At 38.7% G+C, this 70,229-nt stretch overlaps 6 protein-coding genes, 1 long non-coding RNA gene and 1 other non-coding gene across 9 annotated transcripts in view; 4 read left to right on the forward strand and 4 right to left on the reverse strand.

The window, feature by feature from the left end:
• Positions 1-3,182: 3,182 nt before the first annotated feature.
• Positions 3,183-9,107, reverse strand: LOC149097700 (immunoglobulin superfamily DCC subclass member 3-like). Its single transcript, XM_089280548.1, has 7 exons — positions 8,414-9,107; positions 7,367-7,601; positions 6,863-7,132; positions 6,132-6,407; positions 5,538-5,810; positions 4,770-4,940; positions 3,183-3,571 (listed from the first exon to the last, which is right to left on the reverse strand). The coding sequence occupies exons 1-7, from the start codon at positions 8,744-8,746 to the stop codon at positions 3,198-3,200; spliced, it is 1,932 nt and encodes a 643-aa protein (XP_089136674.1). The 5' UTR covers positions 8,747-9,107; the 3' UTR covers positions 3,183-3,197.
• A 2,603-nt stretch (positions 9,108-11,710) lies between these two features.
• Positions 11,711-20,559, reverse strand: LOC110061112 (uncharacterized). Its single transcript, XM_020767946.2, has 8 exons — positions 20,120-20,559; positions 19,818-19,845; positions 19,083-19,331; positions 17,021-17,290; positions 15,183-15,458; positions 14,053-14,325; positions 12,845-13,015; positions 11,711-12,393 (listed from the first exon to the last, which is right to left on the reverse strand). Exons 1-8 carry the CDS (start codon positions 20,390-20,392, stop codon positions 12,020-12,022), a joined length of 1,914 nt encoding a protein of 637 aa, XP_020623605.2. The 5' UTR covers positions 20,393-20,559; the 3' UTR covers positions 11,711-12,019.
• A 104-nt stretch (positions 20,560-20,663) lies between these two features.
• LOC149097701 (uncharacterized) lies at positions 20,664-31,577 on the forward strand. Of its 2 annotated transcripts, XR_016204398.1 has the most exons (3): positions 20,664-22,770; positions 23,165-23,348; positions 29,688-31,577. It is a non-coding gene; the product is annotated as an uncharacterized LOC149097701 (long non-coding RNA). The 2 variants fall into 2 exon arrangements; XR_016204397.1 differs by lacking the exon at positions 29,688-31,577 and having other exon boundaries at positions 23,165-23,376.
• LOC110061043 (uncharacterized) lies at positions 22,808-32,692 on the reverse strand. The gene is made up of 9 exons (XM_020767861.2): positions 32,493-32,692; positions 31,052-31,134; positions 30,066-30,240; positions 29,337-29,438; positions 28,790-28,865; positions 27,668-27,762; positions 26,885-27,047; positions 25,948-26,082; positions 22,808-23,332 (listed from the first exon to the last, which is right to left on the reverse strand). Exons 1-9 carry the CDS (start codon positions 32,511-32,513, stop codon positions 22,980-22,982), a joined length of 1,203 nt encoding a protein of 400 aa, XP_020623520.2. The 5' UTR covers positions 32,514-32,692; the 3' UTR covers positions 22,808-22,979.
• A 94-nt stretch (positions 32,693-32,786) lies between these two features.
• Trnac-gca (transfer RNA cysteine (anticodon GCA)) lies at positions 32,787-32,858 on the forward strand. Its single transcript has one exon. It is a non-coding gene; the product is annotated as a tRNA-Cys (tRNA).
• A 916-nt stretch (positions 32,859-33,774) lies between these two features.
• Positions 33,775-47,092, forward strand: LOC110060946 (acetyl-coenzyme A synthetase, cytoplasmic-like). The gene is made up of 18 exons (XM_020767754.2): positions 33,775-34,145; positions 35,889-35,980; positions 36,699-36,802; positions 37,379-37,451; positions 37,699-37,774; positions 38,462-38,567; positions 39,204-39,319; positions 40,433-40,507; positions 40,757-40,874; positions 41,477-41,610; positions 42,587-42,719; positions 43,037-43,093; positions 43,695-43,775; positions 44,180-44,288; positions 44,745-44,884; positions 45,182-45,241; positions 45,968-46,013; positions 46,352-47,092. Exons 1-18 carry the CDS (start codon positions 33,814-33,816, stop codon positions 46,561-46,563), a joined length of 2,064 nt encoding a protein of 687 aa, XP_020623413.2. The 5' UTR covers positions 33,775-33,813; the 3' UTR covers positions 46,564-47,092.
• LOC110060947 (IQ motif and ankyrin repeat domain-containing protein 1-like) lies at positions 46,799-54,875 on the reverse strand. Its single transcript, XM_020767756.2, has 14 exons — positions 54,516-54,875; positions 53,610-53,756; positions 53,216-53,380; positions 52,595-52,849; positions 51,944-52,006; positions 51,119-51,258; positions 50,898-50,952; positions 50,093-50,188; positions 49,453-49,527; positions 49,087-49,135; positions 48,651-48,744; positions 48,384-48,518; positions 48,053-48,181; positions 46,799-47,767 (listed from the first exon to the last, which is right to left on the reverse strand). Exons 1-14 carry the CDS (start codon positions 54,732-54,734, stop codon positions 47,590-47,592), a joined length of 1,800 nt encoding a protein of 599 aa, XP_020623415.2. The 5' UTR covers positions 54,735-54,875; the 3' UTR covers positions 46,799-47,589.
• An 8,037-nt stretch (positions 54,876-62,912) lies between these two features.
• LOC110061151 (uncharacterized) overlaps positions 62,913-70,229 on the forward strand; it is an 8,940-nt gene continuing 1,623 nt past the window's right edge. Inside the window, exons 1-2 of the mRNA XM_020767991.2 lie at positions 62,913-63,418; positions 66,100-70,229. The exon at positions 66,100-70,229 is cut by the window's right edge and continues 1,623 nt beyond it. Coding sequence (XP_020623650.2) covers positions 63,027-63,418; positions 66,100-69,301 — 3,594 coding nt within the window. The 5' untranslated portion in view covers positions 62,913-63,026 and the 3' untranslated portion in view covers positions 69,302-70,229. The remainder of the gene's footprint in view (positions 63,419-66,099) is intronic.

The following is a 70,229-nucleotide window of genomic DNA, read 5'->3' on the forward strand; positions in this document are numbered from 1 at the left end:
TTGAATGTTGATAATGTTATGTTAATGGTTTGATATAAATATAAGTGTGGCCCGCCTAGATTAACCTAGACTTCCTGCGGGTTCATGCTGTTATAATAAAGTGTGGATGTAAGACACGGAAACAACTCATTAACCTAAAATTCATGGCTATAAATTAATCAAAAAGGAAGAAAGTTTGTTGTTGGTGGTGGTGGTGGTGTTGTGTGTCCTTTTGACACCGACGTGATCAAAATGGCCTTCTGGGGAAAAGGGGGGCATTATCGAGTTCCCGCAAGTTCATCTTTGTGCTAATCTTGGAGGGCTAAGCTTTTTAAAAATACAAGATTAAGGATTCAAATCAATTTGGATATAATTTTGTGTCTTGTCGAGGACTTGCCCGTTCATTAGGCGTTTTCACTGAATTGGCGGAGTACTCATCCGTGAAATTTTTCTGTAAACAAGCGGGCTTAGAGAAAAAAATTGAAAGACAATTTGTCTGTTTTCTTTTTCAAATTTTACATTTGGCTTTCACTCCTTTCATCTACAAAAGTTTGAAATGATTCGATATGATTTTTCAACTGTCGCGTGGAAGAAAATTTATATACTGGTGAACAATCAAGACAATAGAGTATTTCTGTCTTGGAACTATCGGTCTGATAGTTGCCTCTTTGAAATTTGATATTCTCAAAGCTAGCATGTTTGTTATAAGAACATCAAATTTAAATTTCCACGGGGCAATTATCAGCCTTTAATCCCTCGACAGAAACACTCTGTTACTTAGATAAAAATCTCGAGCTCATAATCTAATTGCTAAATAAAATGGTCTTCAATTGAGTGTCGTAAAACCAAATTACCAATTAGACTACTCGAACAATCTCAAACCGTAGTAAAACCAAGCTAAGGTAAGGTAAGGTAAGGTAAATTTATTTTGAGTCGTAAGCGTGGGAAGTGGTTGCCCAATCTGCCGAGCCAGGGGCTCATGACAAAAACGCACGACTATTTACAATAACGTTACTACTTACAATTGCTATATTCGCTAAGATAAATCCAGAATTAAAATATAAAATAATCCTAAGAACACGACTATTTACAATAACACATTACTACTTACAATTACTATATTCACCAAGTTAAAATCAGAATTAAAATATAAAATATTCTTCTGAGAGCAACTAGTCCTAATACAGTGGAACCTCGATTTAACGAACCTCTATTTAACGAAGTCCTCGATATCACGAACGATATTCTATGTCCCGGCCAGAGTTACAGTAAAATGTATGGAATAGAACCTCGATATAACGAGTTCTTCGATATAACGAACATAATCCGGAAACCCAAACGTAAAATCTACCTCGATATAACGAATTACAATGTTTCCTTGTTTACATAGACAATTTTCTGTGTAACCTCTATGTTGCAACATTTTTAAATCGCTACTCTGAAAGTGTCGTTCTTTTGCTGCGCGTCTGCTCAAAAGTGAAAATATAATTGATACTGAAAGCCACCATGCTTAATGAATTGCATCTCAAAACGCGGCACTTCTGGGTCACGAAATTGCATTGAATTGCATGACAGAAGTCACCAGTGTTACAAATCAATCATTAACTATGACCTCGATGTAACGAACATTTTGGTCGTTTCCCCTCAAATTCGTTATATCGAGGTTTTCGATATAACGAACCCTCGATTTAACGAACAAATTTGGCCGGTCCCCAGTGACTTCGTTAAATCGAGGTTCCAGTGTATTAAAAATTTGAGTTAGAAAATGCAGTTTTCAAACCGGCACCCTTTAAACTCCACGCCTTTCAAACGAGAACGAAATTGTGCCGAAGTGGTCGAGGATTTGGTGATAGCTGGTAACTGGTTCCACATGTTTTACGACACTCAACTGAAAACCATTCTATTTAGCAATCAGATTAACCAACTTTAATCATTTTCTCAACAGAAATACATACATATATAGCTGAGGGGGAAAGCCAAAAACAGGAACAAGTTCCCTTACAAATGGCCACCCAAACCACAGAAAAAGAAAAAAAAATTAAATATAAATATAATAGTAATAACAATAAAACCGGTAATAATAATAATAAAAATAATAATAATAATAATAATAATAATAATAATAATAATAGAAGAAAGATTAAGTTAATTTAGCATCTAACTGATAAAAATACGTCTTGCGAAGTCGTTTGAATTCAGAAAGAGACTCAGACTTTCTGACATGCAAAGGTAATAAGTTCCAGGCTTTGACTGTTCTATGGAAATAAGAGTACTTCAGAATGTTTGTTCTTGAATATTGAATTTTAAATGACAGGTCAGCATTTCTCAGATTGCATGCTGCAGCGTCTCTGGAATTAATAAACTTGGATAGGTTAATATTTAAAAGACCATTTAAACACTTGTAAAAAAAGATCAAGTCAAGTAGAGTCCTTCTAGACTTAAGGGTAAGAAGATGGAGAGATTTCAAACGTTCCGGGCAAGATTTTCCTTTGATCATGAGTCGCGTGGCTCGTCTCTGAACCAAAGTAAAAGACCTTTTTCGATTGGGCGGTTTATCGTTCCATTACAGACCACGTGATATCCTCTAGCGAATTGTTCTTTTATCCATCTTAAAATTATTTGTTCATATGCACACAACTATTTGAAAATTCGAAAGGAAGAATTCTCAAGAGTATCATCACATGGTTTAAAATAGGGCGACAAACCGCCCAGTCGAAAAAGGTCTATTGTCTAATTATTTTCGACACTCAATTATTAAACAGCTCTAGATCTCAGTTACAGTGTGTTTAGTTACAGAGGTATACATGTAGTCTGTCAGCTAACGGCAAAAGTCAGCGCGCGACGAGTTCATATATCCAGCTAATACCTAGCCGTCTTGACCGCACAAGCTTGGTCAATAAAGGATTTAGTATATGCTATACAGAAAACATTTTGTTGCGGGACACAGCGGGAGATCCCGACCGGGCCAAATAGCCCAATCTTAACCACTCAGCAGCCAGTCATAGCGCACTGACAAAGTTGCGCTAAAATTGCTTAGCATGCACTGTGAACATTATTAGTTTTCCAATCATGATTTTGCGATTTAAGTATACAGACAGATGTAATCTCTTGCAATGAAGTTTATAGTTGTATTAGTTCCAGGACCTACCCTTCAGTGTCATACAATGTGGACTGACTGATTGTCGTTTTTGAAACTGAAGACTGTTTTATACACCGACTTAGCTAGTACAATAACGAAGTGAACAAGCCGGAGTGGGTTTCAGTTTGTAGACATAGAACGAGCCACAGTTGCGTACCACTATATCTGTTTGATAAACGCAGGAACAAGATGGTGCTGCAGATCTACCGAAACACACTCGCCGACTCACTCTTCCCTCTTCAGCTTGCGGGTGTGCGCCTATTAGCCATCCAGGGTTTTCTGTGTCACAGTAGTGGTACCTAGCACACCTGCTGTTAAATTGTCGCCCATTTGCAAACCTGTACCAGCCCTCAGCTAGATTGTTGTCACATTTGTGCTGATCATCTTCATAGCCCACCTGTCTTGTGTCATCGTCAATAACTACGTGACGAATGCATTCCTGGTAATCGATGCCTTAAAAAAATAGATTTAAGGTTTAGCCAAGACAAGTTATTTAATAATGCACGTCGGTCATATAGTGTACTGTCTTGATGGTGGAGGGGGAGGAACGTGACAAATTTCATCAGATAGGGCAGTTAGTCGCAAATGCATTTATGAGGAACATGGAACTAAGGTTTTTATCAGTGATATGATGCAGTTGTCAGTTCGGACAGTGAGGTAGAGGAACAGTTTGATGCAACATCGTCATTTACAAACTATTTGTCCATTCACTTTGTCACGGCATTTTGTCATGAAGACATTTTGAATCACTTGTCAGATTCCAAATAAATATTATTTTCACCATGCGGTGCGTATATCAAGAGTCAGTCCCATCCGTAGCCTTACAAGTTTTCACTGAATTAATCACAAGTAGTCGATTTGAATTTTGTCTGAGTGAGAATCTCAGCACAACATGCATGTACGGAAAGACTGGGGTAACTTAAATTAAATATAGTTTGAGTACGGAGTGCAACGAATAAAGTAGTTTTCTAATAGTGTAAAACGGCTAAAACTTTAATAGCGAGGGAAGTATGTTGAAACGTTTCGTATAAAAGTTCAATTTTTGGTTCAATAGATCTTGGGTGGAGATATTTTTATAATAAGAATTGATGCTACCACTAAACTTTCTGGATGGTGCTTTTCAAGATGGCGGCTCATGATCGAAAAGCACTAGCGAGAAGACTTTGGTGACAAGGTTGTTCTTTGGTAAAGCGGATTTCTTCCTTTAGTTAGTAATTAGAGGAGGTGGATAGCGGTGGATGTTTACCCCACCGTTTCACGGATCGGTAAATATCCACCACTTTCCCGCATCTTTTTCGCCCTCGTTCTCCTTTCGTTCGTCTGGACCTGGAATCGAGTGTCTGAAACAGGCTATAGCGAATCAGGAAGCAACTTTGTGTCTCTTCGGCTACTTGGAGATGAATAGTACTCGCTAATCACCTCCGACTTGACCAATCAGAACCCGTGAAAAGCACCATTTACTTGTACGGCTAATTCTAATAGCCTTTAGTAAGAATACGTATAACGCAGATACTATTTATAATTGAGATGTCTGTTGATCACAGAAAGACAAGCAGTACCTGTTTGCAGTATAGACATATTGACTAATATTGAACACCCTACATTGATCAGAATTGGTGCATTGTATCACGTGCACATGTATGAGTCTTACACTGTACTGCATTTCCGCTCCATTTACCGCTGGGCAAGCATCTTCTGACTGCGGGACCAAACATAGCATACCCCGGATTACAGAGGTATCTGACGTACTCTCCTGCCCAGTAGCTGCTGTGGACAAGCACCGCGTTCACTGGGCTACCTGGATGGCCACAGTTAGGAAGAACTAAAGAATTAAGACAGAACGGAATGAATTTTGTAGTGCACTGTAATCACCTTTGAGTACCACCAAAACTTGGGGAATAGTTCGACTCGAAAAAATAGCCCACGAAGACAAGCCTTTCCGAACAAACATAACGGCTCAAAATTACTGGTCAGGGCAATTGAAATTTTACAATATTTCATTAGACATTGATTACATAGAGAATAATACCTAGACGAGCGTAGATATAGCTACTGATATGTGATTTCTCTTGAGTGTTCAACTCGACATCTCATTCGTATAACATTGAACTTGAGAAGAGAAATTCCAGCGACCATGTACTATTTTGTTTGTAATATAAACATACTAATAACGACATTTTGTCGATTTTTTGAAGATTTCCGAAAATTCTATAAAAGTTGTCCGAAGGTCACACGAACGTTTCTGAATATTTTGGAAAAATTTCCGAAGATTGCCGAAGACTTTTGAGAAAGATCCGAAGATGTTTAGATCATGCACCAACAAATTTAAGTTCTCGTTCTCTAATTGGCTGGTTCGCTACTCACTATCTATTGCTGTTGACCAGGGTGATGAAATTTTCATCAACACCGTTTGACTTACATATTCTTGTACTTGCCTCCACTGTGTTGTTGTAAACGTTACGAGCAACACATTTATAAGTGGCGTGATCCGCGGGTTGAAATTCACCAATCACGAGCACGCTGGTAAATTCGTCATCGGTGACGTTGTTAATGACGGGCACGCTAGTGTCATTCTTGTACCACGTGACTCTGGGTAGAGGCGATCCTTTGGCGGAACAGCTGACCCGGAGCACTTCTCGAATACTCGGCACAGAGACAGACGACGGTGGTGTTAAGGAGAAGACGGGAAGTACTGAGAAAGTAACATAATTGTCCATTTTAATTCTCTGTATCAAAACAGGCGTTGAGATAACTCTAACAAAATAAGCGACAAACGAAAAATGAAAAAAGTTATTAATTGGTCATCGGATGGTAATGCTACTCAAGAGCTTTCATTGGCTTAGCAATCATTGTATAAAGAGCGATTATCCGAGCATAATATGAGACAAACTAAGATAATTTTCAAACATAGGAGGGGATTAGACTTCTGAAAGGTATGAGTTTAACCAGAGACAGTGTTTTCATGCTTGTAAAATGTTATTTAATTCACCGCTAACAATATAATACAGCTTACCAATAGATTCTACCTTCAGAAAAGTTCCATGAATGATCATTCCATGTTTGTTCGTCGCAGTACAGATGTAAACTCCTCCATCGCCGTCTTCAGTGTTATTAATATAAAGACTGCCTTTTATCACTGCACTGCGTCCCTGGGGGAATGGTGAGGGTGGAGACCTGCTCCATTTGACCTCGGGGGTAGGGTAACCAACCACGCCACACTGCAACATTGTGGCTTTTGTCGAAAAACCAATAACCTGTCCTGGTGGTGTGATGGGGAATCTTGGTGGTCCTAAAGCCACAACAAGAATGATTGCCATTATTATTATTAAATCATCTGCCCAACGAGAAAAATTACGGGCTAAAAATGTTGACCCGATGGTCTATCCCTGACCGATCATGATACTTAAGGAAAACTGGTATAATGAGGGACATGTTAATCAATCATTATCAGTCAATCAACCCATCCATCCATCCATCTTTCCTTCCGTCAGTTAGTCAGTCAGTCAATCAGTGAGGTTGCCTGGTTGATACTTCCATTATTGTGACCAGTGACACTACAAAGATTTGCGTCCTTTAAATAGTTTGAAATTATTTCCATTTTTATGGTATTTCTCATCTTACAGAACATCCTTTGCACCCATTCCTCTCTGAAAAACAATATAACACAATAGCTTTATTGATTTAAGGACTCCGAAAGGTTATTTCATCAAAGTAACTGAAAGTTAAAAAAAAAAAAACACTCACCAAAGACAATAAGTTTCACTTGAGCCACTCGAGTACCAAACACGTTTTCCGCCTGACACGTGATCATACCCTGATCCTCAAAGCGGACTTCCGTTATCTCAAACGTTTTATCTGTAAGCTTAAATCGGCTTTGGTTGCCATGGTTTTCACCTTGCAAAGACCACGTGATTTTCGGAGCTGGATTTCCGGCTGCAGAGATATTGAGTGACAGCTTGGCGCCCTCTTTGATAGTGATGGATGGAGGAATCTTGGAGGTCAAACGAGGAGGAGCTGTTGAAAGGTGATGATGTTAAGCAGTCAAACCGTAGTTATATCGGCCCTTTATTTACCAGCGATTAACAGGAATAAGTTGATCATGAACGGCCACAATAATTGTAAGGATGATCATTCTCACTCTAATTTTCAATAATATTATTTTTCAACGTCTCATAAAGCAAAAACGGTGTAATATTCAATTCCCTTTGTAGAGTACTAGCGAAGTTCTCAGTTAAGACTGGTACTCACCAAATTTCGTCATTTCTTTCTGAGTGTAGGCCTCTAGTCGTTTGGCGAGCTTCTCGATGGCTGTTATGTTGACACTGGTGCTCTTTCCTGGAGTTCCTCGAGGACCCCTTCTCCCAGGTGGCCCAGTTTCGCCAGAGGGGCCTGGACGACCACGACGCCCGCGGGGCCCTTGTTCACCGGGTGGGCCCGGCGGACCTAAAATAACCGTGTTAGGATTTTGAAACAATGTGACTTGCTGGTACATCAGAGTGATTTTCCATTGAGTGTCGAAAGTCAGTAATTGGTCTTCCACCGCTATGCTAAACGATTGGCTTAAAATCTTGCGCCACTTTTTCATCCAATCAGAAGTAAACCCATAACGCATGTTTTCCCGCGCTTTGCGTCTGCTACATGTATTTGCTTCGAGTTTTGATTGGTTGTCGGATTGTCTGTGTCCGTTGTGATTGGTCAGAGGATTAATTTGGATTTGGTTTACGACACTCAAATGGAAACATCTCCATAAAAAATAACAATAATATTAAAAATAAACAACCAAGAAACCTTTTGCAAAACGGGGGTTTCGGAAGGCGAAAGGATCAAAATTTTATCTGTCACATGATCCTACAAGTCCAGCATCCCTACAGCTCCCCCCTCCCCTCATTTAATATGCACCTCTAGTTGAAAAGAGGCATTGCGTGGGTGATTTGTCTCCTCCGAGAATACAACCGCGGTGAAAAGAGGTCTATTTACGGGTCAGGAACGAATCTTGGCCAAATCCTCGAAACTGCGAGAGAACTCAGTATTTGGCTTTATTTCAATGATTTTCAACATTGTTGAGACAGAACCAGATAAATGTGCATAGTGACAGCCATTTGACCTTGTCACGTCAGGGATGAAATAGATCTGTACTCACCTCTCATGCAGCCTTCAGCAACAAAGAAGAACGTGAGTCATCTGAGAATATTTTAATCGTGCTAAATTAACAAATAAATAAGTGCCATATTTGCATGTCAGATAAAATATACATTAGCTTTGCACTGTGAACAGCCGAGAATGACTTGTACATACCTGAAAATCTTTTAGCGCCCTCTGAAAACAATCCGCGTTTATATTTTGTTTTCTTGAAGTTGTTTCAGGGGTCTTCTGACTAAGTCGACGGTTTCGATCACTCCTCTTATCACCAGAATGTTCGCCGCTGATATCCGCAGCTGTAGAACGCGTGAGCGTCTTGGCCAAGCCATTGCTTCTGTCGTGAGTAGATAATTCGTCTCGAATAAACGACAATTCAATCTGAACGTGATAAACTTTGTAAGAGAGAACCGCAATCGAGACGATTGTGAAAACAAGATGCAGAATTGGCACGATAGTGGATGATTTTGTGGTAGCCTGACTCGCCGCCATATTTCTTCCAGTACTGGAGAAGAACTGATTGAAGCCTGAGAGCAAAGTTGTCCATATAGAGCCCTGGAGATGTAACACTAGACCCAGCACTTCCTCATAATATGCATGCCTGAGATCTGTTCCTTCAGCAGTGGAAAGCAACGAAGGAAGTGATCAAAATTACCATTCTGTTCGGCAGGGGTCAGTACAACTGAGATGAATTAGGAACAAAAAGACGTGATTTTAGACTTTTTCTCATACCCTTCAAACCATGCGTTCCTTCCGCGAGATAAAAATTGCTCTTTGAGAGAAAAATGGGCATTAAAGTTAGCTATATCTAGTCATCTGTCATTATTCTAGCGAATCATTTTCCCCTATTTTCCCCTACTTCCTGCTATTTGCGACTAAGCAATAGACCACTATTTCTATTCTCTTTCTATGGGTTTACCGGCGCAATAACCACGCGGGATGTTGGGAGAACACCAGAAAAACTTGTAAATCACAAGCTGTTAGACCGAGAGGTATACAAGCTTTTCGACTCTAACACCACTAGCGGGTTTATTGCGCCGGTAAACCCATAGAAAGAGTTGTCCATTGCTTTTATCAAATAACTGTGGACAACGTTTTTCAAACAGAGGAAAATTGATTTTAATTTCGTGATCAAGTTGCTGATTCTCGTCAAATTCATGAGATGACGCGGCAAACCAATCACAGCTACTGAAAGAATGACACAGAAAATCCGCAGAGCAGAGCGACGAAAACATTTTGTGCTATAAAAGTTTTAAGAAAGGAAAGTGAAAGGTTAAAAGTAGAAATTGCATGATCTTTAATTCAAAATTACTCTGAAGGGAAAATGCAGGGATTCGTGGTCGGAATTAGTCATCGCGAAAGTAAAAGGTTGTAGGAAAAGTTTGCAAGTAGTTCAAAGTGATAACTTTCCAAAGTTTTGCAAATGGAATAAAGGTTAGTTCCAAAACGCAACTTCTTAAACGTTTTCAGAATTTATCTATCTATATTTTTGAAGGCTATGAAGTCCGTGTTTCTCTGATTTTGCTATAAATGAAAACTATTGCTTGAAACAGAAAGGTTAATGGCAACCAAATTCATTTAAGCTTTAGCTTATCGTGTTATGTCTGGACTGACCTTAATCTGTTAATTATGTGATAACAGGTTTTTGGGCCGCTTAAGTTGTTATCCTTGTTACAACAATCCAGAGGGAAACATGCTTGCAGCGACGGAGTTTGTCAGACTCCTAGAGGACTCGGGATCTGTTACAGCAAAACAATCCAGCGGGAAGACAGAGAATACACAGTTCTTAGGTCCAACAGTAGAGTTTAATCCACTAACGTACTCGGAATGTAACCCGAATATAACCAATACGGGATAGTGGTATCCGGCGTCTCACCACCGGAGGCGTAACCGAAGAACAATTTACAAAACACCTGTATTTATGCTAGACTCTAAACAAATGATCTAATATTTCGTTTAGTAATCCTAAACCCCTATTGGCTGCCAATGAGCTCATTGTTGTTCTAGGCTATTCCATCATACGCAGTCAGTTATTCTGCTCGTAAATATTAACTACTTACAACTTCAGGTAGTTCTCACTACAAGGTGTTGCACGATAATACAGATAGACAGGTGGTTACCATGGTTATTGGACTGCTAACTGTTGGCTTTTTTATTGGTTACGAATATCGGCAAATTCTCCCCTCACAATTAAACTTAAAACTGCCCATAAGCTTCTTGTTAACTCGAAAGAAACCTTTTCTCTGCTTTTTAACTACTTAAATTGATCTTTTTAGCCTAGCTAAACGTAGAAAGCACTTTAGGCGCTTAAAACCTCTTTCTTAACTCAACTGTGAACGGAATCGGTGTTGTGAAATGAAAAAAGAGGGAAAAATAGAAAATGTCATGCATATTTAATTCACGACCAACTTCTGGTCCTGTTTTTCCTTGCAAATGTCAATGTGTATGTTAAATAAAAAGATTCGTGTTATTTCTTTTGTTTTATGAATGGAACTGATGTTGAAGATTGCCCCCGCGTTAGTTGAAAATTTCGATTGATCGTAACAGAATAAGGGCTAGGTACACTGTGCAAGTAACTGGCTCAGTGTGGTTTTCTCCGTAGAGTAACAACAAGACACGAAGAAATGAAGATCTGTGCTCATGTGAAGGAAAGAAAACAGCTCTCAGCTTTGCCGGTCAGCCAGTGGTGTCCTTGAAGGGAAAAACGAGCACCAGTGTTTTGGAGAGGAAAAAGAGTTAGATGACAGAGGATGAACCTCCGGAAATATAGTCATTGTTGAAGACGGGTGATTTATATACATAAGAGCAGACAAATAATCAGACTTTTGAGTGTTGATGCTCGTGGGAGGTGGAATGGGAAGGGCAGCCCCTATAATGGCCTATGCACGGAGAGGCTCCGCCGGAAAGATGTACCATTTTTGGGCTTCAGGTATATAAAAGGGTAGGGGTTTCTCAAGTTGAAGTTATGAAAGGGTGGGTAAATCTGACATTTAGTTATTTTAAAGGGCATTTAATTAATACATTTCGTACAGACGCACCTTATGGCTGTACTATTTCATTTTTAGGCAGTACATGAAAATGACAAGAATACTTCCTTTATTCGCGGTTTATTCATAATACGACCGGTTATGAAAGCAAAAGGACACCTTTTCTGTCAAAATAGTATACGAAAGGGTAGGGGGCTGCACCATGGGGCGGAGCCTCCACATATAGAACTTTGTGAAGTTCCCACCTACCGCCGCCCGGGTGTCGATGCGGCAATGGAACACGTAAAGTGCGGGATTACGGCATTTCGGACTGAAGCGTATTTAAGAGCTAAAAATGTTCAAACACCTCAAAGAAGAAGAAGGGCAAAACTGCTCCCCGTCACTGACTTTGTTAACTACACGACTTGATGTCTTTGTCGCTCGATGAGAGAGCAGTTGTACCCGATATCACAAAGAACAAATATTGGAATCCCGTTGAAGGATCAGTATTTTATTTCTTATTTCATCGTCCTTTGCAACTGCGCTAGCTGTTCCACAATTGCAAACACCATTTTATTTTATCTCGCACTACGCTACAGAATCATTCTTTTCTCAATTTGGCCATTTAATTAGCGTTGTAACAGTCGCTGCACACATCGTGTAAACGTTTATTTGTTCGTCAGATATAACTTGTGTTCAATAGTCCATAAAGTTATCACTTGCTTTATGACCTACATCAACATCAGCTTCACTACAGTCTGAGGATCAAGTGAAGCTAAAGGCTACATTATACACTGACTTAGTTGGTACAATAACGAAGAGAACAACCCGGAGTCGGTTTCAGTTTGTAGACATAGAACGAGCCACAGTTGCGTACCGTTATATAGGTATGATAAGGGCAAGGACACGAGGATGATGATTTCCTGCCGAAGCACACTTTTCTTGTGACCCTCCCCGCCGAAACTGAAGGATGTCCACCCACTAACCAGCCAGGGTTATCTGTGTTGCAGGAGTGGTACTTAGCACACTGGTCGCTCAAGTGTTTTCCCTCTACAAACCTGTACCAACCCTCAGCGAGGCCATAGTCGCATTTGTCGTTATCCCATTTAGAGCCCACTCGTCGTGAATAGTCATCTAACCTCATGTGACGGACGCATTCCGGTTTATCGGTACCTGAAAAAGTCAGTTTAAGATAAGGGGCAATCGGATCAAAGATTCAAACAGGAAAACTGTTTTAAATTCGTTTAAGCATTCCTTTCCGCGAGAGTTGTCGAACCCCCCAGTACACCCCCGCCCCCCCCCCCCCCCAGTACTTGCAGACTACGCTTCTTGCAGTTTTTGCTCTGTTACGTTATAAATATACCTCTAAAAATTTCAGATAACTTGAAGCTTTGGAAGCACTCGTCTACGTCTTGTGCTCCTTTAACATTTGCCGTTTCTCTGGGACTTCCACCTGTGTTTCTATAAATCGACGTCTACTCTACCTGAATTTATTATTACTTTTTTAAAGAGGGGGGTTATCGGGGGTGAAGGGAGAATCATGTCAACTGACTGACGACAAACGTCAACTAACTTGTTTTCACCATCTTGTTCAGAAAAGTTTCGTCTTATATCAAATTCTTACACTGTACTGCATTTCCGCTCCAGTTACCGCTGGGCAAGCATCTTCTGACTGCGGGACCAAACATAGTATACCCCGGATTGCAGAGGTATCTGACGTACTCTCCTGCCCAGTAGGTGCTGTGGACAAGCACCGCGTTCTCTGGGCTACCTGGATGGCCACAGTTAGGCAGAACTAAAGAATTAAGACCGAACGGAATGAGTTAATTGGTCAATCGAATACTGTACCTAAGTACCACCAGCTGTTCAGAATTAGTATAAATCTACTAGCGTTCTATCACGAGTGCCGTTCTCTGATTGGTTATGCTACTCACTATCTATTCTGTTTTAGTATCACCCAACTAGTGGACTAATGCAAATCCTGCATTTTCATTGGCTACGCTACTAGAGGACTATTAGTAATAGTCCTCGAGTAGCGAAATTGGCGCAATCGAGCGTGACGCTTTCTTTCGTTTTATTCCCAAATAAATATTTCTTCAACTTGCATTTGCTAACTTTATTATTGCCTTTTCTGTCCGACTAGTTGGGTGATACTAAAACAATTAGACCCTTCGCCCTCAAGGGTCACGGGTCTATAGCCCATTCGGCTTCGCCTCATGGGCTATTGACCCGTAGCCCGCAAGGGCTACGGGTCTAATTGTTAATTAGTATAAATATACTAGTGTTCTATCACGAATGCCGTTCTCTGATTGGCTACGCTACTCACTATCTATTCTGATGTAGATAGTGAGTAGCGTAACAGCGTGCGCTGGGGGCCCGCTTCTTTGTGATTTCGATGCGGTGTCTTTGAAGAGGATTTAGATTAAATTTTTGAACGACTTCTAAAACAATTAGATTATTCGCTCTCGATTTCTAATGATGCGAGACAGTTGACTCGGGCTGCGCCCTCATCAACTATCACGCGATGGAAATCTCGAGCTCATAATCTAATTGTTAAATAGATAGTGAGTAGCCTAGCAGTGTGGGCCTCTTAACAAACTGACGGCAGCTCCTCTTCGTTTTCGAATTGTCTGTGAAAAGGATTTGAATAAAGTTTTGGACGACTAGTAGAATTTTTTATGCGTAGAAGAGAGAAAAAAACGGAGATAACAGCGCGAGGGCAAACAAGACTGACATTCATCTGAATTTTTACATCGTCTACCGCTAATTGGGCGAGAAAAAAAATGCTTGACCACGGTGACGAAATTTTCATCAACACCGTTCTTGACTTACATATTCTTGTACTTGTCTCCACTGTGTTGTTGTAAACGTTACGAGCAACGCATTTGTAAGTGGCCTGGTCTGCGAGCTGAAATTCACCAATCACAAGCTCGCTGGTAAATTCGTCATCCGTGACGTTGTTAATGACGGGCACGCTAATGTCATTCTTGTACCACGTGACGGTGGGTAGAGGCGATCCTTTGGCAGAACACCTGACTCGTAGAGATTCTCGAATACTTGGCACAGAGACAGAAGACGATGGTGTTGACGAGAAGACGGGAAGTACTGAGAAAGTAACATAATAGACCATTTTACAGTTGTCTACTCGGCGACCTGGTCTTTGACTGGCAGTGAGGCTGGAGGTGACCTTACTTTGCTACAGACCTCGCTGCTTTTGTCACGTAAATGCACCAAGTTAGAATTACTGAACAACTTGATTTCCACAATAAAAGCAGTGAGGTCTGTATCAAAACAAGGTCATCTCCAGCCTCGCTCCCATTTAAAGCCCAGGTCACTGAGCAGACAACTGTAAAATGGTCTATTGCCAATTTTAATTCTTTGCATCAAAACAGTCCTCTGCGTTGACATACATAACTTCTAAAAAACGTGACAAACGAAAAATATAAAAATAATTGTTAACAACTAGATCATTGGATGGTAATGCTATTCAAGAGCAGTTCAATAGGTTACTCCCTCATGGACGAGTCAAGAGTGTACAGAGCAATTATACCCTGCTCTACACTTACGCGTAATTTTTGCGGGCGTTTTTTAAAATTTTTATTTTCATTTTGGGGGCGTTTTTAACAAAACAAAAATTCCACTCGCGCTTGTTTGATATGAGATGATTATAGCCAACTCAGCGCTACGCGCCTCGTTGGCTAATGGCTATCTACCATCTCAATTACGCGCGATGGGATCGGAATAATTCAGTGCCGTTTATCCGAGCTGAGCATAATATGAGCAAAACTAAAATAATTTTAAAAAATAGAGGAGTGGGTACCGGCAAGAGAAAATGATCTGGATCATAATCTCTTGGTACTGGTTAGACTTCTGAAAGGTATGAGTTTAACCCAGAGACGGTGTTTTCATGGTAGTAAAATGTTCCTGTAATTAATTTACCGTCACAATATAATACGGCTTACCAACAGATTCTACTTTCAGAAAAGTTCCATGAATGATCATTCCATGTTTGTTCGTCGCAGTACAGATGTAAACTCCTCCATCGCCGTCCTCAGTGTGGTTAATATAAAGACTGCCATTTATCACTGCACTGCGTCCCTGAGGGAATGGTGACGGGGGAGACCTGCTCCATTTGACGTCAGGGGTAGGGTGACCAACCACGCCACACTGTAATATTGTGGCTTTTTTCAAAAAGCCAGTAACCTGTCCTGGTGGTGTGATGGGGAATCTTGGTGGTCCTAAAGCCACAATAAGAATGATTATCTTTATTGCTAGTCGTAATCAAAGATTAGAGCGGTGCGTTCACGCTCGTACTTTGCTCGTTTGGTTTGGCGCGATAGAAAACTAAGTTTGATCGAATGACGGATAACGATCTGCACGTGACGTTGAAGCCTGCGGTAAAAGTGTTTTTAATTAATTAAGTATTAACTTTTACTGGACAAAATATTTTCTAGGAAAGGCATTTGAACTGTTGGCAACACTAAGAATTCAATTTCAGATCGCCAACACTTGTAATAAATAAGCTTGAGAAAATGAAGTTTTGACCAGCGACCCTGCAAGACAGCGCGTCCCCAAATGTTTTTAAATTTTGTGTTTGTATTTGTTTACATTAATCGAATTTAAATCTTGTTTTCACAAATGAAAAAGGTGAATTAACCATTCTGACCACAAAACACGGTCTTTTGACAAGTTACACAACACGGAAAGTTTGCTTTCTGACAACCAATTATTAGCTTAGCAACCTCCCGCGTGCATCCATAATTAACTCAATAGTGCACGTTATGGCGTTTACCATTTGTTAAATCATCATGGCCATTTGCCGAGCTACACGGAAGATTTGTTTTCTTACCACAACTCATGGCCATTTGCTCTCGCCGCATGGCTGCAAAACATTCTTCCTGATAACGCAGGCTTTAGTTACTTGTTGTCGAAGGCTAGCGGGTCAAAATAAATGCAGCTTTGCAGAGATCATACGCACTTCGAATCTATACAGCGAACATGCGCTTATGATGTAATCTGCCTCTGCTGTGGGGGAGGGGGCGGGGGTGCAAATCTGAGAACGAATCCGTCCGAAAAATTCTGGATACAAACAGGATTAGGATTGCGTTACGCTACGTAAACGCAATAATTATCCCACAGGAGTAAAATTACGGGCTATCGAATTTGACCCGCTGGTCTATCCCTGACTGGTACTTAGTACAAATGTAGTTTGGGTAACTGTTGTAATGAAGAACATGTCAATCAATCATTTTCAATCAAGCAACCATCAATCCATCCATCCTTCCGTCTGTCTGTGAGTCAGTCAATCAATCTTTATTAATCCGTCGGTTCGTCCGTCCGTCCGTCCGTCAATCAATTAGTCAGTCAGTCAGTCAGTCAGTCAGTCAATCAGTCGGTCGCACGGTTAGTCAATCAATAAGTCAGTGAGTTAGTGAATCAATAAGGCAGTCAGTCAATCAGTCGGTCGCTCGGTTGCTCGGTCAGTCAGTCAGTTAGTCACGGCAGTCAGTCGGTCAGTCGGTCGTTTGATCAGTCAGTGAGTTTGTGAATCAATTAGGCAAGTACTTAGTCAGTCAGTCAGTCAGTCATTCAGTCGGTCGCTCGGTCAGTCAGTCAGTGAGTTTGTGAGTCAATTAGGTAGTTAGTCAGTCAGTCGGTCAATCCCTCGGTCGCTCGGTCAGTCAGTCAGTACGTCAGTGAGTTAGTGAGACAATTAGGCACTCAGCCAGTCAATCAGTCGGTCAGTCAGTCAGTCAGTCAGACAGCCTTTTTACTGAAAGTCATATTAAAAGGAACTCACCAAATACAATAAGTTCCACCTGAGCCACTCGAGTACCAAACACGTTTTCCGCCTGACACGTGATCATACCCTGATCCTCAAAGCGGACTTCCATTATCTCAAACGTTTCATCTGTAAGCTTAAATCGGCTTTGGTTGCCATGGTTTCCACCTTGTAAGGACCACGTGATTTTCGGAGCTGGTTTTCCAGTTGCAGAGATACTAAGTGACAGCTTGGCGCCCTCTCTGATGGTGATGGATGGTGGAATCTTGGAAGTGAAACGAGGAGGAGCTGTTGAAACATAATGATATCACGCAGTTAAACTCCATTAACACATAGACTGTAGTCATCATGTATAGGAAATGCCCGTAATATGCGCCACTGTTCGTCATTTCTCTTCAGTTACACAAGAGGAAACATGGCTGCTGCGAAAACATAGTTTTTGCCAAACCTTTTTAAATTTCCCTTCTGCGTGCCAACGTCAGATTTGTTTTCTAATGTACCAAAATTGTCTTCAAATTAAGATGAAACAGAACCTCGAAATATTAATTAACTGTAAAGGAATTTGGAACGCTAGAAATCACACCAACAATCCCAGAGAAAAGACTTGTGACACGAAGCAAGTTCTCCCCTCCCCCCACTTTCAATGTTGATAATCAGGTGATTTTTCCCTTTTTTGTTGGAGAAAACGCGATATTTTCCAACATTGATTAGGGGGGAAGGGGGATACGTGATACAGCTCAAGTGTCCCAACTACTTTTGGCCGGGATTGTCTGAAAGAGATATGCGAGGAATTTTCCAATAAAGGTAACGCCAGCGATCGTCATGGCGTCACGATATTTTAGAATTTGATTTCGGCTTAATGACGTACACTTTGTTTCTGGAAATTGGACAGAACGTTTTTACGTTAATCTAGATTAAGGTTCGGTGCAGATATTCGTGGAATATAACCCGTAACCGCCTGTAGCAAAACGAAATTTGGGACTTGCTTCAAGCAAAATGGCATTTAAGGAAAGGTTAGAGCTCGTGTCTATTACTTAAGACATTTTCCAGGATTATCAATTCGCAAAGTAGCAGATCTTTGTGTTGTTTAACGGAATAGTGTTAAATAAATTGACTTAAACCCAATGAAATGCTTATCGGTGTAGAGTAATCATATATATCACCATTACACGCGACACGACAGCTTCCGCAATCCCAGACAAAAGACTTGGGACACGAAGCAAGTTCTCCCCTCCCCCCACTTTCAATGTTGATAATCAGGTGATTTTTCCCTTTTTTGTTGGAGAAAACGCGATATTTTCCAACATTGATTAGGGGGGAAGGGGGATACGTGATACAGCTCAAGTGTCCCAACTACTTTTGGCCGGGATTGAAGTATTTCCTTCTTATCCGGTATCACCGTTGGTCTACTGTCTACGGAAACGTACCGAATGTGCTACGAAGCCAGACGAGGGCACTGTTCGAGGGTGATTCGTGGCAACGTAGAGATATTAACGTTACAGAGGCAACTGCAATATTGTGCTACGCAGCATTGATATTGTATCCTCAAGGTATTATAGTTTATCAATTGAAGGTACAAAATAAGAAAAAGACACTAAAACCGACATGGATAATAATCGGTGAGGCGGGTTACGAACGAGCAATTTTAAAACTTGTAGTCTTTTTTAAACGAGATGCTCCAACGGGCCTTTCTTTAACAGCGATTAGTAAATCCTATTTTATCTTTAAATTTTTAAAAAACAATATAAGAAGAAAAGTACATATAAGAATGAAGATCCTGGATATTTCAGCCAATAAAAAAAAAAAACAGAAGAAAGGAAAACACACATTCAAAACAATTAATTGTTACCAGAGATTGTTACTGACTTACTCCTTTAGCGTCCTAACAGACCACAGGAACAAAACTACATTTAGGAAATAAACGAGGAATAAATTGATCATGAACAGCCACAATAGCTGTGAAGATGTTTATTCTTATTTTAGTTTTCAGTAGTGATTTTTTTCTCATGCAGCAAAAAACAGCGAAACTTCTAATTCTCTTTGTAGAGTAGTACGGGTCTGAGTTTAGGCGGGTACTCACCAAATTTGGCCATTTCTCTTTGAGTGTGGGTCTCTAACCGATTTGCGATCTTCTCGATAGTTGTCACGTTGACGCTGGCACTCTTTCCTGGAGGCCCTCGAGGACCCATTTTCCCAGGTGGCCCGGGTTCACCACGATTTCCAGGGGGCCCTTGTACACCGGGTGGGCCCGGCAGACCCATTTTTCCAGGTGGCCCGGGTTCACCACGATTTCCAGGGGGCCCTTGTACACCAGGTGGGCCGGGCGGACCTAAAATAACCGAGGTACATAAGAGCAGTTCGAAAGTTATTGGTTTTGCAATTACAACGCTACCCGTTGCTCACGCCATTTTTTCATCCAATCAGAAGTGAAACCAAACCCAATCCTAGCTCGTTCGCACGCGTTTTCCCGCGCTCTGTGTCAGCTACATGTAAGTGAAGACTTATGTCTGTCACATGAATCTGGACGTCCAACACACAGCATCCCCTACACCTCACCCTCCCTCCCCCTCCCCCATTGAATATGCACCTCTTGTTGAAAGAAAGCATTGAGTGTGTGACCGTTATCCCCTCGTGAGATACTGAGCAAAAGGTCTATCTAAGATTCTTGGCTAAATCTTCAAATCTAGGAGAGTCCACTGTGCTCAGCATTTGGCACAATTTCAGTAATTTTCGACATTCTTGAAACAGGACCAGATTCATGTGAAACTATGACAGTCATTTGACCTTGTTAGGGATAAAATAAATCTATACTCACCTCTCATGCCAGTGTCCCTATGCCTATCCTTCAGCAACAAAGAAAGAACATAAGTCAGCTCAAATGATTTAAGCACACAGTAAAGAGGGTTTAAACAAATTTGATAATATAATGACCGCATTTTGATGAGCGGCATTTGCACGACAGACAGAATAGGCATCAGCTTTGCAACGTGAACAGCCGAGAATGATTTGTGTATACTTGCAAATCTTTTAGCGCCTTCGAAAGACAATCCGCTTTTATATTTTGCTTGTTGAAGTTGTTTCAGGCTGCTTCTGGTTAGGAAGAGACGCCGCGCTTACCTCGGAACCGTCTCGGTGGTCACGTCGACGGTTTCGATGACTTCTGCTTTCACTGCGGGAATGCCAGCTAATGGACGCACTTGTAGAAAGTGGAGGCGTTTTAGTCAAGCCATCACTTCTGTCGTGAGTAGATAATTCATTTCGAATATACGACAATTCACTCTCAAGGTGATAAACTTTGTACGAGAGAACCACGATAGACAGGATTGTGAAAACAAGATGCAGAATTGGCACGATAGTGGATGATTTTGGGGTGGCCTGACCCGCCGCCATATTTCTTCCACTACTACTGAGAGAAGATCTGAAGTTATCTCAGTATTTATAGTCCTACAGATGTAACACTACACCCAACGCTTCCTCATAATCTACATGCTCAGATCTGTTCCTTCAGCATGGAAAGCAATCAAGCCAGAGATCAGTGTTTTTATTCCACTGGGTTAAGGGATGCATTACCGACAGAGGCCACTTAAATACAAAAGGACATGTTAGATAAATTAAATTTTCCGACTCAGTATATATTCCTCATAGTAAAGTATCCGTAAAATGTGTTCCTTTGGCATTGACATGATCAAAATTGCCCTTTCAGGGAAAAGGGGGCATTTCATCAGATATCACTTTCAAAGCACTCCCAGAGTTCACGCAAGTTCATATTTGTGCATCGGAACATGCCAATCCTGGAGGGCTAAGCTTGTTAAAATTATAAGATTGAGGTTTCAAATCACTCTGGATATAAACGGACTTGCCCTTTTATTATTTGTACCGATCGAAGCGCGAGATAAACGCGTGGTTATCTATCGTTCCGCGCACTCACGCGCTCTCCGCGAGGCTAACGCTTTGCGCGGCTCAATGGAATTGTGGGAAATACATCCAAGATGGCAGACATAACAGCAGAAAAGATTTATTCAACATTCTTTATTTACTTGACGTGGCGTCTCTCAAATTGGTAAGTATGCAGATACAAAAAAGGCAGTTTAAATAAGATATCTGGAGTTTCAAAATGTGCAGTTGCTAAATGTCTAAGATTTATTGTAGACGCGGATCCAGGATCTTTTTTTCGAGGGGCTGCACCTCTAAAGAATGTCGTAACTGACTGGTGAGGTAAACAAATTTTAAAAGCGAATATGTCATCTCAGGGAGGAGGGGGTGCGCACCCCTGCAGCCTCCCCCTAGTTCCGCCCCTGTATTGTACAATCCTGACAACAGAGCTTTCTGGAATAATTGAATACGATATTTCTGAGTTCCAAGGACTTCAAACTAAATCGCGAAGACCTTGGCCTTAAGTGAAATTGATCGGCTGAAAATAATCACACGCCTGGTTATGAGCATGGTGGCCAAAATATAGACCCTTTGGGACTCGGCACTGGAAAGAAGCAGAGATCGGGCCGCTCACATTTTGACGACTATTTGAGCATTCATGAAAAACAACTGATTGCATGTATGTGAGCCATAAATGAAAACTGAATTATGTTTTGCAGGTCATATAGCTCCTGAGAAGATTGAGATTGTTTTGATTTCGATGACTTTAGCTGGTGTTTGCGATTTCGTCAACCCTCGCATGTCCACGAATGTATTTCACGCGTGGTACACTGCCTCTTTTGAACACTAGTGTACTTCGGCTGTGTCAATTCGCATACAACCCCTTTACTTTTGTCCACGCACGTTTAGCGCTATGACATGCGGTACTTTCTTTCAGGCTCTTTGAGACGTTTACAAGATGAATGGTCCTCTTTAAATGTTCGCATTGCTACACACGTTATACACAGGGTCTCTTCTTCGCTTTTCTTGACGCCTGTTAACCCGGGAGTGGTGAGACTTATTCCCCGACGGCCCCTCGAAGGTCTTTGGAAGCTTTTGGGGTTTTTCGTATTTTCGTCTACCCTCGCCTGTCTACGCATGTGTTTCACGCGCAGTATATATAGCGTTTGAAAGCTTCAAGTGTGTAAATTCTGGCTCTCTTGACGAACTACTTAATATAATCCCTTTAGTTGGTCTAGGCCTGCTGTACGAGGCTGGTTAAGGGGCGCCTGTTCGAAGGGGGCACTTATTTGAGGGGAGGAGCTAATTCGAGGATTTACGGTAACAGCGAACAAAGCAGAAATATCCAAAGCGGGCCTCACTTTGATGAATGCCTGGTATGAAAAAAGGCGGTTTACCACAATACCATGCGAACCTTTTCGCAAGGAAAGCCAAAGGTTTGCAATATTTGTCCCTGTGCTAACGACATAGTGTACGCTAGGTTTGAAGATGTTAGAACGTTCCTGTAAATTTTTATGAACATTGAGAATTATTGGGTAAATGAACCATTCGCCATCATATTTCCTACGGAAGATTTGCGCAGGACCAGAATTCGGACGGGAATGCTTGCTAAAAGTGTTACCTCACTGAATAGTAAACTAATAACTATAGTTTTGACGGTATTTCATAGATATGTTACTGAGTAGTGCACTCTTTGGTTTTGCTGTAGGTTGTTACCTCCAGGAATAGTACAACCATGTATTTTTTATGGTAGATTGTTCTCTCACTGAATGAAGCCACTGGGAAGAAGTTGTAGACAACTGGCCTAAATGGAGAAAGCTCATATGCAGCACACGTGAACGTTTTATTGAAAACCGCCCTGACGAAAAAAAAAAAAAAAGAAGAGAACGAGCAAGGTAAAGAAGAAGTAGACAAAAAAAACTTCAAATGGACTTCATTTTGCCCGTTTCGAGATTGGGAGTATAATTTATTGAATAGTCCACTCGACTTTATTTTTGTTACCTAGCGAGTAGTACACACTTTTATGCTGGATTGGTACCATACACAAGAGTTCATAAAAAATACATGTCTACATAATCTGTCTGATATTAAAACGTGCGTGCAGTTATAGTTTTGCCAAATGCTGGGGTTTACAACAGGCAATCGTGGTCGCAGTATTATCAATGAGATTAACAAGATCTCTTGCTGAGCCCCAGCATAACGTCATTCCCCACCTGTGATGACCATAGTTATGAAAAATACATGGCTCATAAGGGTCTTGTTCTAATCGAAATTTATGTTTCCTTGCAGGGCGAATGCCAACCGTGACCTGAATATCACTGTCTTTTAGTACATTGAGGCGCGGACAGAGTTCCTTACATCGTCTCAGCATAGATTGTACATACGGAGCAGAAATAGATAAATCGTGATCCCATCGGTTTGGCTGATAAAATGAACCAAGCATTAATCTATCTGCACCTGTGGACATGAAACAGTAAGTCAGCAACAAAAAAAAGAAAGAAGTTGCAAACATATTTCTGAACAATGCTGAAATAAAACACTCTGTCACAGGGATGGCGGAGCGTATTTTGAATTCGTGGGGCGGGGGGAGGTTTACAAGCGAGTGCCAGAGGTGCTAACTTGAAGGGGGTCTAGAGGTATTTGTAAAATTATAATTTATGTATTTTTCACTTGAAATTGTGGAACTAAAGCCCCCACCCCCAGTCCCCCTAGGCTCTGCCAGCCCTGCACCATGCAGGGAAGAGACTCATTTTTTTTCTGCCTTAAAATATTCAATCTTCCGACCCTCACCTCCCCTGAGCCTTTCAGCTATCAACATATCTCCTCTTACATTCTGCACCTCACTCTTGTATCCCTTTTCTCCCACCCTCATGGGCAAGAAGCAACCTTTCTACTTTTCTCCTTACAGTGCGACTACTCAAACCAGGCCACTTGGAAAGGAGTTAACCAATCAGAATGTAACTTGAGAACAAAGGATAGCGATCTTTTTCTCAAATAAACCAATGACATTAAAGAATATGAACAATAGATCTTAACAAAATTGAAAACCCAACAAAGTGGGAAGTGTTGCCGACTTTGCCATTTGTTGATTGGTTAGTTTCAAGCCTAAATTTTGTACGCTTTACGACGGTTTCGGTTTAGCCGCCGCAAAATGAGCTTTCAAGCCAAATATTTCGAGCGAAATTTGTAGTTATGATAATTCACTGTCAAGGGCTCAATCTCTACGAGTGTATGTAATGCAGAGGAGATGATAGAGTTTATGTTTTCACGTCAAACAGGCTGTTACTTACTGTCACAAGTTCTAAGCTACCAGTCCATTGTTCTCAGTTTACGTTTTGATTGGCTAGTTTTCTTTTAGGTGGGTCAGTTCAAGTAGTCGCACTGAACTGGATACACCAAGTCAGGAGAACAAAAATGTTTAGGACTCATGGGCAGAAGTTTTCACTCCGACCCTAGACTCTGTTAGTGAATTTACCATACAGTAAACACCCGCGTATAAGAACCTAGAATTTTTGGGTTCAGGCTGAATGGGTTCTTATATTTTGGGGTAGTTTTTCCGAACTCAGGCTGATTAGGTTCTTAGTAGGTTCTTATTTGTAGGAGTTGTCATAGTGATACCATTCAGAGAGCTACTGTAGTACTAGTATGTCATAATGGTTGAACATTTGTATTTTAAACCGCAAAAATGCCAAGCCTTATTTTTTAAACAATAATAAATTCAGTATCATAGGCTACCATATTTACAGTTGTATTTGATAATAATGTAAATTGTTAACAGCAATATAAATATATAAATAAAAACAGCAAAAATAAATAAAAACCCAATTTAGGGAATTAAAATTGAACCAATTTGAAAATAATCAAATACAATGTGAAACAAAATATTAATTTTCTTGCGTATTGAAATAAAGATGCATTGTACTGTACACAGAAAGAACAAACATTTTCTTTGGGTATCACTGTTACAGTTGGAATGAAAAAGACAAGCAGTAATGTGTATTTCACATGAGCAAAAGTCAGGGCACTCTACAGATTCAAGTCCCAAGGCTACACCAGTATAATTTTATACAGTATTCTATACTCTGTATTTAAAAGATTTTCAATTAAACAAATAATTTTCATGGTGTTTCTCAGAAATTTCACAATTTCTATCAATTAAAATCCAGTATTTTGGCTACAAAATAAGAGTGTTTTTTTGTATAAGAACCTATTGTTCTTTGCCAGCCTAAATAGGTTCTTATATATTTGGGTATTAAAATGCCCAATTTCAGCCTGTAGGTTCTTAAATCACTAGGTTCTTATATGCGGGTGTTTACTGTAATGATTCAGTTTAGTGCTCTCCTTCCAATAAGCGTCACCTTTGTAATATTCACTCCCCCATAATTACCATGTGGATGCACAGTGGCCTCGTGGTTAGTGCACTCGTCAGTCCGGGTTTGAGCCCTGGTGGGGACATTGTGTTGTGTTCTTGGCCAAGACACTTTACTCTCTCAGTGCCTGTATCCATCCAGGTATAAAACTGGGTCCCAGTGAATTTAATGCTGGGGGGTAACCCTGCAATGGCCTAGCATCCCATCTGGGGGGGGGGGGGGTAGGAATATTTCTAGTCACTTCATGTTACCAAACTGGGATAAGCTTCGGCCTGATGGGCCACTTGGCTTATATGCAGACTTTTACCATACCCTTAATTCCCATTAGTGCTCCCCAAAGGGAAAGTGACATTCGAGACATTGTCATAAAAAGACTGATTATGCAAATGAATTATGATCTCTACATTCTCATGTGAACGTACATGTAATGTTGAACATCATAACTATCAGAGGCCCCATTGTTACAGTCATTGAGACAATAATTCTCAGTAAAGTATTGCATAGCATTCAGATTATATGTTGAAAACAAAATATGCACCCCATCCCTAATAAGCAACTCTTCTCCAGTAAGCACCCTCCCTTGAGCTGCTAAAAGTAAATTCTTGCCTCGTACACTGAATCAAATCATTACAGTAGTTATAATAAAAAGAGACTTCATAAATGAGCATTCATGTTTGTAAAAAAGCAGAATCTTAAGTATACCTCTTGGTAAAATATATGCTACGCCATGAATCTCCTGCCCTGCCTCATCAAGGCCAAAGCTGGTATGATCCGTAGCAACACAAAAGTCAATCTTGGGAAACAGACTGCCATCATTTTTTACCATCAAGAGAGAACCTATCAACAGGATCAAAAAGATTACCAATCACTTAGGTATGGAGTCCAACCCCTATTAAGCAGTCACCTGTTAAAGCCATTAAACAGCCACTCCTATTGGGCGGCCAGTAATCAAAGTCCTAATGAGGGCTTTTCTGTTGTTTTCACCTCTATTAAGCAGCCAACCCCTTCTAAGTGGCCACTATCCATTTCCCTGAGGGTGGTTGTTTATTAGGGGTTGAACTGTATTTTATGGCAAACTATTTGAACCAAGAATTCAGGGGTATAATATTATGTAATATGAAAATAACTGATAATAAATTTTACAGAATGATGAAGGAATGATGAGAAACCTTTATCTGAAGTAATGTGAAGTAAAAACTTTGGCCTTTAAGGCAGCACACTTTTATTACTCAAGGGATGCCTCAAATTTTTTCCTTGAACAGAAGAGTCACAATAAGAGATAAGACATAGTGTGAGCAAACTGTAGAGTTCCAGCTAATGATTGACATGGTCTTTTAACATCTACCATTGAAGAGTGAAATAAATTTTAGGTCACAGGAAATGTAAATTAGTTAGTAATAGTGGGTAGTTTGAAATCATCTTGTTCAAAAAATAAGGGCAAATCCAAGCTAAATGGATGTGAGTTTGAAATAAGAGGGATTTAGAAATAGCTGACAAGTTCAAATTAACATGATCAAAACTCTATTTATCTATTTAGAACAGCTCACATGTTAAATTATCCACTTATGAGTGTCTTGAACAGGTTGTTTGCAGCTGAGTAATCTATTGTCCCTGAGTAAAATGAAAACATATCACCAACCTCTTACAGGGTACATTCCTCTATCTCCAGCTATCTCTATGGATCCCAACCCTGAACAGTTGACAATAAACTGAACACCATATGTCATCTTAAGGGCATGTGCTTGTTCTGTAAGTAATCCTCTAATGGCACCTTGTATAAATTGGGCACCTTTTCTTGTACACTGCCATCAAAAATAATGGCCAGGTTAATTAATTAAGTTATTAATTAAAAGTAGTGACCACCATTTAATATTGGGGAGGTTCTTTTTTTCACATGTGTATGACTCATGTTGAGAGCAAGGTCTATAAAACTGCAATGCCAAAAATACATTTAGCTTATGTTAAAACAAAGTTTCAGTAAGTTGATCTAAATATCCACCAAAAATAGCCAATGTTATCTAGAAACAAAGTTGCAGTTGATCTAATCAGCTGTGTAAGGGCACAAGCCAAACCATGTTGTCCTCATGTAAACAGGAAAAGACCAATTCAAATTATCACATAAGAACAGTCCATAAAGAAATACTTTTTTATCATTTAATAAACGAAAAGAAATGCTGAATGATATCAACCTGTAATTGTTATCAGAGATAAATGTTAAATTATTTAGAAGATTGAAATATTAAAAATTAAAAATGACAAGGACAATAAACTATACTTAAGTTACTTAATGCTCTCTAATTTATAAGGTTCTGATTTACAAGTGCAGCATGATATATACTACAGCACTACTCAACATTTAATAGGATTTTAATAAGAGATTATATTGGAGGGAGGGAAACTTGAACAATATAACAATTCATACTTCCTGAATAAGCCATGTCCCAAATTGCTGTGGATCAATGACTGGGCCAACAAAAGAAAAGGCGTCTTTTAGTTGTCCATTTAAATCACTCACACCTGTAGCAGTACATATAGATATAACAAACAATGACACAGCTTCATCAATAAAGTATGAAATAATTAACAAAACACTGTATTAACAGATTGTACTGTAAAACACTGTAAACAAGTAGCTAAACAATGTTAGCTGAACTAGCTGTCCCGCTATTTTGTTGATCAGTTATGTTAATTTAGGGTTTGGTTAATAGTTTCTACATTATAACTTGTTCCTTCTCTTACAATACACTTACAGCTTTCATTTCTTTGTAATAACTATGCTTCTCTAAACGTGGACTCAAAACTTGCATTTCCCAATATAAGTCTCTCTTACTATTCTTTTTCATTTTCTTTCTTGATACCTCTGTGAACATGTTCTTGTACATGCACAACTTCTGTGTTTCTCTCTAAGATTCTCTGATCATCTTGCACTCAGTTTTCACTGGCCCTTTTTATAACAGAATAGACCAATTTTGATGTATCAAAATTCTGCTTAAAACAATAGACCTCAGCATGAGGCTCTGGGGAATAACTACAGAGTTTGTGGGGTTTATTCCCTAGAGCCTCGTGCTGAGGTCTATTGTGTTAGGCTGAATTTTGATAGATCAAAATTGGTCTATTCTGTTAAATTTATTTATTATTGGTTTGTTCTTGTAGCCAATATAACACATGCTCTGATTGGCTAATTGTAGGGCATTATTCTCCCATAATGCCCACAGGCTGATTACAGGCTAGCAAAAACAAAGCAAAAAGCCATATAATAAATAACTTATTACCCTTGAACGTTCGGTCTTTATGGAAAAATCTCAAACCCTAGCCTTGCCGTATTGACCTCGCTATTGCTTGGTCAATCCAAGGAAGGGTGGGTAGCAAATCTATCACAAGGCTCCATATAAAAACACAGATTGATTGGTGCTAACCCACAACTACAGTCATCCCTCCTTGTCACTTTTCTCCTTAGGTACCCCATGGAACTTTTTAATGTAGGCGAATGGGCATTTAAACATGATCCATAACATTCCTAAGAGTAGAATGGTTGCACGCACACCTTTGTCCTTTACAACCGAAAATGAATGTTGAAATCCTCTTATCTGCTTGTAACCCTCCAGACAAGCTTGGTCTATCTGGTGAAAAAATTGTGGGTTTTCAACATCGCATAGAACAGTCAACACTAACAGATAGTGAGCATGGTTAACATTTGGATAATGATTGGGATTGCAACACGTTTTGAGATTTCTTTTAAAAATTTGAAGGGGTACTCTAATGTCTGAACCCAATGAAAGATTAATCACTCAGAAAAATGAAATAATTTAATCAAGTAAAAACTAACAATAAAAACCGACATTTCGGTGTCTTCATGATGCCACTGTCATGGTAGTGAAAAAAAAAAAAACAATATGGAATGGAATGAAGACACCAAAATGTTGGTTTTTATCGTTAGTTTTTGCTTGTTTATGCATAACTAAATCCTTAATGACAAAATAATCTAAATTCAAAAATGTCTGACTGTCTAGATCTCAAAGTTTTGAGCTATAAAAACCAAAATGCTGTAGCATTCTTTTTTTTGGTTAACAAATTAAATATGCAGCACTTACCTTTTCTGTAAAAAGTGTTATGACTTCTCTCAGGTACACTCCAGTGTTTCCTGAATCTTTGCAAAGAGGAATGTACCTCTCTTCTCCATAGGCAGACCATGCCTGCAGATGACAATACAAAGTTACAAATAAACCAATGCTTGGTTTACCCTATGGAACAAATACACTTTATTCTTTTAAACTAAGAATTTTGCTTTTGAGAACAAGGTATGCTACAGCAAAACAGTTTTTATCATGTTTAAATGAATGGTTCTTATAATGCTATAAACTAATTAACCAACTAATTAGTCATAAACCTGCTTTCAATTAATTAATGCTTTGCCTCTTTTATATTTATCTTAATCCTTCAAGGATGTTTGAAATCCATTCAGCGTTGCCTTTAATTCAAGGAAGACTATCACAGAGAGAGACACGGTGAAGCTGAAGCTGTTAAGTAGTTTGCAGGTCTTATTATCCTGGGAGCAGGTCTCTTGTTTGGGGACCTGCCTGAGTGGTAAATTAAGCCTCAAGCTATCTAGTGCGAGTGCATTAAGGGCAATTCACTGATCTTCCCCAAGTAAATAAAAGAGACAACAATGACCTCAAGGAAGTGTGGAGGGACTAGAACGATAATGTCATTTTCAGCCGGGAAATTAATAATCTCCCCAATGCCAAACCATAAGCATGCAGCAGAGTGATACACAGTAATATGGAGATTATGTGATTCTTGATGACTCAAGAACACAAAACCTTCAGTGTTTGATCCAGTGCTGTTTCCCCTGCTTGATTTACATCAATTGATGACTTCTTTACAAGCTCTACCATCCTTTCAGGAGGAACCCATAATGCCCCTGAGGCTTCTGTGGAGATCTTTGGTAAATGCCGGGTTGAAGGAAAATCTTTCGCTATTATTGTTACACCATAGCTGTAGCAAAAGTTCAGATAGCAAAATTAAAATCCAGTTGAATGCACAGGAAAGGTGGACACATAAGCTTCTCATATCAAATAATCACTGTTCAAACTACTTGACTTCAGTTTGAAGCCTAAAGCAGGAAAAGCTTATATCTACAAATTTTTTTCAAAATATATTTAAACAGACACATTGTACAAAGTAAAGTGAGCAGAGCAGCAGAGATGTAAGCATCAGATATCTATTGAATGTGAATTTCATACTAGATAATTAACCAGCACAATTTCTCAACTAGATTTTTAAATCACACATTTAATAATTACTATCATAATAATAAACATGAAAAAATTACTCGATTCTGATTGGCTGAGAGCAGTGCAGTTCAAGTGTAACACCAGTGCAGAAAGTGTAACACCGGTGCAAATTACACATCGTAATTCTGGATTATGATTGGCTGAAAGACAGTAGGAAATTTTCTAAGCCAATGATATCATGTAAAATGATGACGAAAATTTTGTGCGGAAACTTTGAAAAAAATTTTCTGGAATGAGAGAAAATAGCTTCCTGAAAGATCTTCTGGCACTTCCTCCACACAAATTTTTTCATGTTTATAATATTTCTAAGTAATCATACAGTTTTTCTTGTTCATTTGGAATTAATTTGAACTTGTGAGTTTTTCAAAGAGCTGAAATTGAACTCACCAAAGCAGCTCATGCAATTTCAGCATTTTAAAAAACTCACTCGTGCAATTAATTCCAAATTGAACTCGAAACCATATGATTACCTATACTAATACAGTCATATCACTGTTGTTCTCCCGACAGACCCTCTTTCAAGTAGTAGATAAGCAGTCGTCAGACCAATAACTCCACTTCCAATGATAAGAACCCGTCTGCAGTTAAACAGCTCCTGAAAAGAAATTAACAGTACAGAAGTCTTAACAAACAGTTGTGTACAAATATGTATATTTTAAGGCATATCGCAGACTTGCAAGAAATTTCTAGTAAAAATTGTCCCACTTTCTCATGCACAAAAATAATCGAGGATGATTGTTAGACAATGTGCTAAAGAGGCTCAGCATCGGGCCATTCCATTTTAATATCTGCATCCCTATTGAGGAGCTTTCAATTTCACCCTGTCAGAAAAGTTAACTTTTGACCCCCTAAGAAAGGAGGATCAAAGTGCCAACACATTTCCCTCCTCAGAATGTATTAAAAGATCAGAGGTGCCGACGCAGTTACCCCCCACTCAATAGGAGGGGGTGGATAAAAATGGAATGGCATTGCAGAGGTTGCTTGGGAGTCTAACAATTGACAAAAATTAAAATCCATACTTGAAATTTGATTCCTGGAGAGAGAGTATGTGTCAGTGCAGCCTTGGGTGCTAATTCTGTTGTGCCAAACACTCTGGACATTTTGGTCAGAATTCTAATGGAAAGGTCAATTTCAATTTGATTCAACCAGACCATTTGGGACCACCTCTGGAGATGGTCCACTTTGATTGGACGGATCAAAATTGACAAACCATTGCCCTACTTCTCTTCAGTAGATTTCACTCCCTTATATGGGCTATATAGGTATGTGCGGCCCCAAAGGGTATGGGTTTTTCAGCCATTTTGGTCATAAATAGGGTATCGATTTTAGCTGATTTTAGCCATTTTGGTCATAAATAGGGTGTGGATTTTGCACTCTAGCGTTGATATGGGTATATTTTTATAAGAAGAAGCCACTTTTTCGTCATTATTGAAAAAAAAAATCAACAAAAGCCCTTCACAAATTATGTTTACAGTAATTTAACATTGGTCTGAACTAAGGAACTAATTGTAATGCAGGTCTGAAACAGGGTTTTGATTTAAGGGTCAGGTCAAAAATAGGGTTTCGAATTTATGGTCAAGTCATAAATAGGGTAGGGAATATCGCAGATTTTGGTCCTAAATAGAGTAAGGGTTTTGGGAAGCGGGCCGCACACCTCCGCCCAATTTTTCCGGGAGTACCCCCCCGCCCTCCCCCCGGGATTTCACTTATGTGGGGGCCCGGGATTGTTGGGGAAACGGACTGACCTGAGTATCGAATGTCTCAGCTTTGCAGTTTTCAGCTGTTTTGCACACAAACTCAATAACGTAACCTTGGCCAGCAGAGAGAAGTCCCAGAAAATACGAGTATCTACTTAAGGGAGGCTTTTCTGTAGGTGCAGCTTTAGTTAAGCTTATATTTTTAAAAAAGCTTAATAATTAAACACAAGCTCTGCTGGTCCTGCTGATCACTTACCGGCTTGACATTTGCAGTCATTGTGTCAACGCTCTTTCTATTAACGCTTATTTTTATCACTTGCACGAGACAATGTACGAGAAAACAATGTGCAGTTCTTAGTCCAACATAGCAACTTGAGATGAATGCATCAATTAAAGGAAATATTCGCGACAATGAAGCTCCTGATGCCAGGAACCCTTGGGGAATTTCACGTTCGCTCATATGGACAAAACAGTCAGAGGGGAAACTGGGAATGCTCACGCGCTATTTTAAAATTTAATATTTAAATTTTCCCCAAATGTAGACATGAGTGGGGGTATAGCTCAGTGGTAGAGCATTCGACTGCAGATCGAGAGGTCCTTGGTTCGACTCCGAGTGCCCCCTCTGCAATTCCTTTTTTCCCTCTAAAAAGTAGTGTTCCCTTTGTTTCTCTTTTTTATTATATCAAAACATACAAAGAACGTAGCTTCGCTCACGAGATTAAGCACTTTTAAAATTTTTAGTTCAATTGATGCTCCTACACTCTTTTTTATAAGAATATTCTCCGGCCCAGGCTGAATCTTGGACGATTTTAGGCTGAAATTATTCTTGTCATGATATTGTTAAATTATATATTATTATAAAGGAATACAAACTGGACTATGCCGAGACAACAACAACAACAACAGCATCATCGTCATCATTATCATAATGACTTTATTTTCGTGTCAATTACATCTAGCAGTGGAGAATCGTTACTGCTAATAGGGGACGCCTAACTAAAACTATTTAAAAGTAATATACATAAAAGTCCTATAAGAGAAATTAAAATTTTGAGTCACAAAGATGGCAGCCACCACATCCATCTAGGATCTAGCCTCCGTACGTGGGTCTTAAACAACGCCACATTACCTTTCTAATCGTGACTTTGATGCCGTTGAAGTAATTTTGGAACCAGACTGCAGGCAATAATATAATGGCCAAATGCTAAGCCTGTAATGTTATTAGCATCGAACATGGGACCAGTGCTGCTTTTTTTTTTTTTTTTTTTTTTTTTGGCATGTAGCATATCATTGTATTGCACTTATAAATTTTCAACAAACAAAATTATATTCTTTTCAAAATCTCAGCCTCGGGTTTATTTTTCAAATACTCTTAAAATTTCGCAAATTCCAGAGTGGATATTCTTTTCAAATATATTCTTATATAAAAAAGGAGTGTAAAAAAATACCTTGTTTAGTCCATCACGTTTCCTTGGTAATCACCGCGCTGGGATGATCGACGACTCACCTCCCCTCCCACGAGTTCGTACCCTCCCCACTGGGATTCGTGCTTCCTTTGCTTCCCAGTACGATCGATCATGGCGGACTCGAACGAGCACGACAAGGAGCTGGTGGGTTGGTTTTATCCCTCAAAGGAAATCCAATCTGAGGCATATGTGTCCAGTATGGATCAATACAGAGAGCTGTATCAAAAATCCATTGAGGACCCAGCGGCTTTTTGGGGAGATATCGCAAGTGAATATTACTGGAAAGTCCCGCCAAACAAAGAGAAGTTCATGGACTTCAATTTTGACACCCGTGAGGGAAACGTGTTTGTGAAATGGATGGAAGGAGCTGTGACGAATATTTCATACAATGTGTTAGACAGAAATGTGGAAAAAGGACTTGGGGATAATGTAGCTTTTTACTGGTAAGTATTAAAATTCTTAAAGAAGGAAGTACTGACCAGACCATGCTAGTCACGCGGGAATTTGGTTTGATTGCAAAGAGAAACTCGTGAAGTGAACTCTAACAAAAGCTAAGTTCATTTACTGAGTATGCACCGTGTAGATGGATTCTCGTAAAAGTGTTTGTGCGTCTTTTCATGTAGCTGAAGAACTTTTAAGGGCAGTTGATCAGCTGCTATTACGTTCGTAAATATAGCTTTCATGTGGAACACATGAAATACGTTTCATGCATGTGTTTCATGTGATCAGTCATGTCTTCATACCTTTCATGTGAAGAAGATGTGCAAGCAGAAGACTGTGCAAGCAGACGACTTGTCTAAGGACAGCATTAACATTGTTAATGATGTATATCTTTCCAGAAACAGTTAAGAAATTTATAACACTCGAGTATGTATGAGATTTGACATCCCATCCCATACATACACGGGTGAGTTGAGTCCCAGATAATGGCTATATTTGTACTAGAGGCAAATTATCCGTCTGAGACATATAATTAATCTAGATACTAGTAGTCATTGTAGATTAAAGAGTGTGTTGGAGTATCATTAGGTTTGGTATGTTAAAAAAGCAAAAATTCTAGGAACAGCATTTTCTGCCTGAGCTGTTAGGTAGACATGAAATTGCCTTTTTTCCAGTAGGGGCAAAAACGAATGAACTGGTCACAAAGGATGTACATACAAGAGGGTTTTGGTCTCGTTTATACATGTGTTATGCAATATCAGTTACTCACTGGAAACCCACAATTCTGGTCCATGTAAATCAACACAAACGTTGCCTGTATTGGCTTTGGGGAAACAGCTATTGAGGATTTTTGCTTTCGAGACAAATTATGAAATAGAGGGCGTGTTGGTGTACCACAGTAATCCTGTTGGAGTTGAACTCTTTTCCCATGTAAACACATGGGAAATTTGCTATGTGTATGAATTATAGGGAAAATTCCTCTTTGGTTGAGGGGGACTTGTGGGAATGCTCATCAGTAAATTGCTTGAGCTTTATTTGACCCCTAAAAGATATACCAATACTTTGAGACAGACTGGCAAGTATACACTGCAGTGATTTTATGAGGGGATCAAAGCCTCTAGAGAGTTACACCTGTAGATCTTTTTCTCTGACTGATATATAAACAATAGTTTTCATTTGGCACAAAAATATGCTTGGATATTTGTCTGCAGACATAATCTGTTCCTTAAGCTGATTAATGGTATTTGGCATGCAACCCTTAAAGGTATATTGATGACTAAAAACAGTGGCATTTTGTCCTCAACACCCTACGTGAGGAGACCAAAGTGAGACAACAAGCATCCAGGACTGTAAAATAAATAATTAAAAGTAAATAAATTACAATATTTAGAGAGCAAGCCACGTCAGCCTTAGCTGGTTTTCATGTGCATCCTCTATCCTGGTTGAATTGGAATTTGTAGCTTTTGGTTTTTGTGGAGGGAGGAAGTACCTGGAGAAAAACACTCTGAGCAACAACCAAGGTCAACCAAAAACAAACTCAAACCCATGTAAAGCCCAAGGCCACAGGACGGAATCAAACCCAGTCCACATTGGTGGGAGGCGAGTGCTCTCTCCACACCACCATTCCTGTTCCATCCCTTCTCTATGCCCTCTTTCACATTAGGGTCTCCCTGGGATGTAACCTTGTGTATCTTGAACATGTCTGATATTTACAGTTTTTTTTATCTGTCCTTGTTCAAATGTAGGGAAGGAAATTTTCCTGGAGATAGTAAGAAGATTACATACAAAGAACTTCTTCAAGAAGTATGCAAGTTTGCTAACGTGTTGAAAGACAAGGGTAAGAATAGCGCTTTTTTTCCTCTGAATAGTAAACTGCACTCACAAACATAGTTACCGAATCAGTGAAATGGGAAAAGAACTTAGCTATGAAATAACATGCTTCTTCAAACCCAGATCCATGTGTAGCTGCTGTTTCCCATGAGCCTCACTCATCTAAGGACATTTCCTGTGAGATCTGCTTACTATTAACTAATGATTGATGGTGAAAATATGCCACCAGCGATATATTTATTTGTATATTTATGTGCCTAGCAAGTAGGCAAGATAAACCAAATCCTGAGTGGGCCAATATCTAGCCATCTAGACCTCTTACTTGTGGAGGTGGAATGGCCTCATGGCTAGTGTGCTCGACTCCAGATCAAGCAGTCCGGGTTCACACAAGCCCTGGCCGGGGACATTGTGTTGTGTTCTTGGGCAAGACACTTTACTCTCACAGTGCCTCTTTCCACCCAGGTGTACAAATGGGTACCGGCAAATTTAATGCTGGGGGTAACCCTGTGATGGACTAGCATCTCATCTAGGGGGGAGTAGAAATATTCCTGGTCACTTCATGTTACAGAAACCGGCCTGGTGGGCCTGATGATATGATTCACAAGACAAACAAGTCAATATACGTTATTTTATTTGTTATTTTATTTGTTATTTTTGCTGTTTAACTTGAAGTATGTGAATATATTAATGACCATGTACATTGTGTTTTGTATAATAAACATCAGGCGTCCAGAAAGGTGACAGAGTAGCAATTTATATGCCAATGATAAATGAGTTGGTTGTTGCCATGTTGGCTTGTGCAAGAATTGGAGCTGTTCACTCAATTGTGGTAAGTCAGCTGGTTTAAATTGCTACACAGACTTTTATGATCATTAATGATTACAAATAATGGAATTACACATTTTTACTAGTGTGCTACGCTTTTGTCTAGTTATAATACGTATATTATGTAATTACTTTGCACCTAGTAAGTGAAGATTTTTAGACCTAGACAACTATATTGTGTTTTTTTATAAATTTAAATTTTACATGACTCTGCAAGCCAATGGCTTAAATTTTGTTGGTTTTAAATAAAAGATATCATCATCATTGTCATTGTCATTCAGTTGTATCTTGTTTCAGTTTTTGTTAACTGCACAGTTTAAGCTTCCTCGAGGTTTTTGTTTAAATTCAAACCTCTACTAATGGCCACCTCCCCACAACACATATTTTCGTCCAAGTTGACAGATTTGCTCTTATTTTAACATCTCAAAAATGGCCAACTCTTCACAATGGCCAGTAAACTCTGTTCCCCGGATGGCCATAGTAGAAACTTTTCTTCTGTGTTACACCTTATGTGTTTATTAATTTATTTATCAACCATTTGCTTGGTTATCAGTTATAATTGTTTTCATGTTTTTCATAGTTTGGAGGATTCTCTGCCGAATCACTCGCTGAGCGTATACTTGATTCAACTTGTAAAATTCTTGTCACTGCTGGTAAGTGAATTATTAAACAATATCCATGTACCTCTTGAGGTCTGCTCAGTTAAATTAGCCTGTAATATTTTTTGAGTGTTTAAACAATTTCATGTTAAATTATATTAAATAAATCTTTTAATTTGTAAAATTGATTTCATAAATACATGTACTTTATTATGAATGAAATCACATGTAAATTGCATTATTGTCAAATATTTTTAATGATACATGTAATGATTGTGTATTGTAAAAAAATGTCTTTCAGATGGTTCATACAGAGGAACCAAGCTTATTGACCTGAAGGCGATTTCTGATGAAGCAATAGGGAAGTGCAAAGATCAGTGAGTATTAGTTACCAGTCTTAATCAGCCAGCTGGAGATACCTGGTGTAATTGGTCCTTGACAAATTATTCATTTGTATCGAAAAAAAAAATAGTTTATTGAAGGTGTTGTTGCCATGATTTAAATTATCTTCAATTGCTTATTCTTCAAACGTGTCAGACTTGACTGAGATTTCCATGCAAAATTCACTTGAGATAACATATTTCACGATTCGGACTTTTAAGTAAATCTTTGTTGAAACATGTGAAATAGTCTGATTTTTCCTATCAAATGTAAGAAAAACAATAGGTATCATGCTACCCCAAAATTATCATGACAACTGAATTGTCATGAATCGTCATGTATTGAATTGCTCATTAATTTCAGTGACAAAACCTGTTGACACACTAAATTAAAGAGATGAGGTTCTACCTGTGAAAACACAGTTCACAATAATTGTCAACTGATTACATCCATAAACCTTTGACCAGCTAAAAATCAGTTATTATCTGGTTATATATTTTTGACCATTTCAGGGACTTTGAGCTTACTCAATAATATAATTATTGAGTAAGGTCAAAGTCTCTGAAATAGTCAAAAATATATAAACAGATGATAATTGATTTTTAGCTGGTCAAAGGTCTATGGACTTAATCAAGCAAAGTGTAAGTCTCCTGTATTTAACCAAATACTATCCTTTTTTGCAGAGGATTTACTGTAGAAACTTGTATTGTTGTTCAGCATGTGAGTGGTGGCTCCACAAATAGTCCAGGGACATCACCAGTTGCCAAGAAACCCTGTCCTCCAATACAGGTGATTATATATTCCATAACTACCTGTTTCCAAATTTTGTTACAAAAGAGATGTTAAAAAAAAAAAATTAGTGAAAAATTTAAATTCATTGTATTCATCAATTGTATGGTTAAGCTTATAATCCATCAAATATTTTGCTCACATCAAATTTGTTTATACACGTCACATGACTAAATATGCCCCATCTAAAACTGGGGCATATCAGAGTGATATTTCCCAATTTTGAAAAGATCCAGGTGCTGCAAAAGATATTTGAACTGGAGGGTAATAAACACAGTAGCCTCCATTTGGCATGAAAATATGCGCAGATATTTTTCCTTGGACATTATCTGTTCCTCAAAGCTTGCACTTTTCCTCAGGCTTTGTTCTCAGAAAATGTTTGCTTGCTCAGAGCAAAGAATGTCTGCAGACAAATATCTGAACATATTTTTGCACCAGATTGAGTTTATTGTTTAATATATACATGTATACTCTATCTTTTGGAAGGAACATAAATTTATTAAACTGACATCCAACATGTTGTATCTTAACATTTTATTCACACCATAATGTAACAAAATTGATTAATTTTGCTTTTTTCATATGTATATGTACTCATTCTATTTTGAACACTTATTGGCCACACTATGTTGGTAGGCAAATTTTAACAGTGCTGTTGACTGTTGGTGGCATGAACTTATGTCAAGTGCAAGTGACAAGTGTGAGCCATGTTGGACAGATGCCGAGGATCCATTGTTCATGCTCTATACAAGGTATTCAGTTATTTACTGGCTGGGAGCATAATTATTATGATTATCTGACAGCAGACAGGACAAAAAAACATTTGATCTCAGGTCATGATTTATTGACGAGTTAGGGACAAAACGTGTTTTGTTGATGCTTGTTCGATTCTGGCCAGAAAGCTACAGTTTGAAAATGCGTTGGGGGAAGTTCAACTGTGCACTTGCTAATGAATCTGATGTGTGGGGCTGCCTCGCATAAACACAGCAGATAATGTATGTCAGTATGTGATTAGGAATAGGATTGAGTCAGCAAGGCTACATGTTCAGTTGATATGATGACAAAACTACAATAAATTATTCATATGTATAATATTTAGTGGCCATTAAAAAGTATACCTTGATGGAGTGTCTTTTGCATAATTATTGACAGTGGCCTCCAGTGACCCCAAGTTTCTTGTCGTCTTATCAATAACTATAATAATTATAGGTTATTATAAAGATAACCTGCAACTCTTGCTGGCTACCAATGACAATATCCTTGGCCCTGTAGCCTTCCAGTTGAATCACTCAAGCTCAGGTTACAAGATAGGTAACCGGTGTGCATGGCCTTAAGGGACAAAATGTGTCAACTTATTTATAAAAATATAATGACTTTATGATGTCTTATATTGGATTATTTTATTTTTAAAGCAGTCCCCTAGTGTTTGTAAATTTGTATTTCATTTAAATACATAAAATAATAGTTGCTGAAATTATCGTAATAAATGTGCTAGGAATTTACCATAGTCTGTTAAACGTGGGTTTTCCCTAACATCTTTGGCTTGTAAGTTTAAGTTTTTTCGCTCATGAAGCAGCGTGCAAAACAAGAGCCAGAAAAACCAGATGCTTTGACGTAATAAACTTCACCACATCGTGAGAAATTAATTGTTTTCTCCCAAACTAACTGCTTGTAATTTATTCCAAAATATACGCTTCACTGGTTCTTGTGAGATGAGACTCTCGTCTCTCAAGAGGAGACTCTCGTCTCATGGGGTGAGACTCTAGTCTCGCAAGAAATGAGACGAGAGGTGGTAACTTACTTTTGAGCGATACTGTAATCTTATTGCATGAACTTATCTCTGTCTCTAAATTTTCCTTCATCAGTGGATCAACTGGCAAGCCAAAAGGTGTCCTTCACACCGTAGGAGGCTACATGCTTTACACTGCTGCTACCTTCAAGTAAGTAAATGAAAGAATTTGGACTGAATCTTTTTCCCACAGAATGGGATGTTTTCTTTTGATAAGTCTTCTTATGAGGTTAATGAAAAGGTAATTAAGTTTATTCCAGTCAGCGAGTTATCTCTGCAGTGCCAGCATTGAAGGGCTGGCAATATTAATTTTGTTCTCAGTAGTTTCTGCATCTTATTCTCTATCTTCAGTAGTTAATGTCCACTAACTTCCACATTATTTGAAATATATACCCTTTAGATATGTATTCGACTATCATCCGGGAGAGGTGTACTGGTGTACGGCAGATATCGGGTGGATCACTGGTCACAGTTACATCACTTATGGACCATTAGCAAATGGTGCAACAAGTGTGCTGGTATGTAAATTATCCACTTCATGTAGTGTTAACTTGAAGGAGGTAGCACCTAATGACTGATGACTACCAGACCACTTCTGAATAACTTTCAACATTTAAGTACAGTACTGTGTTCAATACTTTAGAGTAACTGTTGTTGTAGAAGAAACAATGCATGCAGATGCAATTTAACAACCTCGACATTGCGTTGGACTAGACAGTAGTTGATGACTCATGATAACATGGCCTCCTGTCAAAACCTTCCAACATTCAAACACTCCATATCCTGACCAGTATTTTACAGCAAATCCATATCCAGGAAATCACTTGGAAAATTGGCCAAAAATATCTGTGATGCACACAGAGTATTCTCCTGTTATACATGTATCACAGACAGAGGAGGTCTCCCATAAACTCATAAGTCCCAAGTTACCCCATATGTTCAGGAAGATTTTGCATTCAATACTAACAGTAGAATGGATGAATTGGAGTTTCCTCCTGGAGTTGACAGGTCTTCATGTAGTAGTTCTACATAAATTAAGTTTAGCCTAAGCCACTCCACTAATAGCAGTTCTGTCACACAGCTCAAAGTCATAACAAGTGTCAATCTTTTTTAACTGCAGTTTGAGGGCACTCCTTTTTACCCTGATTCTGGCCGTTTCTGGGATGTTGTTGACAAGTACAATGTTTCCAAGTTCTACACAGCTCCAACGGCTATCAGAGCCCTGATGAAGTTTGGTAAAGCTGTTGTCCAAAAGTAAGTGACCACAGTAACTTGTCATTCAACACTTCTTTTGTTTTTACAGGATTATATTATCACTTCTTTGATATTTGTTTGATATTATTTCCCTTCATGGTCCTATTTCCAGATCCAAAAAAAGTGTTGTAAATGCTAGTGTACCTAATAGGCAGTGCATGCAAGGGTTTCATGAACATTTTTATCAGGAGGGCAAGTTCTTTTCATAGCTGGGCAAAACATTTTGAACCGAATTTCCTTTAAAGAGAATGTTTTCCCTAGAGGGTCAAACTAAGCAGGCAAAGTCCTCCTCACAGCCAGTCAATTTGCCCGGTACCTGGCCCCTAATGAAACCCCTGTGAATGCTGCCCTTTTCATTTGAGGTATGTATAATGCACCAGCTAGCCAACAGAATGATGAAACTATAACAACAAAAGTGGAACATTAGTTTACTTTACATGTACTAGATGAGCAGTTCACAAAAGGCTTTTTTTTGTGCCAGATTAGGAAAAAAATCCTTAGAGGCAGCAGTCAGTAAACCTACAAGCTGTTGCACATGGATTTTGAACACATTAAGTAGTTATTTTGAATAGGTGACATGCATGAAAGCATAATATGACATATACTGATTGCAAGCAGGAAAGGAAAAATTTGTTTGAAATTCCTTCAGAATCACGAAACAAATTATAATTGCCAAGTCTCTAAGGTAGATGTAGAGTAATTATGCAAGTGCTTGCATTCTTTCAAGGTATAATCAGCCTGTGGTATGATTATAGTGAAAAGCAGATCCATGGCTGTCTAAAACAATGAATAAAAACCCTTGCTTAATAAATACCTGGCTCAAAGAAATTGCAGGAGTCAAATTAATTCAGGGTCCACCAACCCAAGTTTAAAAGAAATGCCAACTGAAGGGTTTTTAACAGAGGAAACACAGTAGTTTCATATACAAAAATTCTACAGCTTTATTTTTATGTTGAATCTATTTAAAAAATTACAGGTACAATCGTAAATCTCTGAAAGTGCTTGGAACTGTTGGGGAGCCTATAAATCCTGAAGCGTGGCTTTGGTATTATCACACAGTAGGTGATGAGAGATGTGTCATCGTTGATACGTACTGGCAGACGGAGACGGTAAGTATTCACAAAGTTACCGGTACATAAATATCTGATAAAGGAATGCAGACTTCTGTGTTTTAACTAAATATACGTAGTCACAGTGTCCTCTTTGCTTTGGGCTTTAATCATATGATTGCCTTCTCTCCAGTGTATTGCTGTCTGTTTTTGTACAGTGTACGACCCTACAACAACTACATGTAACAAATGGTTCATGTTTAAATCTTTTGAATGGAACCAGTGGTGCACCCTCTTCCATAAGGTTTATATTGTTTTAAGTTTCCCACTCCCCTGTCTATCTCCAAAAACAGTAAAATCAGAATATTTCCTTTTAGGGAGGACATGTGATCACGTCTCTTCCTGGAGCGACACCCATGAGGCCAGGGGCAGCGGTAAGACTTTCCTTTTAGTCTCCAGAGTGATAAGCATCAGTTTCAGACATTTTCTTGTTTACTTTTTAGATAATCAATGTTACTACTTTGGAAACCTGTAAAGTGATGATTAACACTGATTGTCTAGTAAAAATGACCTGCAGAAACTTGTTAGTCCCACCACTAAAAAGACTTAGAAATTTGGCAGTGTTTTACAACATGGCTGTTTAAAATGGTTACCTAAACTTTGCACAGTCCATTGAAGAAAAAAGCCATTAATAATAAGATGGCTGTGCAGAAACTGTCGTCTTTTAAATTCAACTGGATCGTTAAGTTAGCACTCCAGTTTTCTCAGTATAGAGTCACAAGCTGTAGTGCAACTCAGTGACCCTGGATATGTTATGGTTGTCCTGTGCAGTTTGTTTCCAGGTTACCCATCAGGTGTCTAATTAATAAGTTGTCAACCCATAATGGGCTGTCATCCCATTTATGCTGTGCAAGACAAAGTTAGTCACATTCAGTTGTGTTTTTGACTCGTGTGTAAGGCTAATTCGTATTATTTGTTACTTTTGGTGTTCATAACTATTCTTGTTTGTTTTTTTTCTTTTTTTTTGTCTTGCAGTCTTTCCCTTTCTTTGGAGTTGTGCCAGCTATTGTTGATGAACATGGCAATGAACTTGAAGGAGCCTGTGAGGGATTTCTGGTAACAAATTAATAATGAGTTAAACTGTCTATCTCTTGTTTCCACTTTAGTGAAATTGTTGGTTTTATAGTACATTAACTGACACTACATTTATCTCTCAGTAACCTTGCATCTCTTGTCCAGTTCTAAGGTTAAATGGTTATTCAATCAGTTTCTTTAGCCTTCTTTGAGAATATATTGCAAAATAAATTCACTTTGACAGACTGAAGTTTTGTCCTTTACAACTGCACATTGAGACACACTTTGACAGTTACTTGAATGTATAACGTAAATCAAAATGTAAAACGATAAATGTAAAAATATGCAGGAAAATAAATTTCAAGACAGATGCAGGGATATATCACTGGCAGCAAATTTACAGTGTGATGTGTGAATAATACCTGTGTATGCATTTCACCGTGAAGGTGATGAAACAACCTTGGCCAGGCATGGCGAGAACAATCTTTGGGGATCATGAGCGATTTGAACGAGTCTACTTCTCTAAGTTCAATGGTTACTACACCACAGGAGATGGTGAGTTACCCATCAGGAAACATGGCACATGTTGTTAATTGGTTAATTTAAATAAAAAAATTAGCACACAAAAATTCCACATTAGGTCCTAGCAGAACTGACTGTACCTATCCTTCATACACCTTTACTTTTATGTGACTTTTAATGTTGTAGTTAATAAAGTATAACAGAAAGAGTAATTATTGTATCACTGGAAGAACAGATGTTTCTTTGTATCAGTTTTACTGTAATTCAATTGCTTGTAGCAGGTTGTAAACCTAACAGCAATGGTTATTACTGGATCACTGGAAGAACGAAGAACTGATGTTTCCTATCAGTTCTAACAATAATTTTACTGTTTTTTTCTAGGATGTAAATGAGATTGTAAAATTATGGTTATTACTGAATAACTGGGAGAACAAAGAACTGCATGAATGTTTCTTATCAGTTGTGTGATAATTTTACTGTTTTTTGTAGGATGTAAACGTGATAGTAATGGTTATTACTGGATCACTGGGAGAACAGATGACTGCATGAATGTTTCTGGTCACTTGTTGAGTACAGCACAAATTGAAAGTGCCTTGGTGGAACACGAAGCTGTCACCGAAGCTGCTGTTGTAAGCTGATCTTTCCCTGTTCAAAATAGTCTACAATGTACATGAATTGAATGCAGTTACATATTTTTGCCGCATTGATGCAGTTTACAGGTTGCAATACTGGTTTCCAAATAATTATAGGTATGACTACAGATGAGGGATCCCACAGAGAATAAGCAAAGTTTGGTACTTCATTGCTATGAAGCATTAATAAAAATTCATTCTTTCAACCTCAGGAAGATATTAATTCTTTGGAGAATACTCCAGTAAAGACATGTTAGCCTTAGCTTGGCTTCTGTTTTCTTTTGTTGTACACAGGTGTCTTGTCCTCACAAAGAAAAAGGGGAAGGGATCTACTGTTTCACAACACTGATGGAGGTAAATTATTTCTAGCCTGTAGAGCAAAAAAATCTCAAGAATGATGGCAAGTCATACATGTACCTTGTTCATTCTTCTCATTCCTACAGCCAAATAATCTTATGCCATCCATAGTTAACTGTCCCCCTTGTATTCAAATATATAAGACTTTTCACTTCATGGAAGTGTCTCCCCCTTGCTTGAGCACCTGACTTATCTATGTCGCAGGATTGGCACCAGTAATGACCTTGGTAATATTATATACCTTCCCATAGGAAATTATGAGGGGTTTCTTTTTCTTTATAGCACAAGGTAGTCATTAAATGATGTATCTATCACGCTGGTGAAAACACTCATTCTACCCTCAAACAATTGTGGAGTTGAACCGCATCCTGCATAAAGAAGTGCATGTTATTTTCAAAGACTTTTAATTAATAAAATGTCCGTACAACTTTTAAATAATAATGCAATGTACTCTCATATTATTTGTTTATTAATTATGGATGTAACTATTTGGCTACTGACCATTACCAGAATTATAACATGTATCATAAAAGTAAATTAATAATAATTAATGATCACCAATGAACTATTTTTAAGTGGTTTGCATCCATACCATCTACAGAATTCAGTTTGCCTCTCAGTCCAACTTAAAAATCATCACGGGCCTAATTAGGAACGTAATATTGTTATGATTGTATTATATTGTATAAACTAATGTGTTATTTTTATTTCTCTTTTCTCAAGGGAGTGGCATTTGGTGAACAGCTCATCAAAGAACTGAAACAAAAAGGTAACAAAATTATCTTAGATTGTTTCATGTTTTGATAAGTTGTATAATAATCTTGATACATTGCTTTAAATCAAGGATGGGTGCTTATTCAAGGGAATTAAGGGTGATAAAAAGCCTTGATGGGAATTTCTTACTTAAATATTTTAAGTCCTTGTCATAGTGCCTAACAATCTCCTTTTAGCTTGTTAAACAGCAGCATTTAATTAACTGTTAGGATTATATTAATGATTATTATAATATTGTTATTGTAAATACAGGCATTAATTTCCAATTATGAGGCATTCACTTCTGGTACACAGATCAAGACTGAATTTCTGTTGCAACATCTTTATTTTTAGTTCGTACCAAAATTGGACCTTTTGCAACTCCTGATGTCATTCAAAATTCACCTGGGCTTCCAAAGACTCGTTCTGGCAAGATCATGCGCCGAGTTTTGCGGCAGGTTGCAAAGAATGACAAGAACATCGGTGATGTCACAACCATGGCTGACTCTTCTGTTGTTGACAACTTGTTTGAAAACAGACCTCATGTGGATTTTATACCTGAGTGACGTAATTCTTTGGGAAACCATTACCTTTTGACCATGACATTGTAATATATGGAGAACTGGTCCAAAGAATACATCAAGCCCACCAAAAATTTCTCAGTCTAGTTTTTCACAATGCATGGTATTCAAGAGATATAGATTGTAAACGTGTTGGTTAGTATTCTTTTTGTTTGGGTAAAATATTATAAAAAAAAATTGGCATTCAGTTTGATGCTTTATTGAACAACTTACAAGATGGTTTGTACAGCATCCTTTATTTTCAAGATGTACCTGTGTCAGGTTAAATATTTACTTGTATCTCTTAGTTATTTAGCATGAAATAGACATAAGTGTATTGGAGATACAATAAAATTATGTAGGGTTAGGGTATTAAATTATACTTTCCAACATTTGTGCAATATATTTTTTCGTATAGAAGCAATCATTTCTAGTGTTAGGTGCTGCAATTTGTAGGGGATTAACAAACATAAAGATGGAGAAAACCTTAAGATTAAACTTATTAAATACATTCAATAAAGGTTTTGCACAATAACTTTTAGTGTAGTAATAAGTTTCCTTTGCAGACATGAGACTAGTATAAAACTGTTCTTTAGTTCCTCTTTTACTTCCGTGTGGAGGAAAAACACATTTCACTGTAAAAAATACATGACCTGTGCCAGCCAGTTTCATTTGAAATTTGGGATTGTGCTGTCCCTGTTTGCCAACTGTAATGGAATATTTTCAGGTGGTTGATTCTGTTATGCCTTCTTGCCATCAAGGTTGATTACATCCACTTAAACACTTTATGCACAATTTAGTTACATATGTTATAACTATAGATTTTGTGCATGAAGCAACAGTGCAATTCAAATTGTCCCACTACACAAGACATCATCAACTTTGATAGCAAGAAGGATCAACTGTGAAAGTATAAAATGAAAGTATAAAATGTTGCAAATATATATAGCAAAAAAACCCCATGTGCACTGATAATTAGAAGAAGCTTCTGTCAGTGACTAGCTGTCAACAGAGGTTGATTTGAATTAATTGTTATACATCTGGTCTGGAAGGAATGATGACTCTTATAGGGTATGTCTGTTCCATTAAGTGTTCTGGAGGATGCCACTGTTGTGTAATTATGATAAATGAAAATCTCTCTATTCTTGCTCCCAGGAAACTTGTCTTGCTGTACTCCTCCCCATCTGTTGGTTGGACAAGCTCCAAAAATCTGTAAAAAAAAAATGGTCAAAGCATGAAGTGCTACGTACTTGAAAAATGTAAGATCATAGTCAGTGAATCTGAGATGTTCAGGACTTTGGAAGATTTGTTCTTGAACAGTTTACAGGAGGTCATGCAGTCTGCATTGTTCTATTAACTATTTCACTGACAATGTGAAACTGACAGTCAAATGTTTGGTCTTTTGGAGAATCCTTCTGTAAATACCTTTAAAGTGACTTAAGTTGGTTTCCCTCGTTAAGATTATGATTGAATTTGATTCAGCCTTGCCACTCACTTGCTATCTTTCAGAAGATCTTTAGACATCAGTGACGCCATGAGGCCTTTTTTGACTTCATCAAATTTCATGGTGGCAGTGTCAAACATGTCTACATCCATCATATCCAAGACTACTGGCTTGCCATACCTACAAAGATAAACAATGCTCAGGCAAATAACTCAATTGTACTTTCATCAGTTGCATCTTTCAGTATCTATAGGTACCCTTGGTCCATTGCAGATATCACCCTTCCCTCCCATATCATATTTGTCAGCCATTTATCTGTAATGGTACTAATTGGCAAGATGCATCCTACATGTGATTTCTGTTCATCACTTCCTTTACAAACCTTAAACCTCCTAGAATTGCCAAACGAATCACATCAGGCTCCATACGTTTAGGACTGAGTGCATTTATGAAGTTGGTGTCACGGTACCGCAAGAAGGTGGAACTCTGAGGAGTGGAATCAATCAGGAGGGGCCATCTGTAAACACAAGTAAGAAAATGTTTGGTATGAAAGTGTTTTGTTGCCAAGCCAGAGTATTGAAAAGATTTGAACCTTGCAAAATGTAAGCATGATTGTTATATGTCAGTAACCAGTCCATAACAGTCCCACCTGCCATCTGCAGCAATCTTGCCACCAACATCTCTGAACAATACATCATCAAGGTCTTTTATCATCACTTTCATGCCCTTTAGGTCGGTGCCGTCTTGAATAAAAGATATCAGCAAAAGAAGTTAAGATATTTGAGAGTGAAGGACTCATGAGATTTCTGTAGCATGGTTTCTGTAGTACAGTCGAGGAGGAGAGTATAGAATGACAGTCCATTGCAAGTTACAGTAATGTTACAGTTGGTATTTTTGTCAGGTTAGCTCAATTACCAAGGCCAAAGTTGAAACCAGACCTCTTGATCTAAAGCTCATTATACCAACCATACAAGGCCAACATGCATCTCAATGCAGTCACTCTAAATACAGAGAATTTGCCAATCAAAGGATTTGCCAAGAAATGGGAAAATGATCATGTTTTCCTTTCATAACAGTTTTGTCACCTGTAGAATCATTGTCTTTTCTGTGCTGCTCTCTAAGTTTTAGCTTCACCTGAAAAAGAGATTTTTTATCAACAAAGTCTTAATATCCTGAATTAATAGATTACTGAAAGCACGAGCAGAGGCCTGCACACCTATAGGTGTTGTAAATTCTATAGTGATGTACGTGTGAACACCTTAAATGTGCGCATTAAAAAATGACAGTTTGAAACTGAGTCAACTACAAAATTTTATCCATTATGCTGTTTAAATTGTCATGGAAGACAATACTGTTTGACCTTTTGAAATGAAATCTTATTCCTTGTATGATACCCTGTTTCAAATAACAATTTTAAAAATGGAATTTTAATTTATATTTCAACAATGTACCTGAGCTAGAGCTTCTTTTGAAGCCTCTGCTTTTTTTCTTGCAAGTTCAAGCACTGCCTCAGCATCATGCACTGCCTATAAAGCAACCATGCAAGGAATTTACCTCACACTCTTGACATGAACTGATACAAGTTTTCTCGCTAGCCTGCTGGTGATTTACACTGTACAGACAAATATGAAAGCAGTGCTTGGCCTGTTGGCCATAATTAAGTTTAATACCTCAATCATCATGATAGTGAAAATGAAAATATTCATACCGACCCCATAAAAGGGTATTGGAATTTCTTAGGGAGTGGGGGTCTCAAAAGCCAAAAGTTTAAAAGGAAAACATAAAAAACTAAAACTGGAATTTTCAGAGAGGTGGGGAGCATGGATATTTTCTGCAATGACACATTACTGGTATTACCATTTGCACAGATAAGACAAGACAATCCATAAATTGCATAACCTTTAAATTGTAATAATAATATTGTGAAAATAAATAAAAAACATTTGTAAGTAAACAACAGCACGATATTCATACAATGTCTGCTAGGTTGATAGAAGCTCAGAACTATCTAAAATATTCTCATTCCCTTTTCATACTCCTGGTTTTTCTTCATCTATGAGTGGAGTAGACTTTTGCAGAAATATCACACACCTGTAGTGTCACATCTCTTTTGTCCATCTTTCCTTCAGCCATACATTTATCATGTTCATAAATCCTTTTGTTTAGTTCACAGTGCGCTTTACCTAACTTGAAAGAGACAACAAAGTAAACATACATTGTATGCATTTATATACGTCCTTCAAGGTGCATGTGTGAATTTTTACTTTTACTTATTATAACGTTTTAGTTATTGAAATATAAATCAATGTTTTATTAATTAATTAACATTTGATCAACTGTTAGTGCTAACATTACACGTTAACCATAACAGCTCCATTACACCCACTCAAGCTTACTTCCCTCAGATGGAGAATCATTTTTCTGTTGAGAAATTGTCTTGGAGTATCATTTGGGGAGAACTATTTGGGAATATTTTGGAGAGGCAAAGCTGAAGAAATTGAGCAAAAATCTCCACACTCAGAAAGGCAAGAATCAATAGGAAGCTAAGCTATTGTATGTCTCCTATGCGAGAGGCTCTAACATGAAACATACTTGATAGAGAGAATGGGAGGAAATTGTCACCTTGAATGAAACAATTTCTTTACATTACTGAAAATTCTTATTTCATTTTCAACATTTTAAAATCCTGCCATGACTATGAGGTTTATGACTATGAGGAACAAAATAATCTTGCTATCAATGCATTAGCCTTGATAAAGATATTTTTTCCTTTATAGTGACTTATTTATGTCTTGTAAGATTCACTGTAGAATTTCAATATATTAAAAGTTGGGTTTTTGGTTCAATCTGTGAATAGAGCTACCTCTAAATTTCTTGTCAGCTTTTATATCTTTACCTCTTTTTGATGAGCCTGGTTCTCCTTTTCTGCCTTTTGTAATTCCTTTTCCAGTCTATTAAAATACATGATAGGAAGTTATAACCAATAATCACCATTGCTGATTGATGTAAGTTATAATATGTGGCCAGGAGAATCTCTAAGAGGACTGCAAGTTACTCAAACAAAACCATTGTTGATGACACATTTTCTTTGGTGAACAACACAAGTTCTGTACAAACCTGTTGTTCTCTGCCTCCCTCAGCTTTTTCTCTTGTTCTGATCGAGTATTCCTATCGGCTTCCAGTTTTTCCAGCAAGACATCTGTTTGTTTGATGTCCCATTCTTGTAAAACCTGTTCAACAGCTGGTATTGCTGCCACCTATTTAAGATTTCACACAATGTACTGGTAAGAAGTTCAAGCAAGTGAGTTTCACAGAGTTTTCATTTCAGGGCCTATTTAACAATAATATTAGACTATGAGCCCGGGTTTTCTATGAGGGAACAGGTAACAAGGCATAGCAGAGTGGACTATTGCTCATAGAAAACAACAGCAAGTGGTCTAATTGTTTTGGTAGACAGTCCAAATGATTACTTGTATAGCACAAAACCTACAATTTTGTGTACTGTCAAGTCTAAAATTAAGAATAAGTTTCAGTTTCAAGAACAGCACGTGATTGTTGTCTATCTGCAAATACAAGATGATGAGAGACCCAATCAGATTCATGGATTTCCAATAGAACACAGCTGAGTGGCTGCTAATTTAAATTATTATTAGTGGAGGGTCCACCACTCATGACCCACTACCTTTTGCAACTCAAGCCAAAATACTTATTGAAAAACTCACAGCCATGCCCCTGAAAACCAGCAGAAGATGTCCTCATAGAAGACAAATGAATAAATTTAAAGTTACCAGAGAGGTAGTGGCTTGTCTTAAAGGAGGATGGGGTGGAGGGTAACTGACCATCACATGAAATTTGCCTACATTTATTGATTCAACCCCTAAAAAAGCCAAATATTTTCCTTGGCTCCCTGTCAGGACTAAGAGCAACACTGGATGTTCTTACCTGTACTGCATTTGTACCATCATCTGCTATTAACCTGGGGTCACCTCCATGTTCTAAAAGAGTCTAGTACATGGTTAAAAAGAATTGGTTGTTAAGTTGATGTTGTGTCAATGTATCATCAAATTATCAACTTATAATTATATAAAAATCAAATACAAACTCAGTATTTCCTAACCAGAAAGAGCTAAGTGTATTTAACTTTAAAATGTAAATTCCCTTTACTGTCACTGCCAATAAATACCATTAATGTATTGTAACTTTGCACAGCAGTACAATATCTTTCACAATCATATTCATTCACAGTCATTATTAAGGCCTTTGATGAAAGGTAAAAAGGTTTTAGAAACAAGTACAGTACATATTACAAACATGCAGGAGCAACTACATTTTTCTGGTTGCTATACGAGATCTTTGCGTCAAGTACTCATAATTTATGTTCAAACTCGTATTATAATTCTGAAGCAGTTCTGTGTATATTTTTTTTCACCACTCAATATACATGTATATATGTCATATTCTTTCACGTATATTACTGTAATACCAGTTCAAAATAACCTGTAATGTTCAAATCCACATTCAACCACTTATCGTACATGTATGTCAGCATTCACTTCCTACACTGTATTAAGTCTACTAGTTTAATATACGTACCTGCACAGCCTGAAGATGTCCCCCAAATGCTGCACGCCACAATGGAACTCTTTGATACCTCCCCCTGGAATTCAGATCAGCTCCTCTTTGAATTAGAAGCTGAATAGTATCCACATGACCACCACCTGCTGCTTCTGACAGGGGGGTGTTGTTGTTTGCATCCTCACAGTCCACTAGTGCCAATTGGTGTCTTGTAATGAGAGACTGTCTTGCAGGTTCAGATAAGTCTGATCTTTTGGAGTCTTCTTCATAAGCCTGTAAAGAATTCAAGGTATGGAGTATGGAGGCGTAGTGTGCATTTTTCATGGAGTATACATAAAGCACTGCTGGCAGGGTTTTGGGCTTCCCTCCCAAAATATTTTTATGTTTAGGAGTTTGGAAATGCCAATTTTCCTTCTTTTCCAGGGAACAGTTTCATTAATCAAAACATGGAAAATGTCAGGTATTTACTTCATTTAGTAACCTTTGTTGTTTATATGTAGTTAACCCTTGGGATAATGGATAGTAACTTTATGAGAGAAACTAGTCACTATAATTTATAATATTGTTTGATTTTGTGTCATATACTTGAAGCGTTTTCAACCTCCAACTAAATTAGTGCCACATCTAAGTGATATTTACCTCATCAAGCACAGCTAAAATTTCATCATTATCACCATCAAAAGCAGCTTCTAGTATTCTGCTTCTTCTCTTTGCCTCTTCCTTCCTTTTCCTTCTTTCTTCCTCTTCTTTTTTTCTCTCTTTTTCTGCTTCTTCTCTCTCCATCTGGACCAACTTTAGCCATGCCTGCAAGGGATTAACAGTCATCATCCCCAGTCCATATCAATCGGTTAACCACAGTGGTATCCAGACTGGCTCATAGGATGAAGATTAATTAAAATAGACAGTTTTCAGTCATTCAGGCCTGATATATCAACAACTGTGTGCTCCCTCACAGCAACTGCTCTTGAAAAAGTGCAACTGGGGAGTCTCCATTCTCCTGATTAAGTTGACATTTTCTTGAGTCCAGTCTTACCTCCTTTTGAATCTTGTCCATCAATTCATCATACTCTTGTTTGTCTTTTTTCCTCTTTGCCAGTTCCTTTTTAGCCAAATGTCGTCTTGTGTATTTCTGAATGATCACAGCAGAGTCATCCTGCTTTGTCCACTTCGTGCCTTTGACCTTGAAAAAACTAAGTATTTTAAAACCAATTTTCACAGTGGTGGCAAATAACATTTTAAATAATTAAGAGAGCCTCTCTTATAAAATCATCAACCTCTCAGTTTTAAGTGTAGACTGAAGTGATTCTAATTTTAACTTTCTGTTCAAGTTCAAAATGTTATAAAGTTATGTTGATATTACTGTCGAGCATTTCTTTCACCTTGTGTAGACTGGACTTTTTTGGAGGTGAACAATGTGAAATGATAATGTGAAACATCACGTCATGTGCAGGTAATTATTATGTCATGATATCACAACAGCACATTCCTTGGATTCATGATCTGGGATCAGTTGATTTTTTTTCATGAGCATCAGAAATGACTCAAGTAATAAAACAATGCCAAAACTCCTAAAATTGTAGAAATGACTTCACAAAAATATAAAATATTTCAGGTAAGGTCACAATGTTTGGAAGCTTTTACTTAAATATTGAAAAAGACTATAACTGGTGACAGTGAAGTCCATATTAGCATATTCCTCTCTCTTGGTGACATCCTCTAGAACTTTCGATAAATTTACATTTTTATTTTTTTATTCAAAGTTATTTTAACAGATGTTTGGCTCAACAAAACATCTTGGGGGCTCACACCTATATAAAAAATAACTTATTCTTGGATGACAAGAATATCTTTACAAATAAGTCTTCACAGTGAAGGCTTGCTTTGACCTCGTTACCATGGAAACTAAAATGTTAGGGATTCAACTACTCATGCATTCTACCTGTGGTGACGCATTATCCTTCCCCTTGGCTTGCGTTTTACTTGGGGATTTGACTCCTTTCCTTGCTGGGGTCCCCTTGGTTCCACTAGCTCCTGATTTAACAGCCGCACTGCTCGGCTTCTTGGCGGTGGGTTTAGCTGCAGCACCCCTCCCTGCAGGTTTTTGTGTGGTCGATTTCGGAGCCGATTTTGTTACAGGACCTGGCTTTTTTGGAGGCATGGTCCTCTTGCAATATGGTTCGGATAATGTGGCGTTCTATAATATTAAATTTTTCTGGTATGACTAATCATTGCTTACATCACCGCCATTTTGGCCGCCATAGTCTATTAATTAGTTCCTAGTACTCCTCCGTCACGTAGAGTATATCATTCGGGAGTGTTGGCGAATGGCTGCTGGCAATTGTTGTGACTGTACAGAGAGTACAGAAATTAATGAAAATACTAATGGATTGTTTACTGGCAATGGAACTCAGAGTGTGGATGAAACTGATCTAGCTGCCTCTAGGCGACCTCGTATATACGCTCAATTTGAACCCCAAAGAGTTCATATTTTCTGGGATCTTTTCGCCGCTGTCTCCATCTTGACTTTCGTCGCCGATATCGCATCCGATTTAGTCGTTTCCGTGTTGTATTACTTCGATGGCTCTTATTTGTGGTTTTCGCTGACGTTAGGATTTGTACTTCTGTCGTCCATTGTGATGCAAGTTTTCTCTGCCAAATGGTTTCACGAAGACGGTGAAAAGCAGAACTGGTGTGCATATTTGTTGCATCTTTTTCAGCTTGGTCCACTCGTTAGGTGAGACTGATAATCTTGTTTCCACAAACTGAGGATTTTTTTCTCCCAAACAAACAAAAGAAAAGCCTTATCTTTGAAGACGTACACCTTGTCTTCAAGCCAACTTCGCTAATTTAATTTAATTTAATTTAATTTAATTTAATTTAATTTAATTTAGTTTAATTCATAACATTCACGGATGTAAATTGAATTTGGCTTTTTGTAAACATACTCGTGTTACTCAATCACTCACTGACTAAAGGTTATTATTGTAATGAAATTGACCTTGAAATTGATATCAGCATATTACTAATTCTAGCGTGCCAACTCCTAAATGATAGCCTGTGTCGCAGACAGAAATTTAGTAACCCCGTAGTAGGTTAAGCATTTGCGACGCAGGCTACTAAATAATTACCTTTAATTTATAAGCCCTCCTCAGCCTCTCCTCAGCCAACACCTAAAGAAGGAGAAGACGAGGAAGAATTCACCCCAGTTCACATGCTCACAGACGAAATCCCCACCGATTCCACAAGAATTGGAGTTTTCAGACGCGCAACTGCAGAAGACACTACTTCCGGCTTACTGATGCAAGTTGTAATAAATGGTTGGCCTGAATTAAAGAAAGATTGCCACCCACTTCTTGTAGACTACTGGACGTACAGAGAAGAGATCAGCGCAGAGAATGGTCTGTTGTTCAAAGGCCATAGACTCATAGTTCCTGAGAAACTACGTAGCAGAGTCCTCCAAACCATCCACGAAGGTCATTTTGGTTTTGAGAAGATGCAGCTGAGAGCCCGAGAAGCAGTATTCTGGCCAGGAATAACCTCAGATTTACTACAGACAGCCCAGAGCTGTGAAGTGTGCCAGACGTTCTCAAGGAGCCAACAACGTGAAACACTGTTGCCCCATGAAGTTCCTCAAGGACCTTGGGAGAAGTTAGGAATTGATTTCTTTGAGTTTCAGTCTACCACCTATCTCCTGATAGCGGACTATTACAGTAGGTTTCCTGTGGTCGGAAAAGTACGCAGCACTACCGCAAGCACTACCACCGAGATTCTGGAGCAGGTGTTTAGCGAATATGGAGTACCTCAAACCGTTATGACAGACAATGGCCCCCCATTCTCGTCAAAGGAATTTGCAGCCTTTGCAAACCAGTACCGATTTGACCACATCACGTCCAGCCCTCGTTACCCGCAGAGTAATGGTTTCATTGAAAGTATGGTGCAGACAGTCAAGCAGTGCATGAGAAAGTGTGCAGCCACAGGACATGATCCAAACTTAGCTATGTTGATCTACAGAGCCACACCCCTTACTACCAGCATACCGTCACCTGCAGAGCTATTGAATGGACGAAGGTACAGAGCATTACTTCCAACCACATCCCCTATCCAGAATCCCCATTGTCAGGTTGTCCGAGAGCAAATGGTGAAAGACAAGGGCAAAATGTGCGAGCACAACAACAAGACTGCAAGGGATCTACCTTCACTGCCACAGAATCAAAGAGTGTACGTACAAGTTCACCCCCAGTGTAACCAATGGACCCCAGCAACCATTACCAAAACGCCAGTAACGTCTCAACCGAGATCGTACAGTGTCGAAACTACTAATGGAGCCCAGTTAGTGAGAAATCGTCGCTTCATTCGTCCAGCTCAAGAGACTGTTCCGAACCTGCCGAGAGTGTAAAGCGTGACGACAGCACTAGCAGTGAATGACCAAGACATGTGATTACAAGACCTAAAAGACTTATAGAGACAATTTAATCAGTTTCAGCGTTTCAGTTAAGGCCTTAAGCTATTTTTGATTAGTGGGGAGATGTTACATAATCAGCTTATGTAGTTCTATTTATTCTGTCACCTTTCAGGCATTGTCGTAATGCAGAGTGTTTGATAATTAGTATGCATTGTCCTGCAAGCCCAAATATATGCAGAGACGCTTCTGGAACTTTCTAAGATTTACATAAGTATATAAACTTGTAGGTTTAGCTCGGCATTTCATTCGTTATTAGTGTGTGTGTTCAAGCAATAAAACTTTTGCCAACCGGAGTAGTTAACAGCTTAGTTATTTGTAAACATGAGGTTAGGTTAAACTGCACATAAATTTTGTTATCATTAGATGCATTTTTTTTCTTCCTTTTCATTAACTGTGAGCCCACCAAGTGACCTGCAAATAACTGCCCTCTAATAATTATCTGCCCATGCATAATACCATGATTCTAAATGTGCTATACTGCAAATAGAATTCTGTGGAAGGGTAATTGTGGGCATGCTCTTGTTTGAAAAATGGCAGATTGCTTTCCTGATTGAGCTTTCAAAGAGTTATTAAAAAATATGATTAAACAAACTTGGTGATCAAATCAGCACTGACAAATCACTACATTTTGCTAAACCTTGTCTTACGCACAGACATTTTATTTGTGAAAGGCTAACACTGATAGCTGAAGGCTAATGTTTTTAATCTTTTTAACCAGGGAATGTTTTTACTTGTTTTACGAATTGTTGTTTGTTGTTGTTGTTGTTGAGAAGTTAGCTGTAAGCACTTTCATCTCAACTTTGATCCTGTCAGTAAGGGTATTTTCCGTATCCTTGGATTTATGAAAAGAAGTAAAATTTGTTTTGTTAATGTGTTAAAAATTGTCTTGCCAATAGATTGATTGATTGATTGAATGATTGACTGATCTGTTGATTGGCTGACTGACTGTCTGAGTGATTGATTGATTGATTAATTGATCGATCGATTGATGGATTGATTGATTGATTGATTGATTGACTGACTGATTGATTGATTGATTGATTGACTGATTGATTTATTGGCCAAGTGATTTATTTATCTGCATGCAGATTAATCATTATTATTTAGTATTATTAGTTATTGTTGCCATTATGTATCATAGCCAGGCTTGTTTGTTTGACATCTTTTTAGGTACTGGCGAGTCATTAGAGCTGGATGGCGTACTCGTCAGGCAAACTCCAGTGACAGTGACTATGAAGCATACCTGGCAGAATGGAGGGACATCAGCATGCTGCGACTGTTTGAATGCTTCTTAGAATCTGCTCCCCAATTGGTTCTCCAACTGTATATCATGGCTTACGATAGGGAATTTGAGATTGAGAGTGACCTGTTCACAGCCATTGCTGCTGCAAGTTCATTAGTATCTCTTGCATGGGCAATTGTGGCATACACCAAAGCTCTTAGAGATTTCTTTGGGAAAGGAACTGCCATTTCCTGGATTGGGTTTTTTCTTCAAATTATGTGGCGCATGTTCATGGTGGCATCTCGAGTTGTGGCATTAGTTCTATTTGCTTCTTACTACACCAGAGGAGTGTTTGTGGCTGTAGGTGTTCATTGGTTCATTATGACAGTTTGGCTTGCTTGCCAGAAAACTCATTTTTGTGTTGATGAGCATGGAAAAACACATTTGTGCCGTGAGTATTTATTCAACTCTGTGATTGGCTTTGTGAACATATTTTGCTTTTTCAACATTAAAGAAGGCATGACTCGTATTCGAGTTATTCCTTACTATGTCATCATGCTTGGGGAGAACACTCTGTTTATAGTGATGTGGTATCCAGTCAGGACACTGTATGGAGGCATTGAGACTGCGGCACTTATCATTGTGTGGGGAGGATTTGTGTGTGGACTCCTGTGTATGGTCTCCTATTACTGTTTTTACCATCCTTCCCTCTCTGTGAAAGGGATCTGTGTCAAGAAGACACAATTAGATGTGCAAGAGCACCAACACTTTACAGTTTGTTGGTGCTGCTGCTGTGAGATCCAAAGAAAGCAAGCGAACCCTGAAGAATCTGACAAAAGATGCTCAGTAGTTGTCCGTCAAAGACCTTACCTAAGAGGAAACGCACAAGCTGGTTCACATGGAAATTTACGAGTGGATGTAGATCTTGTACCACGTACGTCATTGAGCCAGGAGCAGGACACTAATGGAGTGATTTCTGGAATTCAAGACAATTATCGAAGAACTGAGTGGTTGTAGTGTTTTAAAAGTTTTTTCTTGTGGGAAGTGGCTAGTTAGTTTCATAATACATGTATCACATGTATAATATTTCTATATAATATAATATTAATAATATTTTCTAATGTGAAGATTAATATAAGTTATTAGTAGCAAATTTATTATTTATTGTTCAGTTCTTTCACTAATTTACAAAAGAATACTTTTATTTATTACAATTTGCCAAAAAATGCAACAATTTGTCAGAATGCACACAATTTCACAGATAAATTGGTAGCAATATTATTTTCAATAAAACAACAGTCGAGTTATTTAAAAACAATTGACCTTCATTGGATAATTTGTCCAAGATTGATATGTTTTGAATTTCATAACAAATATGGAATGGTAATTTGTGTGTTATGAAACTGATGATTAATCCAAAAAATATTCCTTTTTGCTTTGGAATTAATAGTGATCTTCTCGTGTTCTCCAAAGCCCATAAGAGGTCGTTTTGCTGTGACAGCTTCAAATCATTGCTATTTTTACAACAAGCTAATTATTGAGTTTTTATTACAAAATATTTAATTTTGTGTAATTTATTTCAAGGTGTAGTTATAGTCATAGCTCATCATGTAATGTTTATCTTTAACATCTCAACAATGGCTGCATATGAGACTAAATAGAAAAAAGCACTTGATGATTTACAAAAAGAAGGTAAAAGAAGCAATCTCAAGGAGTTGTGTTGCTTTATAGCACATCTGTCCAAGTTTGGCGTTAAGTGTGCTTTTTTGTGTGGTGTTAACTATCTATTTAATTTAAATTAGTGACAATTTCAGCCAAATTGTGTACATACCTCTGTTCTAAGCTGTGCTTGAGGTATATTCTTAGGATAGAAGAATGTCATCAAATCTGTTTGGGTGTAATTAAGTTATTTTCGTGTCTGATTGCAGGGTATTCATTCCGTAGCTTTCTTGCATGAAATGAAATGAAGTATGAAATTCTAGAAGTTAGATCCTGGTGAAGAATGAAACCAGTAAGAAATAGATAAAATCTCTCAACCTGTCAGCACTTTATCTTAGGGTTCTGCTTTTTATTTTATTTTTTCAAATTCCTAAAGGTGATGATAAATTAATTTTTCCCAGAAAATTAAGCCACAGTCTGAGTTCAATGTCTGTTCCTTAAGTAAGAATAGGTCTAAGATTACCAATTAAATTTCTTTAAATTAAATTTCTTTAGTAACTGTAGACAGTGATGAAATTACCTTACAACGTAGTCTGTGGCAAATAGAGTATGAAATCTAAGTCAGCTTGACTGAGTAAAGACAGACCAGGTGACGTGAATCAGACAGGTTCCATTTAATTTTATTATTGATTAGGTGAGTCTACTAGAGTTGATGAAGATTATTCTAAGAAATATGCATTCTAATGTTTCCAAACTCTTTTCACCTAGACTGTCTTTATTCAGTCAGGCTGACTTACTTTTTGTACTCCATTTGCCCCAGACTAGGTTGCAAGGTATTTTCATCACTGTCTACAGTTTTAATGATGAGCCGTCTTAAAATTAACAATGACCAGCTGGAGCACAGCTAGTAGTGTCTAAAAGTGGCCTGGCTGGAGTCATGTTCATAGCTAGGCAAGACATGAAATCTCACGGTGATTCACCACCCAGAGCTGAGGGGGGTAGAAGTACTCCAAGCCGCCTAATGCAACATAAGCCAGCGATAAGCGGCAGCCTAAGGATTCACTATGCTATAATGCACATCTTTGTCTCCCTTAACAAGGGCCAGTATGTAGTGTCTTGCTTAGATCATGAGGGGAATTTCTTTGAAGTTACTCTTTGATCAATCTCTAATACCCAATAAAGAATTAGAACTTTCAAAACAAAAGTTCTCTTCCTCTTACAAGTTATGATATTAAGGGTATTTTGTAGTATTTGTTGATGTCGTTGTTGTTTCCAGAGGCCTTGAACCTGGGTGATGTTTCAAGGGTTCACAAGAAAAATGTCTGTGAAATTTCAATTTCCACTTACACTGTCCTGGTAATATTCATTCATTTGGTTGGCTATCTTTAGTTCAGTTGATCTAAATGGAAGTGAATATCTGAGCCACTAAAGTGACAGGGTAAACTATTTGATGTCACCTATTTTCACAAACAAAGTGTCAAGTGTCATGAAAATAGAAAACATAAACAATTCAGTATCCCATTATCATAAAAACAAAATAACCTTGCTATAATGACCAGAAGGAGCACAGTGACATAATAGTGGAAGTGTACTCTTGTGGGACGTGGCTAAAAATGACGAAGAAAAGTGTAAGAGTAAAGTCATGGTAGAAGGCATTAACCCAGTAGCTACCACCCAAAATATAGAGAGATTTGTACGGTTAGTATGTTTGCAGATAATTTGAGCAGTCAGGGTTGAAGGCCTGGCCAGAGTCGTGTTCTTGGGCAAGATACCAAATTTTACAATGATTCGGCACCCAGGGCCAAGGGGAGTAGAAGTACTCTAACCCTAACCCTAACATAACCCTTATGCTGCATAAGCCGTTATAAGTGTCAGCCTAATGATTCACCAGGCTAAGGTAAGATAAGGTAAGGTAACTTTGTTTTAAGTCATAAAGGTGGGGAGTGGTTGCCCAATCTCCCGAGCCAGGGGCTCCTGACAGAAAAGCACAACTATTTACAATAACACTACTTACAATTATGATATTCGCTAAGATAAATTCAGAATTAAAATATAAAATATTCCTAAGAGCAACTAGTCCTAATATCATAAGTTTGAGTTAGAAAATACAGTTCATACACTGACACCCTGTAAACTCCACACCAAACGAGATCGAAATTCTACCAAAGTGGTCGAGGTTGTCAAACCTATAAAGGGAGGCTCAAAGGCAGGAAAATATAACCTTAGGGTTAGGAAACGACAAACGGAGCGAATTCCCATCTTGAGAGCAATATGTCTTATATGGCTACCTGAGGATACTCCCTATAAAAGCCTATAAAAGGAGGCTCTGCACAAAAGGGGTACCCTTTTCAGGCTTCAGGTATTATGAAAGGTTAGCCTCGGGATTTTACAAGTTGAGATATATGAAAGGGTAGGGAAATTGGAGTATCTTGACTCCCACCCTAACATGAACTGAACAAGTAATACTTGGTTTTAGTTAACATCTCTTCCTCATCTCTTCTGGTAATACTTGCTGTTATGTTCTCCTGTAATATTGCTCATTAACTTCATTCCAAGGGTTTAGAAAAGGGATTTATAAAATTATGTAAATATATATCATGTAAAGTTTTAGTGAAGAATTTTAATAAGCCCAATAGAATAATAATGATAATGATAATGATAATGATAATAATAATAATGTAATTAGAATAATCATGATCATGATATTTTTTGTGATAAGTTATTTAATAATAATATAATAATATTAATAATAATATTTATAATAATAATATTTTCATGATAATATGAAAATAATAATATAATAATAATAATAATAATGATAATGATAATAGCTACTTTGTTATTGAAATTTTTGTAATTTGTGATACGTGTAATTTGTTAAGACGTGTTACTTTAAATAAATAATAAAAAATAATAATGATAATAATAAAAATAATTAAAATAAAAAATACAACTTGGCTGCTTCCATGACGTCATTCTAATTCTTTTGGTAGCTGGGACATAACAGTATGTTTATTTCTTGAAAAGCCGCTGACAAGTATTCAAGTTTTTGATTTGTCGCAACTTTTCGCCGTTGGAAATTTTATCCTAGCCTAGAGCGCGCGGTAATGGAGCACGAAGAGGTGACAATGAGAAGTTGCAATGGAACAACTCTAAACATACCATCCCAAAACAGAACGGAAGAGACAAACATCCCATCAACTCAGCAGCGATTTGACTCCAAAAATCCTTTCGAAGGACGCACGACACACTACACCGACGACTTCTGGACTTTCGTGTCCATCATAACATTTGTAGCGGACATCGGATCTGACCTACTTGTATGTATCAAGTATTACAGGGACAAAGATTTATGGTGGTTTGGCCTTACACTTGGCTTCTTACTAGCCGCTTCATTTGCAATGCAGTTGTTCTCGGCTAAGTGGCTTTTGGAAGATGGCAAAAGACAGCGCTGTTTCACATATATTTTACATGTCCTTCAGCTGGGACCAGTTCAGAGGTAGGTACAAAGCTTGATAATTACAATAACAAGCCACGTTTCATATCCTTCCATTATCTTGAATCGCAAAGAGCTACAGAGGCGAGGAGCGGTGATGTCTTGTTTTGTTATCTCATTTCCTTTTATCGGAAACCTATTAACCCCGCGCGTCTTGAGAATTTCTGGAGAACTTCAGTGGTTTTCGCTTTGACTTTAATATGCCATGGTAATTATCACTTCTCTTATTTCTCCAAGTGATAACTTTATAGTACCCGTTTGGCCCAATATTCACTGTGACGAATGTTTGACAATTAAAGGTGTAATCTGTCAGTAAAGGTACTACACAGGCGCTGAAACGTTTTGGACGAAAGCACTGCCTTTGCGATATTTCTTCGATTTGCGAGTGTTGGAAGGCTTTTGTCCGAACAGATCGGATAGTTTAGCTTACTTCGAGGACAACATCATATCTGTGTTCTGTATTTAACTAAGATAAACTATACTGTAATTCAGTAAATAGACCAGAATTCCCAAGACGAATTTATCTGCTCCCTCTCCTGAAAAGCAAGGAATGAAAATATAAGCTTAACCTTTAGCAACCGGCCCTCGTGATCGACTGTTCAGAGTGATCATCATTTCGAAGGTCAGACGTAAATAATCGGTTCATCATGAACTTTTCACGTTACGTTACAATACAAGGTTTTCATTAATCTCTGTTTATTCACTTACAACTTCACATGTCAGCGTAATTTATGTGTTTTTCTAACAAGGCGTCAGTAAAGTGTTTTCAAAGGACACAAGGCACCACGCGATATATTATGGAATTAGTGTCTTGGCGTCTTGTAATAATGAACCCAGCTTGAACTGGCTAAACTATCCAAATGTCTGGCTTATAATCTACCAAATTTTATTCCAGTGTTTTTATTCAAGAGAGGGCGAATTTTATAACTAAAGTTAAACGACTTCTTTAGATATGCTTGGCTTTCCAGCGTCACGGACAGTAAGCGCCGGTTTTTATAGCTCATGTTTTCGTATGCAGATTTTGATCTTTTCCCTTATCATCCAAATATATCATTAAGCTTCCCAATGGAGGTCAATTTGAATATTCACAACTGCTGTTTGTCTTGTTATCAGAAATGTTATCCTCGCGACTTATTTTTAGGCGTGTTTGCGAACTCTTTTCCGCTTTATTCAAACGCAGAATTCTACAGGTGATCCACACATCCGATTCGTGAATATTCGCACACAACGAGACTATAATTATGCCCCAAAATATGGAAGCTTATTAATTTGCTTGTGGATGATTTGAATGCAAATTCGTATCTTCAATATGCTTTGACGGATTATGTTGGTTTGGTTTGCGCGTCACTTGTATTGTTTTATGAGAACTAGTGTTTTTTGTTTATTTTGACTGTCTATTGTCTATGCCCTTCTTGTACCTAACCTCTAACCACCAAAAACAAAGTTTCTTGTCGGATAGAGTGGCATGCCATGGCTTGCCATACTGTTTGATATGTTTTATTCATTTGGTTTCTTCGGCAGCAAAACATTACTACTTTAGCAAGCAATGCCACGAGACGTACCCAATATTCCCTCCAATAAACTTGTCGCAACTTTTAATCTCCTGAAAGTTGATCAGTTTTCTTCAGCGCCTAAGTTGTTCTTAAGTAGGAGGCATTTTATAGTCTGTGATAAGCTTTTATACGGGCTATTTCTGCTAAAGGTTGCAATTATTCGGCTGACAACGTTTTGTTGTTCGGTGTCTTTTCTTTAGCTACTTGTTCCCCCATTGAGATAAAGATCTTGATCACAGAAAAACTGCTTTATCTAAACCGATTAATTAAGGACATCAAGCATGTCATCAAGAAAACATTGTTTCGGTTAATTAAAAAACGGAGTCTGTTAGTCTCATTTGAACAAATATTCCACCGACATTTGTTGACAGTTATAACTTAAATCTGCAGCCATGCGTGATATTGCTCACATTACAAGCTGTTTTTTCGTATATAAAGCAGCAATATTGATTACCTAAAGCCGGTGGCTTTTTGCCAGCCAGGATTTGTTGAGTCGTGATTTTCGACCTTGACTTGTAAAATCACGGCTCCGCTGCTCCAGCGAAACGCAAACAAAATAGCCTGCTTTCTCTTAAAACCGTTTTTTTTTCTTTTTGCGAGGGATGACGGACGACAAAAAACATAACAGGAGAAAGCGTGGAGTAGTCTAGCTCAATTCTATGGTTTTCCGCCTGAACGGATTCTTCAGTTTCGTGCTCGCCGACTTTCTTTTCCGTCCTCGCCGGGAGCCTGTTCGCAGGCTAAGAAATTCTTAGTTCCCGTCGCAAACTCGATTGCCAGTACATGGAAATTCCACGCGAAGAGCTGGAATTTCCAGGTCAGTTGCTTCTTTCACCTTCGACTTTGAAAACCTATCCTTTTCTAGTTGAATATGTAGCTTGTCACTCAAATTCAAAAGGTCAAAATTCAGTTGTATATTGATCAACTCAGACCACACTGATTGCGTCCATTCCAGGATTGTACATCATATGTATCAGTGTAGACATTTAATTGTTCAGGTTTGTACTAGTAATAATTAAATGTTGGGCTAAGATCCCTCGGGAGACGCACTTCAATTCAGTGTGAACTCCGCAGTTTACAGCCTTCTTTATTTATAGTGTAACATAACAGACACACTTTTCAATCTTCTAGATACTGGAACGTCCTCAGATGTGGCTGGAAAGCGAGGCGAAAGAACGCAACTATTCTAGAGTTTGCGGCGTTTCTGGCCGAATGGCGGGACATCAGCATGCTGAGGCTTCTTCAAGCCTTCCTACAGTCTGCCCCTCAACTTGTTCTTCAACTTTACATTTTACTTCAGCGACCACGCCTGCGGGTGAAAGATGACATGCTCACCGCTGTGGCCGCCGCTTGTTCTCTCGTGTCCATGATCTGGGCCATACTAGCTTACAGTAAATCGTTAAGGGACTTCAGAAAGCAAGGTTACGTACTCTCAGCAGCCGGCTTGTTTTTCCAGGTACTATGGCGCATCTCCGTGGTGTCTTCACGTGTGGTTGCCATGGTTCTTTTTGCGTCATACTTTAAGCAGTGGCTGTTTGTTGCCGTCGGTGCACATTGGATTATCATGACTATGTGGCTGATATGTCAGCGAACTCGCTTTTGCACAGATGAAGACGGCAACGAGCATCCGTACCGGGAGAAACTGTTCAGTGCTGTAATTGGCTTCATATACATCTTTTGCTTTTTCAACACACGAGAAGGGATGACTCGGAAGCGTGTTGTGTTGTTCTACTCCATCATTTTAGTCGAGAACTCCTTGTTCGTATCCATGTGGTATCCTCACCGGACATTCCGTGGAATAATGGCTATAACAGCCTTGGGGGTGGTGTGGGGAGGGCTTGTTTTTGGCATAGTTTGCATGCTGATCTATTACCGCTTCTATCACCCCAGTTTGCCAGTTCAAGGAATCTTTCTCCAAAAAAGAAGCTTTGATCTGGAAGGAGAAGTGTCTCACACTTGGGTTTGCTGCTGGTGTTGTCGTGTACGAGGATCAAGACAGAGAAATGGCGCACTTGAGCAGAATGGAGCTGACGGTTTGATAACAAACGTGAACCGCAGCAAGAACCACCACCCTGCTCTGGAACTGGAAATTCTCCCGCGCACTCCATCATGGGAGCTTGTACAAGAAGGCTTGCACGTTAATGGGAACCATCTTGGGCGCACGGGGTCACATGACCTTGCCTCTGATCCAGACCTTTCTCCTACTAATATCCTTGTTCACAGTACACCCGCACGGCCCTTAGGCATGGCCAGTCATCCGCTGGTCACAAGTCGCGTACCCAGAATCACGGTAACGGGGGCAACTCCTGAGGTAATGAGTCCGAGAGATTCAATTTCAAACTCTTCTCTTGTGACGTTAAAGGAAGTTGACATGGAAACGCTGAATAATGTACAGTGCCCTGATTACTCTGCCAGATTAGCAGACCAGGCGAATGCTGCTACGGGAGATACAGAACCAGAAAAGATGGATAAAGATAAGAAAAGTTTTGAGACTAGACGGGGACTAGCTTTTGACGATGACATAACATATACGTCGCCAAGAAGTCCGACTGCTGGAGAGATCATTAGCTGGTTCCATCCTGAGCAAGCTGGCTTCGACACTTCTTTAGACGCTGAGGAGGAAAACAACACAGAAAAGATCAATTATGGCTCGTTGAGCTTTGGTAATCGATACAGTCTCGTGTCCTCGGACTGCATCTCGTTATCATCCGAGAGCTCACGAAGCTCCGTGGACAGCATAGTATTTGCCGATGAGGGTCCCGGCAGTTCCGGTGTTCATATTAAGAAAACGCTCTCTGATGACATCACTCTTAGGGCAATGGATGAAGGAATTTTTTCTGATGAGCGGGATTCGCCAGCAAAAGCCAGTATTCCCGAAGACCAAGATAGATATTCAAAACCTTCTACACCCCAGGCCTCCAGAGTTAATGCTCAATTTCCTGCTTTAGCCATAAACACCTTTCAGGATACTTCTACAGGAACCCAGGCGAGTGAAGCAGTAGAAAAGTTGTCTGTATTTTCTGAAAACTCGGACGACGATAGCCTCGACTTGGTTGAATTGTTAATGGATGCTCCGTCATCACCACTGTCTAATCTGAAAAAGAGGAGCAGGGAAGCAGGAAACAGTGTGTCATCCGAGGACAAAGAAAGTGTTGAAAGTAAACCGAGTAATGTAAGAGAAGAGTCTGTGTCCGAGCAAGAAGATGGACACGAAAGCGAGTCCACTGACGCAAGTAGTGACAGCAATTACAGAAGGAATCGCCATCGCTCGTGTGACGAGATAGAGACTGGGGCGAGTGGTGTCCCGTCCTCTCCGGATGAAATAAATAAACGGCACACGTTTGACTTTTCGCAATTGTCGAAGAGCTCCAGGTCCCCTCGAAGACGAAGAGACAGGAAATATAAGCGCACGAAGAGAAAGGAGTTCGACAACTTTGTTGTCACCACACTGAAGCCAGGAAAGTACGGTTCTCTTCGGCGTTCGATTGATCGTCTGGCCAAAATACAGGAAGACACGGAGGAAACTTTCTTACTCAATACTGAGGCTGCATTAAATGCCTGCATTCCTGAAGACGAGGAGCTTTCCTTGCCGACTCACGATACAAGTGAATTGCAAAAGAAAAGCGAAGATGACTGCAGTACCATGAAGCGTGAGTTAAGCTGCAGTACAGACAGCTCAAGTGCTCCTATGCTTGATTTTCAAGAACACAGAACGGTGTCTGACAGAGAGAACTTCTTGAAACGAAAGCGCATGAAAAGATTTTTATCGAAGGAGTTGGCTCCTGGAAAATTCTCATCTGTGAGACTTTCTTCCGAAAGTGGACCTTCAGATGAAAGTTTTCAAATTTTCCATGAAAGTGAGTTTTCGGGTAGACGGCAAGAGTTACCTTCGACAGTGTCTGCAGATAGCTTGCCCAATCGAAGTCGCCATTCAAACTGTACAAGTCAGAGATCATATAGTGGAAATAGGAGAAAGGAGCTTCACGGAAAAGCGGTTAGTCTTCCAGATGTTATACGTTCAACCGGAAGTAAATATAGGCCGGTAGTTGAGAACAATTTAGCTTCCGAGAAAGCTATAACAAGTCGAGTAAAGCATTCTCTTAATCCTACACTTGGTAAGGACGGACACAACAATACACGTGGAAGAGATCTTGTTCCTGTCCTCAACAAAAGACACACCTATGATTTCGTCAATAATTCTGCCCGCCAAGTGGAAGCGAGGGAGCCGTTGGTCAAAAATGAGAATGGAATGTGGACAGCGGAAGATCGTCAGCAGCGGAGATCTCAGTCTGAGGTTTTCATTAGCACACGAAGTTCATCTGTTTACGTTTAATACAGGTGACTGCCGTCTCGTGACAAGAAAAGGGAGGGTATATGTTTAAGCAAGTAAAAACTAACGATATAATTCCCCGACGTTTCGACGACCTCATGAAGCCATTATCGAAGAATGAATAAGTCAAAACGAGTTCAAAAGAGGTAAGACTTGTAGATTTACATAAATGAAGTTAAGTTAGAGACTTTAGCGCGGATCGAATCTGTTTGTACATTCAAACGCGGTCTCAATTGTTTGATGTACAGCATGTACAGCAACAGTCTTTGGCTAACTTAACTTCACTTTTGTGAATCTACAGGTCTTACCTCTTTTGAACTCGCTCTCATTTGTTCATTCCTTGATAATGGCGTCATAAGGTCGTCGAAGCGTCGGGACATTGTATCGTTAGTTTTTGCTTGCTTATGTATTTCAAAAGCATATATTAAAGGTAACTTAAAATTTCTGGTCTCATGACTGAATGTGCCAGTCAACTTCACTGACGATTATTCTGAAAAAAAGTTCTAGACTGACCGGACTTCAGAACTGATTTCGCTAGTCACATGGTAAATAAGCATACGTATTCGCTTTAAGCGTTATTTGAGTCATCTAAGCAAACGGTTTTCTCATTTGTAATTTTTTTAGATTTAGAGTTTTCCTAGGTGAGAAATTATACATAACCGTTATTTCGGACACTTACAAACAAACGTGTTTATTTTATAAAATAAGTGTTACCTAGGGCGTGTAAATTTTAATTGAAATCGTGTGGTTCAATTGTCGAAATTTCCAAAGTTTCCATGCATTCATGAGAATTGAGACTCTGAGATATCTCAGTCGTCTGCTGTTACAGTTCTTCGACTCATTCTCATTCAGACATTTCTAAAATGTTTCATCTATGACATACATTAGAGTGTTATCTTATTCTTTCACCGCCGAGATATACATCCAGACC

This window comes from Orbicella faveolata, unplaced genomic scaffold (genome assembly GCF_042242905.1).
Source record: "Orbicella faveolata isolate gen_17 unplaced genomic scaffold, um_ofav_v1 contig_47, whole genome shotgun sequence".
Classification (NCBI taxonomy): Eukaryota; Metazoa; Cnidaria; class Anthozoa; order Scleractinia; family Merulinidae; genus Orbicella; species Orbicella faveolata.

Bases quoted from the DNA above. Each gene is read 5' to 3' on its own strand.
- LOC110060946 (XM_020767754.2), top strand. From the start codon at position 33,814: ATGGCGGACTCGAACGAGCACGACAAGGAGCTGGTGGGTTGGTTTTAT. The intron at 40,875-41,476 runs GTATGTAAATTA...TTTTAACTGCAG, and splicing joins ATGGTGCAACAAGTGTGCTG to TTTGAGGGCACTCCTTTTTA. The intron at 43,094-43,694 runs GTAAGACTTTCC...TTTGTCTTGCAG, and splicing joins CCATGAGGCCAGGGGCAGCG to TCTTTCCCTTTCTTTGGAGT.
- LOC110061112 (XM_020767946.2), bottom strand. From the start codon at position 20,392: ATGGCGGCGGGTCAGGCCACCCCAAAATCATCCACTATCGTGCCAATT. The intron at 13,016-14,052 runs GTAAGTCAAGAA...TTAATTCTTTAG, and splicing joins GGAGACAAGTACAAGAATAT to TTCTGCCTAACTGTGGCCAT. The intron at 12,394-12,844 runs GTAAGAATTTGA...TGACTTTTTCAG, and splicing joins GAGCGGAAATGCAGTACAGT to GTACCGATAAACCGGAATGC.
- LOC149097700 (XM_089280548.1), bottom strand. From the start codon at position 8,746: ATGGCGGCGAGTCAGGCTACCACAAAATCATCCACTATCGTGCCAATT. The intron at 7,602-8,413 runs GTATGTACAAGT...CTGATGTACCAG, and splicing joins GGGCGCTAAAAGATTTTCAG to CAAGTCACATTGTTTCAAAA. The intron at 3,572-4,769 runs GTAAGACTCATA...TATTTTTTTAAG, and splicing joins GAGCGGAAATGCAGTACAGT to GCATCGATTACCAGGAATGC.
- LOC110061043 (XM_020767861.2), bottom strand. From the start codon at position 32,513: ATGACTGCAAATGTCAAGCCG. The intron at 31,135-32,492 runs GTAAGTGATCAG...ATTTCTTTTCAG, and splicing joins TGACTGCAAATGTCAAGCCG to GAGCTGTTTAACTGCAGACG. The intron at 30,241-31,051 runs GTCTGTCGGGAG...CTTTTGCTACAG, and splicing joins TATCTACTACTTGAAAGAGG to CTATGGTGTAACAATAATAG.
- LOC110060947 (XM_020767756.2), bottom strand. From the start codon at position 54,734: ATGCCTCCAAAAAAGCCAGGTCCTGTAACAAAATCGGCTCCGAAATCG. The intron at 49,136-49,452 runs GTACATTGTTGA...TCTCTTTTTCAG, and splicing joins CAAAAGAAGCTCTAGCTCAG to GTGAAGCTAAAACTTAGAGA. The intron at 47,768-48,052 runs GTGAGTGGCAAG...TTTTTTTTACAG, and splicing joins GATCTTCTGAAAGATAGCAA to ATTTTTGGAGCTTGTCCAAC.